Here is a 70,402-nt window from a genome sequence, read left to right on the forward strand (position 1 = left end):
CCTGATGGACCATTTCCTGGACAGGAATTGTGCCTCCCTCTTTCTCTGCAGCCCCACTCCAGCCAGGCTCTGTCGCCAGCTCTGCCCAACCCTGGGAGCCCAGCTCAGAACACTCAAGCCTAGAGAGTCTCACTAGTCCACCTTCATCAATTTTACAGGGAAGAAAACTGCCCCAGGGTCCATGGCAGGGAGTGGCAGAGCCAGGGCCCCTGACCCACACAGGAGGAAGTGGGAATGGGTGAGGAGACCTCATTGCCAGGTGCCGGTTTCAGGTTCTGCCTTGCGTCCAGGTTGTTGGCAGATTGCGTGTGATAACCAGGGCCCGGCCCACCCTGCACACGCTCCCACACTCTGCTTGCTATGTCGGCGGACACCGCTGATGCCCTTTGCTGTGGCTCTTTCCCCCTGGGCAAGTCGGGCAGCTCTGCCATGGGTCATGAGGGAGCCCCTGAACTGGGGGTGGCCACCCCCGGACTGCCTGGAGCAGAGGGGATGTAGGAAAAACCCCAGCCCAGGCCCTTAAGAGAACTGAGCACAAAACCTCCCAGCAGGTAAGCAAGGGGACGGAGACACCCATTTATTAATTCAACAGTTAGATTTCAAGCACCTATGGGGTGCCTGGCCCCCTCTGGATGCTTGGGGAGCAGCAGAACAAAGCAGTCTGAAGCCGTGGACTTCAAACCACACTCTGCGGACTCTCCCTGTCCCGCACCCCCACCCCTTTGATGCTGCTGCCGGGAGGGTGGGATGAGGGCCTCTGACCCCTACCTCCACCAAAGTAGCTTCCACTTCTGTCTGCTTTACTGATCAGACTTCAAGGACGAATTCCCTTGAAAGGTCCCCATATTATTTATTTTAAATTGAAAACTACAGCTTTCACAGGGAATAGGAGAAAAGGTCTTCCTCCCAAACAGAGGCCACTGATGAAAAAAAGAAAGCAGAGGGGGTCTGCCTCTAGCTCCAGAGCAATGGGCTTTTGTGTCGCAAATTGAGTTTAGACAGTAGGAAGGACTTGCAGTCGGAACTGGGTCAGCCCCCTGCCCCCGGCAGCCACCACCCCCATCGCCACCATCAGGCCTCCCACCCCCGTCAGGCCTGCCCACCCCTCGCTGACGCTGCATCAGTCGTAAGTGCAGGGTCTCCAAAGAGGGTCTGAGGGATCGCAGTAGCATCCTCCCACCTCCTGCTTCCAGGCTGGGGAACAATTTGACCCTTTGTCCAGCAGGAGGATGCCCAAAGAGTGAGGTCACCCCCAACATGACTCTCTTTGTCCCAGCGGCAGGGAGGTACTAAGGCCGAGTCCAGGCACCCTCCCTCTATGCCCTGTCCCCCAGCCCCTGGGCACCCTGCGCCCCTATGAAGGGCTTCCCCAGGGTCACAGGAGGGAACCTTGAATGGGAAGGACGTGGTGCGGCAGGCCTTGGTGGCAGGGAGGAAGTTTGATGGTGGGTTCAGAGGAGGCAGGGAAGAGGCCAAGAAAAAGGCCCCAGCTTAGTGGGTGGCCTTCCTAGTGGGGATTTCTGGGCACTCAGGTGGCTTGGCCTACAAAGATGGTTCCAAACCCCAAAGGAAAACTCAAGGGATCTGAGCCCCAATAGCTGGCCCCAACTTCAGCCCAAGAGGCCTTTGGGAGATGTGAAGGAACGGAAAGTTCCCACGGGTACAGTCGTAGGGAGGGCTGCCTCATCGACACCCTTCCCCAGGCGAAGGGCTGTCCCCTAGGGGAGAGTCCAGGGCCCAGGAGACCAAAGAGCTGGGGTGGAGAAAGCAGAGACAAAAGGCGTCTGCGGTCTGGAAGGGCAATGGAGCCAGGGTCTTAGCAGAGAGGAGGGGCGGAGGTGAGGGGACTGTCAGGAGGCTCTGTCCTCGGGATGGGGCTGAGGGTGGGCAAGAGGACCAGGCCAGAGGGAGGGATGGCCTCAGTGGAGTTGGGACATGCCGCCGTGGTGCTACGGAGCACCAGACTGGGCATTGGGGCACTGGGTCCTATTCCTCGGTCTGCCTCTAACTCACCAAGTAACCTGAGGCTTGTTCTCTCAGTGTGCCTCAGTTTCCCCCATCGTGCAATGAGGCCCTCCCTGAGCCAACATTCAAAGAGAAGACCTTCTAGGCCACAGGGTGCCTGTGAGGAGACTCTTGGAGTCACCTCGGCTTGACAGGACCCAGCTGGGCAGGGAGGGGCCATCCTGAGAGACACAACTCTTGGAGCAGCTGCCTGTGGGGAGGGAGGGGGCTTAGCCAACCGTGACTGGCTGCCCAGGGAAGGCGGTTGTGCGGTTGGTGGAGAGCGTAGCTGTCCAGAGGCCACTGATGTTGGGAGCATGGAGGGGTGAGTCTACCGAAGGGGCTGAACGGACAGCCAGAGAGGGCCAAGGGGGTGCTGGGAGCAAGGGCCAGCGACTGGACGTGGGGTGGTCGGACCAAGTCAGCCTCTAAACATGGATTCTCAGAACACACACACACACACACACACACACACACACACACACACACACACCCCTCCCCGCTTCCCCCTGCTGACATTCATTCTGGGCCCAGGCCCCACCCTGGCTTGGTGGAATGTTGTGAAAGCTGAGAATAGCCACTGCTGGGGTCAAGGAAGGGAGGGTCACCAGGGACTAATTGCCCTAAATAAATGAGCAATTAAGGCTGTTACAGGATGTATGCAGGCCCCCAGCTCCACCAGCCACCCTGAAAGATCACCACAGCAACCTTTGCCGGCTCCGCCCCAGGAAAGGCTGAGCCACTTGGTTGGCCCACCTGGCTGTCATTCAGGCAGTGGAGGGTAGGGAAGGAGTGGCTTCAGTCGAGGAAAATGAAAAGGGTAGAGGAAGAGACCGCGCTGACAGGGATACAGAGGGATGACGAGGATGACCTCTGGCTGAGGATTCTGGGTGATTCCTCCCAGCCAGACGGTAGAAAAGAGAGGGTGCCTGATATTCCTCAGCTGCCGCCTCGAATCCCTGCAGCCTGCAGGACAGCAGTCCCAGTGGTAGGGCCTGGGGAGGAAGTGCTGCCAGGAGAAGTAGATCTTGCCAGGGCCCCATCTCCTTTCGGCACCCCTCCCCCCACACTTCCTGTAATGGCGTCTCCAATGGGGAGGCCATTAGTCCCGCTCAGGGCAGCTCCTAAGTACTGTGGCTGATAAATATAACATGAGCCCATCGATTAGAATCCTCCTTGTCCTGCAGCAACTCAGCTCCCTAATGGCTCCCCTCCCCTCCGGCACACTGACTCTCCCTCCCCCCACCTCACCTCCACCCCCATCCAGGGCTGCTTTTCTTGCTTACTTGGTGCTGGATGGCAGACGCTGTTAGAGAGGCAAAAGGGAGGTGACGGAGGCAACACCCAGGGCTCAGCTGGAGGGGCTGCTACTGGAGATAGGTGGGCCAGGTCTGGGCAAGTCTGGGCCCTAGGGCGGCCTGGAAGTCCTGCCTAGTCAGGGAGGGCAGGGGCAGGAGCTGCCCATGCAGGGTCCTCTGCCCTCCATGCTCTCGAAGGCCCCCACTATGAGGCAGAAGACAGCTCCTGCCTTTGAGGAATCTGCTGACTCTCAAAAGAAGTCTGCAGTGAAACCAACTTCTCCCCTGGCATCCCCAGCCCTCCTGTGTCAGTTCCCTTCCCAACCAAGCATCCCCCTCCCTAGTGTCCCCCAACCCTGATGCTCCCTCTCTTCATTGCACCCATCTCTGGGGGTGTCCAGACTCCCTGGGGACCCTGAGTGCAGGGCTGTGTCTCTCCCATCAGCCTGGGCCCCCCTGAGGGTTAAGGACTGTCTTCCTCAGGGAGGGGGCCCTGGAAGTCATGAGGCTACCTTCCCCACACCCCCAAATCTGGACTGGGGACTCCATAGTGCAGGGTCTGCCCCCTTCATAAGGTAGTCAAACCATGGGCACTAGGAGCTGAGACAGCAGAGCTGAGACACCACTGCACACCTTCCCACCCCACCCCGAGACCCCTCAAGGCTCAGGCTGGCAGCTCGCCGACATCTGGAAGGGCCTTGGCAGCAGGCACAGGAACGGCTCCTGACTGGGTGCCAGCGGGGGCTTGGGTGGGTGGCTGGGGGCCCCGGCCTGCAAGGTGGGCTGTGGTTTTGCAGAGCCCTGTCTCTGGGCCGACGCTGCCCACAGAATCCTCTAACAGGAAGGCTGAGCCAGGCTGGCTGCAGCCAGGAAGTTAATCCTTAATGTGCTCATGGCCTCGCTGCTGTGCAAACTGACCGCTTAAACACTCAGCAGGCCGGGCAGGGACCAGCAGCGGTGCCCACACTCCTCGGGGTGGGATTGGGTGCCACTGCAGGCTGTGTGCTGGGGATCCTATGTGTCCATGTGGGATGCTGTGTGCTCCCTGCTGGGGTGGGGCTGGGGTTGTCTACCCAACTGGTTTTGCATGAGTGGAGTGGTGTGAAAGAGACCAGGGGCGGGTCTGGCCATTCTCTGCTGTGTCCCCTACCCTCTCCTCTCCCTGGCCTCTCTTAAGTCTCCGGTAGGCTCTCCAATAAAGGATTGTTTTTGTGGATTGGAGGTTTGGGCACCATTCTTCTTAGCTGTGTGTCTAATTGTCGCTGTAGAGGTGGTAGATAGGTTGCAAGAACTTCCTCGTGTGCTTTGAGGCATGCTTTAGTGAAGTGAAAGGCTCCCATTTGAAGAAGTTTCTGGAAAGTGAGAAATGGATGGGAGCACGGGAAGGGGATGGACAGGTTATGCTGCCAAAATGAAGAATATCTCTTCTTTTTTCCCACATTGCGCCCCCATTTTTGAAGGTGAGCTAGCTCAAATTTCCCCTTCCAGCTTGCCAAGAAAACTCTCTCCCACCCCTCCCTACCTCCTCGCAGGGCCTACACTGCCTTCCCCCATCCCTATGCCCTCCTTCCCCAACCTGCTCTTCTCCGGCTGCTCTTTGCCCTCTGAGGCTGGGGCAGGGGGAGCACGAGGTCTGATGCTCTCAATAGCCTGAATTCAGCCCCCAGCCCGGGCTATATTTAGCTGCTGGCCTCAAACACTGGACAAAGCCACTTCCAAGAGGCCGTGGGTAGCAGAGTTGAGAGGGGCTGCCCTTCCTGCCCCTTCCCCTTCCTGATCTGGATACCCCTCGGTTGCCCTCCTGGGGTAACCAGGAACATCGCTGTTCACGGCTGTGGGGTAGAGCATTCTATTGATAGATTATGCACTGGGAGGGGCGTACTGAACCCCCACCCCCACCCCATCCTCAACCCTGAATAGGCACATCCTGGTGCTGTTTTTCTTTTATATCCTCACTACGCCTCGGAGTCAATTGGGGAGCTTTTAAAACTATGGATGTGTAGGCCACTCCCAACCCCCTCCCCAAAAATAATCTTATTTAATTGGTCTGGGGCGAGGCCCTGGCATCCATTTTTGGTTTTTTTTTTTGCTTTTTAAAATCTCCCCAGTCGACTCTAGTCTCCCCAGGGAACTCTAATGTGCAGCCAGGAGATGAACCAGCCTTCTAGGGCTTAGCCACGCAAAGGGTGGCATCGCCTGGGCTTATTGGAAATTCACATTCTTAGGGGGACTCATCCCAGGCTAGTGATGCCCCAGGGCTCCCAATGCAGCCTAAAGTTTGAGAATCTCTTTTCTAGAGCCTTCCACTTTAGAGGGCCGCAATCCAGAGCTGTGCTCCTAAGGTGCTTAGGTAGGAAAGGGTTCCGGTCGAGCTGGAGAAGCCTAAGGTCCTGGTGCCCACCCTCCCTGCCTCTGCTTTATTTTTAGGGGAGGCTTCAGGTGTCTTGAGATTCATATCCTGTGACGGGATGACTGGGTCCACCTCTCCAAGGTCCAAACTGTGGGCTCAGAGTGGGATCTGGGTTCTCCCTGCACTCTCCCACGTGCACACACACATGCACACCCCAGATCTCAGGCAGGATTTCCAGTACCACTGCAGAGAGATGTCTGGGGGTGTGTTTTGAGTCTTATGACTAAACTCCCCACCTTTCAGGAGCAACTGCACATCTTCAGATCTCATTTCCATCAAAGAGGTCCTTCAACCTCAACAGAAGGTGCCCCTGTTTCCACTGTAAGATGCCCAGGGCTTCTCAGTCATCAGAAATTCTTTCTCAGTCCAACCTAAATTCTCAGGCTCCACTTCACTGAGTGTCTTATATGTCGCTCATGTCCCGCCTTTATCACTGGCTCCCCACTGTCTACAAGACAAGATACAATCTCCTTAGAGGAGATCAAGGCACTGCAAGATGTCCTGCCATGGACAGATCCTCAGCTCCTGCCGCTGTCCCCACACCACACTTCCTAGCTCTCTTGATGCTGCTTCTTTTGCACCTTGATGTTCTCTCAATTGGATGGCTTTTGTCGCTTCTCTCCCTGTCTGCCAGGCAAAGTCTCAGATAAGGTCACCTCCTCTAGGAAGCCCTCCTAACTTCTCCAGGCACAGTAAGTAAACCCATGGCTGCTTGTAGAGGCCCCTCTTGTGGCACCTATTACATAGGTATCTGTCTGTAACTGTCCATGTCTGTCCTTCCACCAGTCTCCCGAAGGGAAGAGGCAGTTGTGTTCATCTTTGTAACTCTAGCACCTTAGCCTGGCATTGGCAAAGGGCAGAAGCAATAATAATAGTTAACATTTGTTGGGCGTTCTCTCGGTGTTAGGCAGCACTGTACCAACTATTTCCCATGTATTGTGTCATGTATTAGTCACCAGAACCTTATGAGATAGGTGCTTTTACTATCCCCAGCTTATTGATGAGGAATCTGAGGTTCAGAGAGGTGAAGCAACTTGCCCAAGGTCATGGCAGAGTTGAGATTTGAACTCCATCTGTCCACCTCCAGAACTCGTGGTCTTTATCACTGCACTCTATAGCCATCCAGAAGGACTTGTGGGATGAACGATGGAATTAATAAATGAACACCTTAATGACTCCTGGGCAGGAATCTCCTAGAATCACCTCTTCATCAACACATTCCCCAGCTCATCTTCCTGTCCTCCTTATTACCTTCATCAGCAAGAATCCTTTGCAAGAGCCAAGCAAGTGATTGGTCCTGACTCAGTTGGGACAAGCTCCATTGAACCCTCTCCCCTGGGTAGCTGTCTGTCCAGACCTCCGCCCCACCCAGCAGCACTCTGGGTGCTGTATCAAAACCTGGGTGATGCCTCACCACCTCCTGGCCTCATGCCATCCTTCTTGGCCCTGGGACCCTGTTGGCACCAAGAGGACAGAGAGTGGGAAGAGGGGACCTTTGTCCAAGCCCCCGATGACAATTGCCTCCTCCCTCCATCCTTCCTTGCCCCATGAGGGATGTGTTGGCTCTGGTTCACAGAAGGGGCCGTGTCCTGCCACCCAGGTCCCTCTGAAGCCCCCACTGTCAGGAGGGGCTTGAGGACAGGCTGGGGGCATGTCTCAAAGGCCAACGGGTTTCCTGGAAGGACAAAGCCGTGGGACACCTGTCTCTCCTCCTCTCTGCCCTGAGCCCTGGCCAGAAAGGAGGGCTCCCAGGACATGGGACAGTTACAGGGGCATCCTCTGCATTTACCTGCCTTGGGCCAAGCTGCTCCCTACACCTGGCAGACAGGCTGGAGAAGATTGAAATGCAAAAGTCGAAAAACAAGCAGATGGTTAAAATAACACGACCCAACTTCTTAAAGTTCTTACTGAGAGCCAGGCATTGTGTTATGGATTTTACACATCTCATTCAATCATCATGGCCCACCTGAAGTAGATGTGATTGCTATCATCACCCAGAGATTGCAGTTAGGAAATGAGGCATGATGTTAGGTTAACCTGCCCAAGGTGACACAGGTAGTAAGTGGCAGAGGCAGTTGAACCCAGAGAGGTTAATGGCAGAGCCCATGTCTCCAACGATTATGCCAAACCAGGAAACTAAGAAGAATACTTGCAGGGAAGACTAAGGTAGGTGGCACCCATCTGTGCTCTTTAGCAGTCCCTGAGGCACCTCTAAGGAGCCCACAGCTGGTGAAACATCGTTCCAAATTCCCCCCCGGGATCCTGGCCTTGGTGGGGTCTCTAACCCATGGCTCTTTGATTGCTTTAATCTGGGGCCTACCTGGGGTGAAAGTGAGGGGTGCTCATGTGCCCTCCCCTCCCCCCTTACTGTAGCTCCACTGGCTTCTACCAAAGGCCCCTCGAAGCTGGGTGGAGAGTACTGGGGCAGGAGGCCAGCACTGCTGGAGGAAACGCCCAAGATGCCACCAAGACTCACTCATGGAATCGCATGTGGCCCTTTTCACCTTTTCAAAGCAATCCTCCTGGGACCTCCTCAACTTTTTAGGAAGCTCTTGCCCTGGGCCCACCTCAGAGCTGACGGCTTAGGCTTTGGGCTCTTGCAGACAAAAGTGAAGCTCCCTGCTATGAAGGGTGAATCAGAGTTTATGGGACGGCCATGAGCCACTGGAGCCCAGTGTGGTGACTAAGAGGGGTCTCCTCCATTCCAGGAGGCCATGGAGCAGGATTTACTCTGTGCATGGCTCCAGGCTGTGCTGGGAGTGGGGGAGGCCTAAGATGACCTCTGAATTCCCAAAGGGATTCAGGATACTCGTTGTTCAATGGGGGAGAAAAGACAATTCTCATAGCAGTGCCCCCTGCAGCGCAGGGGTTGCAAAATTCAGGAGGGCTTCCTGGAGGAGGTAGGCTTTGCCCTGGGCTTAAAAAGATGGGTAGGATTTGGACAGGTGAAGAAGAAGGGGACTCCAGGTAGAGGAGACAAGCTGGTTGGTATTGCTTTAATTAAAATAATAAATAAATAAAACGCACCCCCAGCCTAGCAGCAGTCTCATGAGAGAGTGGGAATCATGTTTGAAGCTCTGGCTGAGAAGTTAGCTGAGAAGTAGCCTCGGGCAAGGCTCCTGGCCTCCCTTTCCTCATCTGAAAGGTGAGGCTAATAATAGTGGCTTCCTCCTAGGGCTATTTGAGGATGAAACAAGATAAGTTCTGAGAAGCCAGGTGACTGGTGCCTCACCCACAGTAAGGACCCAGCCAGTGTCAGTTCTTGTGAAAATGGCATCATTTCCTTAAGAGGCTCCTAAAAGGGTCAGAAGGGTTAGTTCTCAAAAAAGGGGTCTCCAGACTGTCCTGAGCCAAAGGAAACATGTGCGGAAGGAGAAAGACTCTTTGTGGTTGGCCCATGCAAGCCTCTAGAATCCCAGCCTTGGCACGTGGTCTCCAGGGATGGCTCCTGCTTCTCGTTGCTCAACTATTCCCGGGGGTTCTTCTAAGACCATTTTCCCAGCTTTCCCTTCCTCTCTTCCTCCAGTGCCAAAGTAGCAGACCCCTAACTGTTCTCCCTGTCCCAGTCTCTCTCCTCACCAATTCTTACCCTCCGCACAGCCCCCAGAGGGACCACCCAGCAGATGAGATCGTGCCTCTCCCCAGCTCGAACACCCTCCTTGGCTTCCACTCCTTGGAGAGCGAAAACCAAGTCCTCAGCCCAGCCCCCAAAGCCGGTCAGTTCTCCACTCTGGCCCCTGCCTCCCTTTCCAGCCTCCTTTCTGACCACCCACTTGCCAGACCCTCCAGCCACACTCAGCCAACTGCCTCCCGTTCCCTGAACAGCCTTTGTACAGCCCTGCCTTGGAGCTTCTTTCACAAGCATCCCTGCCTGGAATGTCCTTTGTCCCTTCTCTGATGACTTAATCCCAGACATGCTTCAGGGTCCGCCTCAGACACCTTCTTCTCCCTGCAGCCCTCCCAGATTCGACTCCCCAGCAGGGACCATGGCACCCTCCTGGCTGCCCCTTTCTATAGCTGGGTGTGGAGTATGCATGGAAGCTGGGGCCGCAGCCTGTAACTGCCCAGAAGGACTGTCGGGGACCACCCTCAGGGCAGACATCGTGGCTGAGAGGGGCTGTATCCCCAGACCCCTGGAAGAGAACAGGGTGGAGCTACAGAGACCTCCACAGAGCCTGGCATGGATGCCAGCAGCCCGGATAGAGCCCAGGCAGCTATGTTGGCACCACTCCGCTGCCGGAGATGAGGGTGAGACAAACAGCAATTAGCCAAGCACAGTCTGGGCTCTGGAGGCTAATTACCAATTAGATGGGGCCAGGTGATCAGTGACATGAGAGAGACAGTCAGCAAATAGTCACTGGTGTGGCAGGGGCTGGGGGAAGGTCTCCGTGCTACTGCCTAAGGCCTGAACTCCTAGTGGTTAGTGCAGAGCTGGTCTAGGGGAGAGAGCTTCCGGCAGCGAGGGGGCTGGGAAGGAGCCTCAGCATCCTGGGGTTGGGGCACTTGGGCTGATTTTGTCTTCTTCTTTTCGATTCCCCAAGTAGGGCTCAGCAGCACCCCTTCTAGGTGGTGTTGGGGAGATGAGCAGTGAGTGCTCTGACACTCTTGGCTGGATGAACTCGGCAGGATCTCAGAGCAGTTCAGAGCCCCCCTGCCAGATACCCAGTGGGACGCATTTGTGTCTGGAGCTTTGCCTGGCCTGGCTAGGCTGCAGGGAGGGCTATGGGGGGAGCTGATAACTTCCTTCCTCCTATCTCTTGGCTCAGCACTTCTTCACTGTCTCCCTCTCCCTCCCTGCCCCCCTTCCTCACTTCCCTCTGCTCTCTCTTTTTCTTTCTCTCTCCCTCCCTCCCTGACCTCCGCATCCCACAGTGCCTGCTTTTACTTAGGGTGGGGCCTCCACCACTGCAGAAAGAACGGAGGTTGGGCAGATGCGATGACTTCCGGAGGTTGGGCAGATGCGATGACTTCCTGATGAACGGGGCAGAGCCACTGTGGGGTGAGATGTCCCTGGGGCGGGGAGGGTAGCAGTGGGGAATGCGCTGCCCTCGCTTTAGGAAGCTTGAGAGGGAAATGGTGATGTTGGGTGAATGCAGCAGCAAGGAGCCTAGATGGTGGGACCCCAAATCATACAGATTCAGGGCCCAAATCGACTTCAACTCTGGACTTTGTTTACCTCCTCCCCATTCACTTCTCTCCAATCCCTTGCGTGCTGGAAGCCTGCTGGGGGCCTCCCCTGCCCACCCCCCAGTGGGGAGCGCCTTCCCAGGCGGGGCCTGCGTGGTGGCAATGGGCGCACGGTGGGTGGGGTTGGGGAGCCGGTGCCCACAGACCAGGGCCACCTGTTCTCAGCCCCGTCTTCGGGGCCTGCTTGTAGGCCAGGCCTCTGGGGCCCACAGAAATTAGAAGGAAAGCACGCTGCTCTCCCAGAGAGGAGAAGGAAGGAGACTCCACAAGGGAAGGGTCTCAGTGAGGGTCCATGAGGGGAGAGGATTCCCCGAGGGAAGGGGCTCAGTAAGGGAGAGGGGGCCGCTGAGGGAGCAGCTTCCAAATGGTGAGGCCCTCAGAGAAGGGAGGAGCTCAGTGAGGGGAGGGGTCTGTTGAGGAGACGTGGGCTCAGATGTGGAAACAACCTTAGGAATGCAAAAGCCGGGGTCTCAGTTAATCTGGGCAGCTACCCTCCCCGCTCCAAGGGCCCCCCAGCACAGGAGCTCAAAGCTCTCTGGGCTTTCCTCCCAGGGGGAGTGGGGCGCTAGGGGTTGCCCCCGCCCCCAGGGACAGGTGCCACATCCCAGCTTCCCCGGGTGAGTTGCTATGTCCGGAGGGATCCCCCCCACCTCCCCTCCACCCCCATGGAGAAGGAAAGAACGGAGCGTCTGCCGGCGGGAATGCGGAAGGAGCACAGGAGAGGCTGACATCGGTTTGTCTGCAGGGCTGGGTTGGGGAGCCTTGGAAGTGTCTGCCTGGGCTTATGGCCCTTTGTGTGCAGTTGTGTGTGTGTGTGCGGTTGTGTGTGCGCGCCTCTCTTCCACACAAGTGCCCAGTGATTTTCTCTGACTCCGTCCCGCTGCTGTCAGGAAGCCGGTGACCAGCCCAGTGGTCGACATCTCTGGGCTCTGAACTCACCCCTCAGCTATGCCCCCAGGACAATGGAGCTCTTTCACAAGATGGGCACGGGGGACCCAGTCACGGACTTGTGACCTGAGGGACAGGGCTGCCTCAGGGCACATCCTAGCCCTGGCCACACTTGTGGACACTGGCTGGCCTTCAGCCAGGACGGACCAAAGAGAAAGAAGTTCTGTTTCCTGCCTGTCCCAGGAAGGCTCCCTGGAGGAGGCGGTCAGTGCACTTACCCTAAAGCTGCCACTTCCTAACTCACTAAAATAGCTATCCCTTACTAATTTGTGAAAACTTTCTCTTTCCTCTTTTAGGATTAACGTGAGACTTGCCTAACCCCAGGATAAATTCCTGTTTTCTTCATTCCCCCCAGAACTGGCTGAAACTAATGGAGTATACACGGAAAGTGGAGGCCTAAACTTAAAGAAAACCATGGGCTTAAAATTATCCTGGAACATAAAATACCCTGCAAGAGGAATCAAAGGGAGCAGGGACAACAGGAAAGAGGAATATCGGACCCAAAATTAAGCAAGAGGTCTGAACATTGCAAGTTCTGGCTACTGTCACAAGCCCACTCCTCAGAATAAGAAAACCAAACAGCTATAATAATCAAGTTGCAACCCCCAATTTAAGTGTAGACATAGCCAATGACAATAGCCAGATTGCAGTCCTTAATTTGAATGTTTACTAGCCAATCCCAATTTGCCAGTAGCCCTAATATCTTTATCCCAACCTCTCTTTGGTTAGTCTAATAAATATCCCTCATTTTTCCAGCTGGGGGAAGATAGATCTGAGGGAAAATAACTGTCCTCCTGTCTCTGCGAAGCAAGGCTACTCAAAATCCCAATGTCTACTGATTGACTGTGTGAGTTGGGTGAGGACTCACATTTGGTCCACAACATCCCCAAGCCCCCGACCCACTGACACCTGGGGCTCTGGACAGCATGATCGGTGTGGAGGGGGGGTGGGGGTGGGATCCCCCTCAGTGCAATCAGGAGCCTGAACAAAGGGCAAATTGACTGGTCTCCCCAAATGCTGTGGGTGAACACCAGGTAGAGGCTGGGAGATTCAGCCGGAGGAAGAAACAAATCCTGGTGTCAGGGGAGGGACACTGCCCTGCCCTGCCTTTGGGGAGCCTGTGTCTGGGGAAGGAGATATATCCCCCTCCTCTGATCTAGTGAGAGACGCAACCCCTGCTCCCTCCCTCACTAACGCCCACTCCTCACTGAAAGGAGGGTCAGTCTGATGGGGGAGTTTGTGCACACGCACACCCACTTGCACATGCAGATGCACAGGCACACACACGTACACAAATGCACACACATGCCAAGAGCAGAGATGGAGGCAACCCAGGGAGCTAAGTGTGTGTGAATAGGCTTTGAGGGCTGAAGGCCTGGAGGGGGCAGATCAGGGGAAATCCCTTCCAGTCCAGAGAAGACTGGGAGGGCTTCCTGGGGGTGGGGGACAAGCAGGGCTGGGAAGGGGGGAGGGTATAGGCTCAGGAATGTCTGGACCTGGGGAAATGCCTGGTAGGGACTCAGAGGAGGATGAGGGTGCAGGGAAGAGCTTCTGGAGTGAATCCCTTGCTGTTATTGGGAGCATCGCAAAGACTGGCACAGAGAAGCCAGTCTCAGCCCCAAGGTAGCACAGCACAGGGGGGGAGGGAAGGCACCGGATTTTAGTCCAGGTTTCTGACTCGTGCCCAAAGCCCTTTCACATCCTCTTTTCCCTACTCCTGCAGCCTACACCCTACACCCCCGGAGAGATCACTGGGGGCAGGAAGCTCAGTCCCAGCCGCTCTGTGCCCTCCGCCCGCCCGGACAGCTGTTCTACGCAGCTGCTGGGGGCTCTGGGGGCTGCGGCGGATTTGACTTGATTCAGGCCCCAAAATAGCAATCTTAGCAGGAAGCGGCCCTCTCCCCCAACCCCCCAGGACTCTCCATCCGGGGGTTGAGGTGACACCTTAGAGGTCCTGTCCCCTCCCCCGCACTCACCCTCCTGTCTCCTGAAACCCACTCCGTTCTTTTTTCTCCTCTTAGCCCTTTACACCCCTTCCCTCTGCAGCCATGCTCCTCTTGTCTCCCTCTGCCCTGCTCATCTGCTCACAGTTCCCCTCCTCCAGGAAGCCTGCCCTGCTCACCTCCACCCCAGCTGCCTGCACCAGCTCCTTGCCCACACACGATCCCTGGCCCTCCCCCACCCAGCTCTGCTCTTGGGGCCTGCTTGGGGGGAAGTCTAGGGCTGGGGCCTGTGGCCAGGCACGGGCGGTCTGCGGAGGGCACACAAAGACGCAGGCTGCCCGGGCCTTTGATGAGTAATCGCCGTTCCCTGGAGGCACGATTCCATTCGGCCGCCTCAGCCCCCTGCCCCCACCCCACTCCAGCTCCTCAAATAAGACTCGTTTTTGTTCTGAGGACACAATGCGAGAAAATGTCACTCAGGGGGCGTGCCCCCTGGCCCCAGCCCTGACAACTGGAGCTCTTAATCACCCAGCCGGCCTCCTTCCTCCCCAGCTGGCTGAGCTGAGGGAGGGGGCAGGGGGCAGGGGGCGAGTAATCACCCTCTGGGGCTGAGACTTCTTCCAGCTTGATGTCCAAGGTGTGCATTTTCCTCTCTGCCTTCACTTGGCGGCAGCCTCTGGGTGAAGCCCCTGCAACAGCCTCTCGCAAAGGCCAAGTTCTCGGTTCTTCTCTGTCCATCCAAGTCTCCAAGGTCCCCAAAGCAGGACAGATAAAGAAGTGCCTCGGAAGTACACCAAAAGCTCTAGAATGGGGCTATGCCAAGGAAATATTGAAACACTTGGATAAGTGCTGCAAAGAAAGTAAAAGAGAGTGGTAGAGAGTGATGGTGAGGGAGGAGTGAGGGGCAGATGCCATCTCCTAAAGTAGGATGTTAGAGGCCTTCCTGAGATGATATTTGAGCTGATACCAGGGGGAAGAGAGGAGCTGGTCCATTCGGATTTGAGGTGAGAGGCTTCCATGCAAAGGCCCTGTGGCCTAAGGTGGTGTTAAGTAGTTTGGAGGGGCAAGCCCACCTCCTCTATAATCTCCCTAAGCATCCCTCTTCACCTGCTGCAAAGAAATACACAGTCTAAGAACTATGTACAAACCGCATACAAACAGTATGCAAACACAGCTTCTAGACAATTCCCTGGTTCCTTTTCCAACCAGATGGCTGCCACTAAACTCCTTCTATATAGAAATTCTGGAACCTTCACTGCTGAGACCGCTTTCTCTCTCAGTCCCACATCTACATCAGCAAATCATCTGCTCTACCTTCAAAGCCTATGGTACTGACCCTTTCCTCAATCACCCCTGCAACTCCTCCAGCTAACACCATCTCTCCTTGTGCCACTACAGCAGCCTCTATCTGATCTCCCAGCTCCACTTTTGTCCCTACCAGGCACTCTCCACAGAGCAGACAGCAAAGCAATCTTTACAGAATAAAATCAGATCATGTCACTCCCTTGCTTAAAAGCCTCCAAAGACTTCTCATTGCATTGAGAATGAAACCCAAGTGCCTCTGTAAGTAAAAGTAGGGAGAGTGGAAGGAGTCACATGAGATAAATGCTCATGGGTTCTTGCTGTTCTCACTGTTTTGTTCCCCAAGGGAACAAAAAATTAAAGCCTTGCCTAGGCGGATGATAACGGTGATGATGAGGACGACAATGCCATGTCACTGTCTGAGGAGTATGAGCTAATCGATTAAATCTGTGTGTCTGAGGTCCAGTAAAGAAAAAAGAATCCACACCTCTTACTTTGGTCCACATGGCCGTACCTGGTCTGGCTCCACCCTCCTCCCCTACTTCATCCCCTACCATGCTCCCCTTTGCCTTGCTCACTGGGCCCCCATAGAGTAAAAGGGAAGATTCCAACCCAGCATGCCACTTCCCAGGCCATTCATGCTTTGCTTCATTCACTCATTGAATCTCTATCATACATCAAGCATTGGTTAGACTTGGAGATTCAGAGCTAGATAGAGGCTTACAATCTAGTAGGGGAGGGAGGCAGATAACTGAGAAATACACAAAGTGTGAGGAGAACCCTGCCCTGAGGCTCACAGAGAAGGTGATGTTTGAGCTCAGTCTTCAAGAATAAGTCCAAGTTCACTAAGCAAAAATCAGGGGTGGAATTCTTGGCTGAAGGGATGCCGTTTGCAAAGGCACAATTCCTGAAAGAACATGGGCTGATGGGAAAGAGAGGTTGGGGGAGTGGGGGAGTGGGGAAGTGTAATATGGATGGGTCAAGGACGTCTGGGAAGCAAGAGGCAGACCATGAATGGACTTGGAAGCCTCATTAGGAGTTGGGATTTATCTTTAGTCCACAAGGCTACAGCCAAGATTTTAAAGCAGAGACGTGCATAATCAGATTTGTGCTTTAGAAGGAGCTCGCTGGCAACAGCACAGATAGATGATAGATTGGAAGAGGACACACTGGAGTCAGACAGACCAACTGGTCCCAGAAATAAATGATGCAAGCTGGAACCAGAGCAGGGGTGGCCAGAAAGGTGAGAGGTGGGCATGTTTAAGGTAAGCCTGTCAAGACTTTTTGGCCATGTGAATATGGGAAGGAGAAGTGTGAGAAGAGAGGGGTTGGGGGTTAACAGCCAGACTTCTGGCTTGGGTGATGGAGAGGCAGTGGGGCCACCCCTGAATGGGCAGCCTAAGAGGAAAAGCAGTCTGGGGTGGGGATGGAGTTGAGCCTGGGGTGTGCTATGTTGGGGGTGTCTGAGGGACCTGCAGGTGGAGAGGTCTGGTTGAGAGTTGGAAATGAAGTCTGTGCTTGGGAATGAGACCTGGACTTGAGACAGAGGCCCAGGTGATGCCAAGAGGTTGCCCAGTCTCCCAGGGATTCTGCCTCCTATTGCCCCGGGAATGTCCCTGAACCAGGAGAGGACGTAGGGGCAGGAAGCTCGTAATGGGACTGATTGGTGTACACTTGTGAAATCAGTGAAGGCGAGGTTAGAGGGGAAAGGGCAGTGCTAAGGAACTGGTGGGCTTAGGGACCCCATAGTCAATGCTGTAGAATTATGGAATCTTTGCTTTAATTGTAACAGAGGAAACTTGGAAACCATCTGGCTAACCAAATTCTCACATTTTATAAATGAGGAAACTGAGGCCCAGATGGATAGAACGACCTGGCCAAAACTGCCCTCTTGAGATGCCCACACTCTGGGTTAAGGAGGTGAAGTGTAGCTTTGCTTTTGATTTATGCACAATCTGCCTATTTCTGTAGAACCTGGAACCCCACCACCGCCACTATGAATGTGGTGGAGGAGGAGATAGGCAGAGCCCAGGGTCAAAGGGAGGTATTTTTAGGGAGGCCTGAAGACTTCTGACCACTCTCCCTTCCCACCCAAGAAATGTTACCTATCCCTAGAGAGCACCACCCTGTAGTCCTCTTGGGGACACTGGCTCCGCCTAGTGGTCATATGGAGCATTGTTCTTGGCCCTGGTCAACTCGGAGCCCAGTCCCGGGAGCACAGGACCTCATCCCTCTGACCAACCTGTACAATGGCCCCAGGCCCAGTTATCAGGCCTCCTGCTCAGACAAACACTCTGCCTGCCCTTGTAGGAGACGTCCCCTCTAGTCAGGGGTGAGAACTGACCTAAGCAACATGCTCTCTTCCTCTAGGCAAGACTACTGGGCCATGACTGATGGGCTTCCATGGAAGAGGGCTGGAGGCTCAAGTCCATCCACATCCCAACATATTATATCCAAATGCTTTTTCCAAGACTGAGAGCTTCTCGAGGGCAAGATTTCCTTAGCGTCTGACAGTGCCTGGCATATTCTAGGTGCTCAATAAATGTCTGTTGGAACTAAAAGACCATCCCCATTGAGCCATGCTGGGCACTTAAAGATCCCCTCAGTCCATCCCCCACCACCCCAGTACCATACTCCACACCCCCTGATCCTTTAAGTTCCAGTTCACCATGAAGTTCTTCCTTTTAAACCCAGATCATTCTGCATGATTCTTGCAGGCATAAGCAGAGATGGAGAAGACCTTCCCAGAACTGCACCAAGCTTTGGTTAGGGTCTATACCCTGCGCCCCTCCCTCCTGACTCTAGCCTCCTCACCACCCCTTTCCTGGCCTCTTCCACCCCCACCCCTTGGAGGGCACAGGTGAGTCAGAGCCCTCCTTGGGGCTTCATCAGCACTTTCCAGAGCCCATTTGTTTCTTTTTCCTACATGGTCTTTTAGGAGCTAAAGATTTTGCTTATTCAGCCATCCTAGGGAAGGGGAAAGGATGCAATTTTCATGGCTTTGTCTCTCTTTTTCATGTAAAGAGTTAATTGTGTGGCATCCAATTAGGGTGTAATGTTTTCATCATCCCTGGCTGCATTTCTGAGGGAGCAAGAAGAAGGTCCTGTGCCAGTAGGGCTTTGGTTGGGGTCTATACCCAGTGCCCCTCCCTTCTGGCTCCAGGGTGGGGTGTGTGGTTGTAATTTTAATGGCAACTAACCTTTGCACAAGCCTGGGGGTGCTTTTGTGCACCACTCTTGAATGTGAGAGCTGTGTTCTATTCCCATTTTACAGAGGAGGAAACCGAGGCCAAATGTGTTGCTCAGGGTCACAGAGTGGACAAGGGTGGCAGAGCTGGGATCCAACCCAGGCTTCCTGACTCGCAAGTTCAGTGTCTTTTCCCCTACAACATAACTGCTCCCTTTACATGAGCTGTAACCTTTCAGAGACCTGTTTGGTTATGACCTCTGGCTTGGTGACCTAGAGAGAACGATTCACAGATAGGACTGACTCAGATTCAGACACAAGATCCTCCCTCCCTCCTTCCCTCCCTTGCTCCCTTCCTTTCTTCCAGCAACTTCTACACTCTGTGACAGACATTAGACTCCGGAAGCCAGGAGATCCTGGAATGCAAGAACCACACTGTTGTTACTTCTGTCTGAGCATTAGCAACCAGCAATATCCCGGGCACACGAGTGGCTGGTCTACCCAGGCTACTGCCGAAGAGGTCCCTGAGGACTTAGCCACAGGCTCAGGGCCCTGGGATGATCAGGACAGCGTCTCTCCGCTCCGTGTGTAGGGTGGTTGGTGGGTTGGGTGGAATAGATTTATCGTTGTTAGGGGCTCTCTGCGGCTGCGGTCATGCCACTGCCAGAAACACAGCCCAAAGCAAGGGGGGAGTAGTGAATAAATACTCCAATTTCTCTCCAGCCCCATCTCCTGCCGGCACCTCCCATTGGCCTTGTCCATCTGGAAGCAACTGGCAACTGAGCCGGGTCGATGCAGGACAAAGGGGCTGGCCTCCCTGGTCACATCAGGGCAGGACAAAGATCTGGGTTTGGGGTTAAATCAGGACAAACCAGCACACTCACGGGCAGTTAATATTCCCAGGGTCTAACCAAATGCCCCCCACACAGTAGGCACTCAAGAAATACTTGCTAAATGAATAAGTGGAATGGGGGTAATGGTACCTATCCCATGAGGTGTTAGGATTAAGATAATAACCCCAATATTTACTGAGTGCCAGTGAGTGCTCTGCTAGGCAAATTATGCACACGGTTTAAAATAACTGGGCTAACATAAACCTGGACACAGAAGACACTCATTAAGCATGTTTCCTCCCATTTTCCCCTCTAGAATTAATTCAGTTTAATCAACCACAGGTCCGGGGAGCACCTACCTTGTGCACAGCTTGGTGCCAGGCAGGGTGACTCAAAGAGAAATCAGTGCGGTCCAGGACAAACAAACTGAGACATAAGTGATGTGGGGCTAAGGCAGCCACCCCATCTGTGGGGAAGGCATGGCACCTTGGATTTTGCTGCAGTCACGAAGGCAGGTGAGAGGGAAGCAGTGGGCAGGAGACAGCCTGGCCCCTGTAAGCCAGGCCCCTGAGGGAAGAGTCCCAGGGCCACCCTCATTCCGAAGACCATCAGGCCCAGTCTCCTTCTGCCTCATTCCCCTCTTTATCTCCATCCCCACCAACCTCTGTGGTCACCAGTGTCACCCTGACTCTCATCCCTCAGTACTGCCCCTCTCCAATCCAGTCCCAGCTCCCAGCCCCCTAGGCTCCTCACCTTTCCACCAGGCCCTCTGGTGCTCCCTGTCCGTGACAGCAAACTCCCTTCTGTCTTGGCCTCTGCCCAGAACACTGCCCTCCACTGGCAGGGGCCTCTCCTGCAGCCTTGTTTTTCAATAGCATCCTGAAGGCCTTCGGGCTTGATGCTGGGGTGAGATTCCTCCTTGCTTCCCACTTCTTTTTCCTCCTTCTTCCTTTCTTTAAAAATCCCAGATCCTTTGCAGCTCCTGCCATCCACTTACCATCTTCTCTCCACCTTATTATCACCTGTTCCTTGACCCACCTCCCTGAAACTTCTCACCTCCGGAATCTATGCCACTTCTGAAATCTCTCATTTCAAACACCTACTTCCTCATCACCACCTCCTGTCCTTCCAGCCCACTTGCTCAGGTGCACTGGTGGTCACACTTCTTCAAGCTCATCAAGACCTCCTGGTCATGTACCACTTTCTCACCCATCAGCCCTTCTTGACTTCCCCCCTCTTGCCCAGCCTAGATTCCTAGGTCCATCCTTTGCTATCCCTCTACTCACCCTTCTTCCTCCCCTCTTTCTGTTGTCATAACCCACCTGGCAAAACCCCAACCCTGGATAAAGTCTACCATATGCATCTTCTGTGCTTGACCTGAGTACTGGCCATTGCTGGAGAGAACCACACAACTGACTGCTTTCACTTGTTATTTATGTTCACAGACCACAAACGGGCTCCACTCTGTCCACCAGTCATGCTGTTCTCTAGTAGTCTTGCTTCTACTCCATCAGACACCTGTCTCATGCCTTCTCTGTGTTCCTCACACCTCCCACCCTGCCCTGCTGCTGGCTTTATCATACTTAACAGAGAAACCATCTGACATGACTCTGCCATTTCCTACCCCAAAACTTTAAGCCCTCCTGCATTTGTGTCCATCTGTTAATCCTACCCTCTTCCTGCAGTGGCCAACGCCTACACTTGTGTTCTGAAGCCATACCCCTCACCTTCCCAAAGACTCTGCTCCTTCCACAAACCCTTCCTCTCTCCTGAATCTCATTCTCACTACCAGATAATTCCTTAGTCTACAAACAGGCCTTGGTATCTCCCATGGGTGGGTGGAGGGACCCCCTTTTCCCACATCCTCCTGCTCCTACCTCATTTCTCTTCTTGTTTTCCCCAAAGAATTGTTGGTGGCCTCAGTTTCCCCTTCCTCACTTCCTATTCTATTCCCCACCCCCCATACTTCAAAAGAATATTTAATGACAGGAAAATTCGCCTAATAGAATGTACAGGGGAAAAGGTAGAACTAAAAGCTCAGTTTATATCTGATCTCAATTATTTATATATTAAAAATGAAGGAAAGACACCAAAATTCTAACAGTGATTATTTCTGAACGTTGGAGTTACAGGTGATTCGTATTTGCTTCTGTATGCTTTTCTCTTTGCCTATTTTCTACAATGGACATTTTGTATTTTTTATAATTTGGAAAACCAAACATGGTACAAAAATAAAAAGAAACCTCCCTTTAGAAAAGTCTGTTGTGTTTCTGCACAAGAATATGTGTCTTCTTATACTGCCTGACTAGCCTCTGTAATTATTTTTAGCAACTCAGAGAGAGAACTTTTGTTGCATATTCTTGTGTATGCTTTCTCCTTTTACCATCTTTCTTTCCTCTTCTTTTAATTTTTATTTTTATCAAAGATATAGTTGTATGCAATTTAAAAACTAAAAGAGTCCCAGAAGTCTTATAAAGAAAAACAGAAGTCCCTTGCCCCTCCTCTCTTCATCCCAATTCTGGCTCCCTGAGGCAAACACTTTCAATTCTTTTCTCTATTTATTTTGGAATTTTCCTTCATGTTTTGAAACCACATGCTTTTTTTTTTAAATGCAATTTTATTGAGATATATTCACATACCATACACTCATTCCAAGTGTACAATCAGTTGTTCACAGTATCGTCATATAGTTGTACATTCATCACCACGATCTTTGAACATTTTCATTACCCAAAAAAATAAAATTAAAATTAAAATTAAAAGGAACACCCAAAACATCCCATTCCCCTCCTCCCCCCTATTGTTCATTTACTTTTTTAAAATACAGTTTTATTGAGATATATTCACACACCTTACAGTCATCCAGTCAGTGTTCAATCAATTATTCACAGCACCATCATACATTTGTATATTCATCACCAGAATCAATTTTTGAACTTTTTCCTTACTCCAAAATAAAAATAAAAGCAAAAAAGAACACCTAAATCTTTCCATCCCCTCCATCCCACCCTATTCTTCATCTAATTTTTGTCCCCATTTTCCCACTCATCTGTCCATACACTGGATGAAGGGAGTGTGAGCCACAGGGTTTTCACAATCACAGAGTCACACTGTGCAAGCTATATAGTCATACAATCATCTTCAAGAATCAAGGTCACTGGGTTGCAGTCAGAACCACATGCTTTTGCTACTAAGTACCGAATTTTCAGCTGTAGATATTACCTATTGTCTTCTTGTTACAGAAGGTGAGGATTTAGCTCTCATACTCATCCCCTGTACACATACACACCATCCTTCCCCTGGCTCACCCTCCCAATAGAGCTGTGAGCTCATATTTTATGAGATCATTAAAGTGCCTACATTATTATGACTATGAAAATATTATTCACAGCTGAGCCATGTAGTATACTATGATAATATTTCCTATCTTGAGTGAGTTCATTTCCCTGGAATTAAACTCTCTCTTCTAATTATTTGCTTAGTTTTCTATTACCTACTGTTAATTAATTCCCATACTCTCTGACAGACATTAAAATCTTCTCTCAGTATTTTCAAGCACATTCATTTTCTTTGCAACACCCTCCCTGCAGTCCTTTCTCCTGCTCCCTTCTGGCCCAGCTGCTTTCTTAGCTGCTGTACAGCTCCCTTCATCATCCTTGTAGAGAACCCTTTTGCTTCTCTTCTGGTTGGATCCCCTGTTTTCTGAATCTCTAGTCTTTTTTTTTCCCTCTCCATCTCTTCACTGCAGCTCATCCTCAATTAGCTTCCTGAGAAACGGTGCATGGCAGGCAAAATTTTTGAGACCCTGTATGTCTGAAAATGTCTTGATTCTACTGCCTCACGTGAACTATTGGCTGGGTATCGAATACTGGGTTGGAAAGCAGTTTCCCTTATAATTCGAAGGCATTGTTCCATTATATTCTAGGTGCCAGTGGAACTGTTGAGATTTCCAGTGCCATCCTAGTTATTTTCTCTCTGGGAGCATTTAGGATCTTTTTGACCTCATTCTGAAATGTCACAATAATGAGTCTTGGTCTGGGTCTTTTTCATTCATGATGCCCTACTTGGTGAGGCCTTTCAATCAGAAACTCATTCCTTGAATCCATTATATTATTTATTTAATCATATCCTCCTCTCCATTTTCCCTGTTCTTACTTTCTGCAACTCCTTTTAGTAGGGTATGAGACATCCTGAATTGATTCTCTAGTTTTCTTATCTTTTCTCTCCTATTATCCATTCCTTTATCTTTTTGTTCCATTTTTCGGGAGAAATTTTCATCTCTCAAATCCTGATTAAATTTTTATCTCAAATTTTAATCTTTAAGAGCTTTTTTTTTTCAATAATTCATTCAAAAAAAATTTATGGAGAACCTGCTCTTTGCCAGGAACTTTTCTAGATGATAGGGATATAGCAGTGAACAGAGACAAAAACCCCATGCTCTTAAGAGTTTATACTCTAGTTCTTTTTTTTTTTTAATAAACTTTATTAAGGTATAGTTTACATGCAATAAAATGTACCCATGTAAGTGTGTGTTTCAACAAATTTGATAAGGTCATACACCCATGTAACCACCACACTCAAGATACAGAATCTTTTCATTACCCCAAAAGTTCCATTTACAGTCAATCACCCCCCTACCTGGCCTCAGGCAACTACTAATCTGCTTTATGACACTATAGATTAGATGTTTCTTTTCTAGAGTTTCACATAAATGCAATTGCATAATTTGCACTCCCTTGTGTCTGACTTCTTTGACTCAGCATAATGGCTTTGAGATTCATATATGTTGCTCCTCATATCTGTATTTCCCTTTTATTGCTGAATAGTATTCCACTGTAGACCATGGGTTTTCATCTATTCACCTGTTGATAGACATTTGGGTTGTTTCCAGTTTGGGGCTATTATGAATAAAGACTTGATGTACAAGTCTTTGTATAGACATAGGTTTTCATTTCTCTTGGATAAACACCTAGGAATGAAATTGCTGACTCATATAGGAAATGTATGTTGAATTTTATTAGAAACTGTCTGACAGTTCTCCAAAATGGTTGTACCATTTTACATTTCAGAAAACAATGTTTCAGTTAATTCACATCTTCACCAACAGTTGCACTCTTTTATCGAGGGTTTTCAATTGTCAGGGTCAGTTTTTTCTCTTGAGCTGGTTGGTTTCCACACAGAGGAAAAATCAGGGACTTTGATTTATAATAAGACAAAACTCTTTGGCAAAGCCTAAAACATCTGGCACCTGCATATTTCACCACTGTAATCTTGTGTAACTCTTCCATCCACTTATTATGCTTCGGCCACATGCTTTGCTCACTTCCTTCAGTGGGCCAAGTTCCAACCTGTCCCAGGGTCTTTGTACAGCAGGGAAATGGCTCCACCTTGGTGCCCTGACAACCGTGCACATCTGCACACAGGCCACATCGGCAAGGTTTAAACCTCAGTTGAATCTTAAGTCTTGGGAGAACGCTTTGTGATCCTCCTGGAACACAAGGGAGGCTTGTGAGCTGTGAAACAAGGCCATTTTTCACTCGCTTCTCTATCTATCAGGAAAGCTGTCATGAGACAGCTTCACATCACTTCCTGCCTTCTGCTGAGGTTGGAGGCTTTCTGCTTCATTCCCCTAAGGATACAGCTGCAAGCTATAAAACTGTTTCACTACCCCATGGCACTGGATCCCCACAACGGGAATCCTATCATTGCGTTGCCGTAATCTGGCCCCTTTTGTTTCTGAATCCCCAGTACAAGGGCCACCAGAAGCTGACACTTTTGGCTACTCTTCCTTACATTTTCTACATAAGTAATTAACTGTCTGAATTTTTTAAAGCCTCATTGTTTCTTTACCAGCCAAATCTATCAGTCTTCCCTTGCCTTGTGCTTAACATGCACCTGCTATTTCCTCTATTTAATACCCGCCTTCCACCCTAAACTTTTCCATGGCTCACTTCTTTAGATCTTGCCTTAAACGTCATTTCTTCATAGAGGTCTCCTTGACAAGCATGTCCAAAATAGACCTTGTTTTAGTCTGAAAAGCTACTGAAATGCAATATACCAGAAATGGGCTGGCTGGTAACAATGGTGATTTATTAGTTTACAAGCTCAGCCAAACTAATGAAAATGTCCAAATCAAGGCATCATCAAGACGATGTTCTCTCCCCAAAGACTGGCTGCCAGTGATCCTGGATTCCTCTGTCACATGGCAAGGCACATGGAAGCCTCTTCTGGCCTTTCCCTTCTCTTCTGGTTTCACTTCAGCTTCTGGCTTCCATAGCTTTCTGCTTCTGTGGCTTTTCTCTCTATGCTTTTATGTCAAATCTGTTTTAGTTTGCTAAAGCTGCTGAAATGCAGATACCATAAAATAGGTTGGCTTTTACAATGGAGATTTATCAGCTTACAAGCTTACAGTTATAAGGCCATAAAAATGTTCAAATCCAGGCATTATCAAGACGTTGCTCCCTGAAGACTGGCTGCTGGCGATCCTGGATCCCTCTATCACCTGGCAAACACATAGTGGCATCTGCCAATCTCTCCCTTCCCTTCTGGGTTTCACTGCTTCAGTTTCTTGCTTCCATGGTTTTCTCTCTGTTTTTGTGGCTTTCCCTCTGCTTCTATGGCTTATTTTCTGTCTGAATTTCATTCTCTTATAAATGACTCCAGAAAGAGGATTAAGACCCACCCTGAATGAGGTGGACCACACCGTAAATTAAAATCCTACTCACCAAAAGACCCTACTTACAATGGGTCTACACACACAGGAATGGATTAACTTAAGAACATACTTTCTGGTGTCCACAAAGCCTCCAAACCATCACAGACTTCTGGTGGCAGACACTGTTGGTTGCAATTCTAGTATTCATTCCCCCTTCTTCCCATCCTTGTTCCCTGATAACAAGAACCCCAACTTTGATTTGTTAGATGTTGGGTGGTAATGAGATTTAGGAGAAGCCAGGCCCCTCCCTGGTTCCAGAGGTTGACTCTTTTTTAAAAAAATCAATTTTATTGAGATATTCAGTTACAATTATCCAAAGTGTACAATCAATTGTTCACAGTACCATCATATAGTTATGCATTAATCACCACAATTTTTGAACATTTTCATTACTCCAAATATAAACATAAGAATAAAAGTAAAAGTAAAAAAGAAAACCCAAAACATCCCATTCCCCCATTATTCATTTAATTTTTGTCCCTATTTTTCTACTCATTTGTCCATACACTGGATAAAGGGAGTGCGAGCCACAAGGTTTTCACAATGACAGAGCCACACCATGTAAGCTATATAGTTAACAGAGTCTTCTTCAAGAATCAAGGCTACTGGGTAGCAGTTCAACAGTTTCAGGTATTTCCTTCTAGCTATTCCAATATACTAATAACTAAAAAGGGATATCTGTACAATGCATAAGAATAACATCCAGAGCAATGTCTTAACTCCATTTGAAATCTCTCAACTGCTGAAACTTTTATTTTGTTTCATTTCTCTTTCACTTTACGGTCAAGAAAGCTTTCTCAAGCCCACAATGCTGGTCCAGGCTCATCCTCGGGAGTGATGTCCCATGTTGCCAGGGAGATTTACACCCCTGGAAGTCATGTCCCATGTAGGGGGGAGGGCAGTGAATTTACCTGCAGAGAGGAGAAAGGAGTCCTTACATTCAGAAGCAGGGGACACTCCAAGGAAGAAAGAGGAATTGGCTTTTAGCCACTCAGGAGAGTGGAGGACCCCCCTGTACCTAGAGAGTGGAACAGGACAGAGCCCCTCTGCTCAGATCTCCAGCAGCAAGGTTGACTTTTGATTCTTTGAGCCTAGATATGGCAACGCCATTCCTTTCCCAATGCCTGGTCCAGAAATGGACAGCTGATGCAGTTCTGTCCAATAACACGTCTGATGGGTCCTTCTGGGAAACTTTACTTCACTCTTTTAAAAGGGTCCTAAAAATGTGACATGCCCTTTTCCTGCCTTCTGACCTTTGGTTATTGCTGTGTGAGAATATTAAGTTTGGACTTTCTATAGCCATCTTCTAACCTTGAGAGTACAAACACAAGGACAAAATGCAACACCTGAAGAGGGAAGAGCCAAAAGATCGAAAGACCCTGTATCAATGATGACCTTGTTGGGCCCACTGAATTAACCAACCCAGAATTACCCTACCCTGGGACTTCTTGTTCTTGGCTTGCTTAAGCCAGTTGAGTCCAATTTTCTGTCATTTACAGTCAAAACCTTCCTCACTCATTCACAGATCCTTCTATTGTCTGCTTATATCCTTTATAACACTAGCCAAACTTTCATAAAATTTATTTCTTTACTTGTTTTTTGCTTGCACACCACCCTCCCCCAATCCAGAATGTAAAACCCATGAGGGCAGGAACTTTTCTGTCTTGCTCACCACTGTATCCCTAAGGTCTAGCATGATGTCTGGGACATGATAGGCCTCCAGAATATGTATGTGATATGAATGGATGCCAAGGTACGTTCTTCTATAACTGCTTTAACTACCACTCCTCATATGTTGGCATTGAATTAGGGAGGAGAACCAATCTTTGTATACTATTTACAGATCACCCCTTCCCACAGCTTGGAGTTATGGAAAAGCGCAGGCTATGGTATCAGATGTATCTGCCACTTAACAGCTGTATGACTGCAAGCAAGTCACTTGACTTCTCTGAATCTCCATTTCATTTCCAAAATGGAGATATGAACACAGGGTTAAAATAGATTGTGTTTATAATGCAACTGGCCCATAGTAGGCATTCAAGATATATTTGTTCTACCTCCAAGCCCACTGGGAAGAGGGACTGAAGGGGGATGAGCTCTATGTAGCAACAAATTGGACACACTCCTAAAGCTAATGTGCCAATCCAATCTTTGCCTTATCACAATTAAATGACTCTCAAATACCTTTCTCAGTATCCATACCGTCATCCTCCCCATCTCTCTGCCTACCACTAGCCCAGGTCCACATGTAGCCTTCAAAGCACCTGGGCTTTCTCCTTGCCTTTGCTTCTCAGGACAAAATGTGGGTGGTGGGGGTGAAACGAATACAGGGCTTAGACCTGGTCCAATCCAGCCTGGCTCTGACCAGGTGAGTGACCGTGAGCAAGTCATTTAACCACCGGACCTCAGTTTCCTTATTGCAAAATGGGGTTAATAGATGGTGATGATGCTTAAGTGGGATCCTTAGATTCACACACTTGAAAATTATAAAGCACCCTACAAAAATTGGTTACTTTTAATATTTTAAGCATTCCTGAGATTGACACTGGATTAGAAGAAAATGTTACCAAGAGTAATCTTGCATCCCCGCTTCTTTTCCTCACCACAGCCTGCCTAACCAGCCACTTTTCCTTTAATGCCCTTCATCATTCATTCAAAAAATACTTGTTGAGGGCATACTGTGTGCCAAGTACTGTTGTAGGTGCTGAGACTAGAAGAATGAAGACAGTAAATTAAATTTCCAGCTCTCATAGAACTTCCTTCCTCTCTAGAGGAAAAGTTTATGCTTTTGATGGCAAACACACATCATCCGAAGAGTGCCACTGTGGATATTTCTGTCATTTGATTGATTGCATTGAGTGGGGCAGGGAAGGGGGACAGAAAGGAGAGGAAAAAAATGTAGGAAAAAGAAGCTAAAAGACTCTAATTCTGTTAGAGACCAGAAATGAGCTTCAATCCATCCAAATTAAGTATCCATAACACCACTTATGTAGTATCCCAGCGAAGAATTCAAAACCTGAATCTAAACATGAGAAAACATCAGACAAACCCAAAATAAGAAGCATTCTATATTTTTAAAATATAATAAAATGTTATAGCAAAAGCATGAGCAACAAAAGAAAAAATAGATAAATGGGGCCTCATCAAAATAAAAAAAACTTTTGTGCATCAAAGGACTTTATCATGAAAGTAAAAAGACAACTTTCACAATGGGAGAAAATAGGAAATTACATATCTGGTAACGGTTTAATATCCAGATTATATAAAGAAATCCTATAACTGAACAACAAAAAGACAAACAACCCAATTAAAATGGGCAAAAGACTTGAATAGCCATTTCTCCACAGAAGATATACAAATGGCCAATAAGCACAAGAAAAGATGTTCAACATCATTAGCCATTAGAGAAATGCAAATCAAAACCACAAGGAGGTACTATTTCACAACCAATAGAGTGGACACTATTAAAAAACAAACAAACAGAAAATAACAAGTGTTGGAGAGGATGTGGAGAAATAGGAACATTTGTTCATTGTTGGTGGGAATGTAAACTGGTGCAGCCTCTGTGGAAAACAGTTTGGCAGTTCCTCAAAAAGTTACATATAAAATTACCACATGACCTGGCAATCCCACTTCTAGGTATATACCCAAAAGAATTGAAAGCAGTGTCAATAACAGGGAGCACCGTCTGTATGTGTTTGGGGGTGGGGTGGGGGGGCTTTATGCCCTGGACTCTAAACTGAGCCCCTTTGCCAACTGGGTCCATACCTTGAATGAATCCCTTCTCCATTCTGGGCCTTAGTTTTCTAGTCCATATGTTTTGTTGTTGTTGTTGTTTTAAGTTTTTGTTTTGGCTTTGAAGTTTTCTTTATATATTTGGAGTTAAATATTTTTACAGGCCCCAATAAGCCTATAGGCCCCAGATATGTGCCTAGAGAATAAACAGACCTGTACTTCTCCCCATTTTCCACACCACCTCAGTCAGCCTTAAATCCCCTTTCCGGTGGACCCCAAATAACTCCAGCTCTCACATCCTGATCATTAGGCAGGGATTGCTAGTGGGTTCATACTGCTGTTGTGCTAGACAGATGGTTTCTAGGACTCCCTCTGGCTCTGATGATCAATCTCCCACAACTCTGGGAACGTTTCCAGACTAGGCATGGGAAAGAACACGGTACCTCAGCTTCCCTCAATGTCTCCCAGCCACGAGTTATTTCGCCACAGCTTTCTTCATGGTGCCCAACCTTCTTCTTTCATTAGGCATAGATTCGCCCCTACCCTGCCCTGCCACCTGCCGCAGACGCAGCCACTCTTCCTTATCTATGGTCCCGGGGCTCGTCTCTCTTCCTCAATTTCCAGCAATGGTTCAGTGTAGGCACGCGCATTAGCCCTCCAGAAACTACAGACCCCAAAAGGCTTTGCGGCAACTTCCCCGCGGTTACCGCCAAAGAAAAAATGCTTTTTTGGGCGGGCCTGCTGTTGCATGACCTAAAGGGAATTTCAGTCCATCTCAGATGAGTAGCGGAAGCAGGGTGAGGCTGCAAACCACCCTTCCCAGAATTCAAAGCGCTCCTCCTCACCAATCGGGGACACAGATCTTAGAAGGGGGCGGAGCAGAGGTGGAGCTGCTGAGCACATGCGCAGTGTGTGGAGCTGGGGAATTCATGTGGAGGTCAGAGTGGAAGCAGGTGAGAACCGTGTGCTGTGTCTTAGGTCTGTGTCTCGGTGCCTCTGTTACTCCTTCGTCTTTTCATACGCAGTGGGCGAGCGGGGTGCGTGCGTGGGCCGGCCTTGTGGGAGAGGGGAAAGGAGGTGGGCCCAGCACAAGCCAGGGAGGTGTGTATGGGGGCAGGGTAAGGAATAATCCAGAAACTATTAGAAATGGAAAGACTGAGGGGTAAGGTGTCCTGCCCAGGGGAAGAAAGATTTCAGTGCTCGGGGAGACATCATGGTAGTCAAAGGGTCGAAGTTTGGGAGGGAGGGAGGATTTGAGACTGTGGTGAACGTCGACGTTGGGGCCAGGCAATAAAAGTTAAATGCTGGACTGGTTTCCAATTGGGTGAACTGTGCTCCCACCCACCCCGCCGCAGCCCCGCCCATCTCATCCAGCGCTTTCCTTGGTTGTGTGGTAATTTAGAGCCTTTATGCCCAAATTGTTTTTTTCCACTGTCTTGGTTCCAGAATGTCATCTATTTCCTACTTCGGTAATAAAAGGTCATTCTTAATATATGATGTTGGGAAGCAGTATGGTGAGGGCTTAAGCTGTGCCTTCTAAAGTTTGACTGCTTGGTTTGAATCCTGTTACACTACTTGCTAGCTGTATGAGCTTGGGCTCTTGTGACCTGTATACCTCAGCTTCCTCATCTATAATCATCTACATCTTTAAATTGTTGTGGGGATTAAATAACTTGCCCTCAGAACACTGATAGAAATATAATATAAATGTTAGTCATTACTGTGTTTTTTTTGTTGGGATCACCGTGTAGCATGTTCTTTGAGTTATTTTTCCAAACCAGAATTGCACAGAACCAAGTACATAGCCTTTCTCTCAGGGCTTACAGGTCTACGGAATGGGAGGATGTTTTTAGTGTGAAGCTAAAAGTTCTCTGTGGGTATCAAGCCCATGCCATGTCCTGATTAACTTCAGGTTCCCATCATTGAACCAAGTGCTCCAGAACCTTTTCCTTCCATGGCAGCAACTGAAAAAGAGAAAAGCAGAGGAATTGATGTGACACTTTCCCAAGCTGTGGAGTTAGCAGATGACTTTGAACTCTTAGGAGTGGGGAAATAAATAGCCAACTTGAGAAATGAATGTTGTGCCTCAGAGGGGACTGTCTGTGGATTTAGAGGTTAAGTTGTTTTGTTTTGTTTTTACCCCCTTAGGAGTGAGTGGGCTAAAAGACAAGGTCCAGCAGAAGGAGACATGGCTGCCAAAGTGTTTGAGTCCATCGGCAAGTTTGGCCTGGCGTTAGCTGTTGCGGGAGGCGTGGTGAACTCTGCCTTGTATAATGGTGAGACAGTGAGGGATGGGGGGGGTCACTGCCCTTGGCCAGAGAATTCCTGTTGGTCTCAATAGCCCTTGTGACATTCCTGATTGTAGCTGCTGTCTGTGAATGTTTGTGGCCAAGAGGGCTCACCTCCTGCTATCCCACACCGTGTGGTTGCCTTGTTACCAGAGTCTTGGGTTCTTTTGGCCATAGGTTCTTCTCAGAGCCTTAATTCAAAAGAGCCTCCCACCCCAGTTGCTGGTTAGATATCTCCAGCTGCTCTTGCTAACTTCAAGTGATGCTGCACTCCCCAGTATGCTTTAGCTGAATACCAGGATTTCATTGACTAGCTGGCACGGAGAGCTCGTTTGTTCTCTTCTCTTCTGCCTGCCTGTGGAATAACTTTACAAGTACTTCTGACCTGCTTGATGAGCTTGTCCTGAGCAGGAGCTTTCCCTCCTGCAGTTGGGTAGTTCCATGGAAAATACCTTTGAGATGTATTGCCCAGCTTTTTTTTTTTTCCTTTTTTTTTAAATTGTGAAATATAACATATATACAGAAAAGTGATAACTTTCAAAGTACAATTTAACAAGTAGTTGGAGAGCGAATTTCAAAGAATGTTATGGGTTACGGTTCCACAGTTTCAGTTATTTCCTTATTGTGAAATGTAACACGTATGCAGAGAGGTGATAACTTTCAAAGTATGATTTAACAAGTAGTTATATAGCAAATTTCAAAGAATGTTACAGATTACAGTTCCACTGTTTCAGTTATTTCCTTATTGTGAAATATATATACAGAAAGGTGATAACTTTCAAATTACAATTCAACAAGTGTCTACAGAGCAATTTTCAAAGAACGTTATAGGTTACAGTTCCACCATTTCAGTTATTTTCTTCTAGCTATTCTAATACCCTAGCATCTAAAAAAAAGATTATATAAGGATTCAGTATTTGTAATCCTTAGTTAAATCTTATCTTGTCTGTTGCTATCCCTTCCTCACATTTAATCCCTTTCCCTATCTTCAGGATGTCTAGGCAGTGACCTCCCTAATTTGTTCATGTTGAAAAGGGGTATCTACTTTATGGGAAAGGGGGCTGCATCTGGTTGATGTTCTTGAAGAGGCTATTGCCTCTGGGTTGGGGGGCTTATCTGCATTGCCCAGCTTTTAACAATAAGGCGGGGGTTTAAGCAGCTTTTCTTCTACTTTATTGTGTGGCCTTAAGCAAATCACTTTCCCCCTAGGCCTCGGCTTCCTCACTGATCAAGCAATGGGGATGAAATAGTTTATTTCAGAAGACCCCCTCCAACTTGGACATTCTGCTTAGATTGACCCACCTCGTGTATGGCTATGCCACGAGCAGGATTACTTTCAGAGTGGAGATATTTAGACCAACCACAATGTCCAAAGAGAGAGGCAGAAAGCATCTGATCATAAAGGCTTGCTTGCTTTATATGGTGTATCTTCATACCATGATCCTTTTGGCAACAACCTGTACAGCTAGGCAATTATCACCATCACTGAATTTATCTCTCAATCAACAAGACAGCTCTATAACCCCTTAGGGAAACTAAGGTATTGGGAAGAAAGAGTGGGGCCTTCTGAATTGAGTATTCCCATAGTGAGAGTGCTGCTTCTGGGATCACTGGGTTAAATTGGAGGCAGGGTAGAGCATGGTGACAGTGAAGGCCTTGGTGAGTTTTTCAAAGAAGTTTGGGAGGTGATTCCTGGAAATGTGTTGGTGGGGGGCTTGGGGAGGGGATGGTTAATCAGAAAATCAGCAGCAGTTCTTTCAAGGGGAAAGGACTGTGGGGAGCAGATCCTATTACCGAAGTCCTTGGGGAGATACATGGGACAGGAAGTGATTGCTTAGTGTTGTAGCTATTTAGAAGCCTTTAGAGACCAGAAGTGCAGGAAGACAGAGCAGGAGAGAGAACACTTAAATGATCAGAAAGCACCAGGGATGTTTCAAAGACATGCACCTCTTGGCTAAAGGGTTAGGGAGTGTTTCTGACCTGTCATCCTTCTTCCTTCCTAGTGGATGCTGGGCACAGAGCTGTCATCTTTGACCGGTTCCGTGGAGTCCAAGACATTGTAGTAGGGGAAGGGACCCACTTTCTCATCCCTTGGGTACAGAAACCAATTATCTTTGACTGCCGCTCTCGACCACGTAATGTGCCAGTCATCACTGGTAGCAAAGGTGAGTCTCACCTGCGGGACAGATGAAGTAGGGAGTTTGGAAGGGTGCTGTGCTCTTTCATCAGGTCCAGAATCATCTGTGAGACACTAGGATCCAGAAGATGGGGAAGTCACAGAATAATAATTCCTGGCATATTTGCCCTGGATAATTTTCTATGGATTCATAGGAGGAAATGACATTTATACTTAAAGGAATGCACACAAGCAGCCGTACAAATTTTTAAAGGAATTTAAATGTGTCTTTTGCCCCCTCAGTTGAACCTTCCCATCAGTTATTGTTCCCCAGAGTGACTGTATAAACCAATCTCTAGCTGTGCTTTGTGCCTTTATAGCTGACTTTACCCTTTGTTTTGCTTTCCAAGGCCACTGCTTCCAGCAGTGCTGACCTCATACTGTTATCTCACAAGCTGAGCCCCCATTCCCTGGGAGCAGTCTCCTGGTGATTGTACATGCCACTGGATTGCCAGTCTGATCCTAAAATGAATTGCTATCACTTTTCTCCCCTCACCTTCCACATAGAGTTGCATAGACAGTTAATAGAATAGCAGATGGCAGTGATTAATAAGCCATGTGGACATTGGCTTATTATTGTAATAATACTTGATGCTTTCGGTGCTGTTCCTCGACAGATGTTTGCTTACTGTGATGTGCCAGGATTTGTGCTGGGTTGGAGGATGGAGGTAGTTCAAAGGTGAATGAAACAGGGCCTTTAAGGATCTCAATATAGCCAGGGAGGTAGACATGTGAACAAGCAATTATAGTAGAGTGTGGTCAGTAATGGGGTCAAGGTCATTCAGAGTGAGGTGGGAGCATGGAAGAGAGAGCTGACTCCCTTGGGTGGCTGGGGAGGTCTCCTGGCAGGAACTGATATTGGAGCTGGGTCTTGAAGAGTGAGAAATTTGCCAGGCAAAGAAGAAGGGGAAGGGTAAATTGCTATTTCAGAGCCTGTTCTGTAGCTCCTGGGTAGGGGGTTTAAGAAGTAAACCTACTACAAAAGAGGAAATCAAAGATGGTGTTAATACAGAAACATAAAATCCGGAGTTAAAAACCTAATCCTAAACTTCCCACTTTTTTAAAATTTCTTTTTTCTGTTTTGTAATTACTCTAAGGGGTGTATTATATGCCTACTTCCAGAACTGTTGGGAAAATCCAGAGATCAGGGACTTACATGTGTTAATATGCTTTTCCCACCTGTCTTGGTGTCTGGTTCAGGACTGTCTCATGGGCACTTGGTACATATTGTTTATGACTCTAAGCAAGCTCTGACAATGGCTTAGTTCCAGGACGACTTGAATTTGTCAAGTGAAAGTATAATTCCTCTCCCTGGGTCCTTCACCTGGGCCAAGTAATGAGAAGCAGGCTGTAGATGAGTTTGACAAGCCCTTACAACTGTTCGGCAGTTGATAGACTGCCTTTATGTCTGTTCTTTCCTTCAGTTTCCCCCAACATTTCTGCAAGTCCTGGGAGGCAGTTGAAACCATCCCCATTCTTACAGACAAGGAAATAAGCTCCAACTGGCTCAGACTTACTGAGGCCACATGTTAGTGAACAGCGCGGTGGGACTAGAGTCCAGGTCTTTGGACTGGTGGTCCGTGCTATTTCCACTGGTCTCACACTGACCTCTCTAAAGGTGCTCCTGACCCAGACCACATTCACCAGGCCCTAGAAAGGCTTCATCCTAGCCTTTGTCTTGGTCTGTCAGTTTTCCTAAAAAGTTCATTGTACCAAACAATCCATGGCACCTATTAGAAATGCATTCTTTTTTTTTTTAATGCACTTTTTTTTTTTTTAATTCAGTTTTATTGAAATATATTCACAAACCATACAGTCATCCATGGTATACAATCAACTGTTCACAGTATGATCATATAGTTACGCGTTCATCACCACAATCTATTTCTGAACATTTTCCTTAGATCAGAAAGAATCAGAATAAGAATAAAAAATAAAAGTGAAAAGAGAATACCCAAACCATCCCCCCATCCCACCCTATTTGTCATTTAGTTTTTACTCCCATTTTTCTACTGATTTTTTTCAATTTTTTAACTTTGTTTATCAAAAAATTAAAAACAAACAGGCAAACAACAACCAAAAAAACCCCACAACATTTCAAACAAAGCAATGGTTAATGCACTTTTAAATTGTGAACTTTAACATATACACATAACAGTGATAACTTTCAAAGTATGATTTAACAAGTAGTTAGCAAATTTCAAAGAATTTCAGTTATTTCCATTATTGTAAAATATAACATTTATATAGAAAGGTGTTAACTTTCAATGTACAGCTCAACAAGCAGTTTTATAGGTAATTTCAAAAATTGTTATGGTTTTTACAGTTCTACAGTTTCATTTCTTTCCTTATCGTGAAATATAGGGTGTACACAGAAAGGTGAAAACTTTCAAAGTACAATTCAACGAATAGCTATAGAGCAAATTTTAAAGAATGTTATAGGTTACCGTTCCACCATTTCAGTTATTTCCTTCTAGCTATTCTAATATCCTAGCATCTAAAAATATATATGTATATTTATATAAAGTTTCAGTATTCATAATCCTTTGTTAAATCCTGTCTTCTCTGTTGGTACCCCTTCCTCATTTAATCTCTTTCTCCATCTTTAGGGGTTAGACATGTACTCTTAATTGTGTAAGAGGGAATTCAGGACAAAATGAAAAGCCGTCATCAACAAAAGCTTGGAGAAATTTCTAACTCTGATACCATGCATACCTGGTCTTTACCCTGCAGGTCAAATAATCAGCAGATCTGCTTGTAAATTGTGACAAATTGGGGGTAGAAGAGCTCATATAAAAGTCCACTTGTCTTCCCACTCTGGTTTATTTTTAACTCCAGTGCATGTCCCCTAATTTAAGATTTACAGAATGTCAACATCACACTACGCATCCTTTTCCGGCCAGTTGCTAGCCAGCTTCCTCGCATCTACACCAGCATCGGAGAGGACTACGATGAGCGTGTGTTGCCGTCCATCACTACAGAGATCCTCAAATCAGTGGTGGTGAGTGAACAGGGACCCCTCGGCCTCAAGCCTGGTAGCAGGAAAAGCTTGGCAGTGGGTTGATGGGGGTATGACCATGTAGTTTGCTGGTTCCCTTTTTGCTTCCTCACTGTGACCTGCTCCTCTGCCCCTCCCTTTGATCCCAGGCTCGATTTGATGCTGGAGAACTAATCACCCAGAGAGAGCTGGTCTCCAGACAGGTGAGCGATGACCTCACAGAGAGAGCTGCGACCTTTGGGCTCATCCTGGATGACGTGTCCTTGGTAAGATCTTTAGGGACCTACGGCTGTGGGGCTGCAGTTCTTGGTTAGATGCCTGGCTCCAGTTCTGGGTAGACGCTGTTAGGTCCTGCTTCCCACCTTCCTAGATAACTTGAAAACATGGCAACTTCTTAATAATGTGAAGTGATTTCCTTGGGTTTGTTTTCTGTTTGAGGTTCTGTTACCTCCCCTCTGCCACACACATTTTTCTTATGAACTCTGGCCTTGTCCAGATGGTCCCTAACTACTAGATTTGTCACCTTCTCCAAAATATGAGTGTTCCCCAAAGCTCCCCAGGGAGTGGTGCATTGTTAACCCTGTTGGAAACAGGAAGAAACTGCCTGATAGAGCCTAGAGAGCAGCTTGCGTGATCTTTTTCCCTAGCACAGACCTCCCTGCCTGACCCCTGGGAATTCTAACAGTTCTGGTCTGAAGCTCAGTGAATTGAGTTCTGGGGACCCCCAGAGAAAGGTGATAGAGTGTAAACTAATGGTCTGTTCCCCAAAGCCTGATAAAGGGGCCAAGGGACATCTCTGAGGCGTAGTTTAGCCTCTTGAGACATTATAGTCTGTGTGTTTATGTGATATTGAATGCCATAACTCAGACCAAAAGCAGTACAGACAGGATAGCATTTCAAATCAAGGAGGGTGAGGGAAAAGGGTCGTGTTTCTAGAGTCTCTGGGAAAAATCATTCAGAGTGATTTGTACGGGTAGGGAGGTAGAGTGTTTCCTGTTCAGTTCTCCTGTGCATCACTAGGGAAAGGCACCATTTCCCCCTCAGCATCTGTGCAGCTGTTTAAACAGTCGCACTCAGCGACACCCAGCCCTAACCCGCGGGCACTGCTCCACTCGCTTCAGTTGCTGGAAGTGGAAGGACTTGTGGGCTCCCTCGGCTGGCACCATGCCAGACTGCAGCCCCCTGACCCCACAAGAGCATTTCCTCAGGCGCTCCCTGGCTGCTGTTAACCTGAACACCTTGGCTGAGAGAAAATGCGAAGTAAAAACCTAACAAGATGCCTGGCGTTTTGCTAGATTTCAACCACATACTCTATTCTGGGAAAATGTGGGCTGACCACAAGAAACCCTCTCAAAGAGATGTGAGAAGAAAATTAGATTTCATGGGGAATTTGCTGCCCTCGGCTGGCCTTTTTGGAGTGAAATTTTATTCTTTAATTGCATATTTCATTTTTTCATTTCTCAGGGCTGCATTTTCTTCCCCAAACCTTGAATGAGAGTCCAGAAATGGAATAGGTAAAATAGAACAGCTGCAGTTTAAGAATTAGAGGTGTTAAAAATTCTGGAAGAAAGTGGGACCACAATTTATTCTTCAGGAGACATTTTGGGCTGCTTATATTTTAAAACGCAGAGGTTGGGAAGGTGGAGGAGGAAATGAAACGATTAGAATTTGATAGAAAAACCAATGCTTTTCTTCCCTTTATTTTTTCCTTTTTAAGAAAAAGTTGGATGAGTAAGTAAATCACTCTAACTCTAGACTAGGCATTAAGAGTTTTGAGATCTGTTCTCATTGTTTGTGCCATCATCAGGGACAGTGATTTCAGCAGTCTCAGTTATTTAAGTTATCAGGGACGGTCTGTGGGTAGTTGGAATTTTAAATCCTCCCCCTGACCAATGGCTTTACCTGCCTCCTCTTTTAAACCTTCTACCAGAACCACTCACGCATAGAGAACACCAAGATTTGCATTCCGTCATGCCTTCCTTTTCCTGTTTTGTGGTGGAGGTGCAGTGAGAAAGAAGTGGACTGGTTAATCCATAAGCAGAGTGCATCAGAATCCTGAAGCCCTGAGAAACAGCTGCGTCCCCCACTCTCAGGGGCTCGGGTTTTCTATCTGGCCTCTGGGGCTTTGAGCGGGGAATCAGTGGGCCTTGAAGAGTACCAGTCAGTGGTGGGGATCCTAGGGCCCTCCAAGTCTCCTCCTAGGGGGGTGGTCTAGTGAGTAGATACCCCCATGGTGCCTGGGGGCCTGAGCGAAAGCCTGGGTGCTACTTTCTGCATGAGCTCACTGCACTGAGGGTGACAGAATGCTGTATGGGAGCAGTTTGGGCAGCCAGTGATTCTGTGTGTAAACTCAGTTTGGGCAAGGATGTGGAGGTGGAAGGGGGTTCTGGCCTCACGGATGCCTCCAGCTGCTAGAGCCATTCCTGGCCTTTTCCTTCCGACAGTCACGGGGGCCTCCCAGCAATGCTGCCTAAGCAATTACACTGCCTCATCTTGGTCTCACTCTCTTCCCTTAGACACATCTGACCTTTGGGAAGGAGTTCACAGAAGCAGTGGAAGCCAAACAGGTGGCTCAGCAGGAAGCAGAGAGGGCCAGATTTGTGGTGGAAAAGGTGAGTGTTCAACCAGATGGCAGGGGTCTCTTTCCTCCTCTCCCATGTTCAGCTTCCCTGTTTGCTGGGTGGCCTGGAAATTCATCATCTGTCATCTCTTCTTCCGAGATAATCGGAAGGGGATTGAAGGGAGTGTACTCCTGCAATTGGTTCCAGAGTCTTTGGGGGCTAGTCAAGGATATGTGAAGTTACATTCTTAAATCACTGAAGGGTAATTTTTTTCCAGCTTCCCTAAGATCAAAAACACTCTCCTACAAATAAAAATGTTTCTCCTGGAATATTTTTGGCCTCGCTGGGAAGTCATTTTTAACCTTGGCTACATGTAAAAGCTGACAGCAAAAAGGATCAAACGTTGCTCCAGATGTAGTATCATCAGTAGATTTCTTTTTTTTCAAGTGTTAAATCCATCCAGATGTGTCAAACGGTGTGATGGAGCATGATATACTTGCAGAGCAGCCTGGTCTCCTGATCCTTGCAAAGATGTATTAATTTCTTGCTGCCCCCCTCTCCCCACCACCATTTTTCCTCTTCCAAGACCCTTCAGTCTTTAGAATTGGGAATGAGAGGGCCGTATGTGTGGCTGGCATTTAATTTTGGCGAATGGAAACCCAATGTGGACAGGGTTGTGCTTTTTATCATAACTCGAGAGTATAGAACAAGTCTAGAACTGTGTCTGGTGATACTAGGTGCTCAGTAAATACTTGTTGAAGGAACAGACAGAGCCTAGCTGCTTCAAAATCATGTGTTAATTTCAGAAAGGCTTGATACTGTACTTTCCTCCCACACTTGTGAAGGTCACATATTGCAGATAGGTGTCATCCTGTTGATATCGGTAGGGAAAACCTAGGATATCTCATGCTGGGTGGCTAGGTTGCAGGTCAGGAACTGCTCAGAGGAAACACTAGTTTAGTTGATAGACAATGCATAGGACGTTTGCATGGGCAAACTGCTCTTCCTTAGCTATACTAGTTTTGGCTTTGGGTCCTGCCGCAGAGTGGGGTGGCTAACCTGCTTTGCTATTAATATTAATGAAGACTTTGAAATGAGACCACTATTTATGGAGCTAACAGAAATGCATCCCTACAATTATCACAAGTGGGCATTAATGGAAAAAGGAGGCCTGGGTGGAAAATGTGCTTGTTGACTCCATCATGAGGAGGAAGGAAACAGGTAAATCCCCAGAGTTCCTTCTGGAAGTGGTAAAGGTACCTACCCAGGTCCTTTCTGGGCTGGAGCTACCATGCAGTGCCCTGAGGTTTGATCTTGGTCTGTTCTCCATCTCCACTCTCTTAGGCTGAACAGCAGAAGAAGGCAGCCATCATCTCTGCCGAGGGCGATTCCAAGGCAGCTGAACTGATCGCCAACTCACTTGCCACTGCGGGTGACGGCCTGATTGAGCTGCGCAAGCTGGAAGCTGCAGAGGACATTGCGTACCAGCTCTCCCGCTCTCGAAACATCACCTACCTACCGTCTGGGCAGTCGGTGCTCCTCCAGCTGCCCCAGTGAGGCCCACTCTGCCTGCACCGCCTTGGGCCAACTGGGCCACAGCCCATTGATTCTAACACAGCCTTCCTTCTGTCCCCACCCCAGAAATCACTGTGAAATTTCATGATTGGCTTAAAGTGAAGGAAATAAAATTGAAATCACTTCAGATCTCCAATTACTCTATCAGATGAAGCTCTTTGATTTTTCCCATATCCATTCACCTTTTTATCCATTCCCCTATCAAAAATTGCCAAGTGCCTATGCAGACTGGCTTGGAGTCCCCTGTTTAGGGCAGGCTGGAGCTCTCGCCTAGGCACTGGTGATTGGCAGAAGAAAGGCAGGGCAGTGTATGTGATTGACTGAGGAGTACAGTGTCAGCTTGAGTAAACTTGTAGCCTCAAACCTATCATTTAGAGAAGATGTGAGGAAGACGGCACACGCAGCTGAACCAAGAAGGCAGGCCTCAGTTGTTCCAGCAGTTCCTGCAAACCCAGCTGACAGAGGTGCTGGGAAAGGTCAGAGAGGAAGTGGCCTGTCTCTTACCATGAGGCTGCTTCTCTCTGTCTGTGGGGCCAGTAAAAGCAGGTGTGTGCAAATTGGGCGAGGAGTGAAGGCTCTGCCCCTGTTGAGGTGGGTGGGCCTGATTTTGCTGCCCCCCAGGGTGCTAAAACTGGGATGGACTTGGATAGTGAGCAAGGAGGCCTGGACTGCGACGTGAGCCCTGTTGAAGACTTCCTCTCTACCCCCACCTTGGTTCCTCTCAAATACTCAACGGAATTCCAGCTTGAAGGATTGCATCCTGCCGTAGCTGAACATGCCTGCCAAAGACGTGTGCATCCTGAGTTCCCAGCTCCCTCATTCAGAGACTGCCCTTCTAGAGGGCTGTGTGCCTGTGCTTTGAAGGAGACAACCATGGGAAGAAAACAAATGTGTGTAAACTGCTGTCAATAAATGGCACCCAGACCTTCCAGCTCAGTCTTCTGGGTTTGTTTGTGGGAGCCGTGGGATCAGAACAGAGCGTTCTAGCAGTTTTTGTACGCACGTTTGCATCGCCAGCTGGTCCAGAGTCTCCAGCAAGGCGGAAGATGCTTTGGTTTCAGAAAATGCTTTGTGTTGCGTTCCAGATCTGTCTCGAGCCTGAAATGAACCTCTGTGGTATCAGGTGAGGTTTGTCGTGAATTGGATTCTTAGACCAGAGGTGAGAGTGGATGGCGATTCGTTCGCTTTCCTCTGTGGCTTTTGGAACCACTACTACTAACTGGATAATTGTGGACCTTCCACCGTCGGCAGCACTTTGGCGGGATGGGAAGAACACAATTGATACTAAGGTACACGTGGCGTGTCAAATAGCCCCCAGCACACTCTGGTTTGATTTTGAGGTGTTAGATGGCTTGGGGCCCTCTGCAGTGGGTTTACGTTGCCTATTTTGTGTGTGTGTATGCATACGTGCTAACAAAATACAACATAACATTTCCCATTTATATTGCCTATCTGCTTTGCTTTAACTGATGTGGCAGTGACTTGGCATTTGCGGGGAGGGGGAGGGAAAGCAGACTGAGTTTTGAGAAATGAACCATACCAGCCACCCACCTCAAATCCATTCAGGAACAAAGCGGAAACAACAAGCAGTGAGCACACTGAGCGTTGACTGTGCTTTAACCTCTGCTCTCAATTTAATCCCTGAACTAACTCAGCACCTGGATGCAGAGCGAGGTCTTCAAGAGGACTCTGCATTTCCTCTCCCAGAATGCTAGGGCCAGCTGTCAGCTGGGAAAGGGGGACCCCATGCACAAATTACTGTTGGAATCTGGGCTTGAGTTATCCCAATTCCAACACCCTGTACCCCTTCCAGGGCCTCCCAGCAGGGCTGCAGTCCTTTCCCATCCAGCCTCCTCCCCATGAGCACACAAAGAGTGTGTGACCGGCTCCTGACCGTCAGCTGAACCCCAAGCCCCCAGCAAAACCCCCGATCTCTGACACGCCCTGGAAACTCCCATCTAGTCCATCTCCCTGCTGCCTCCCCCAGAATCGTATATCTCAAGATATCTCTTCCCACTTTTATTTTTTTGCTGTAAGAATAGCAAGAACTGTAAATGATGAGGTGCCTGGGCTCACAAAGCGCTTTGAAGGCTGGAAAAGAAAGAGCATAATTCCTAAATAAGTTCCAGACCGGCTTCCACTCCGCGGCCCTCCTCCTCCTTTCCTGCGGTTTATTGCCTTGGACACCCTCCGGCGGGGCGGGGGCAGGAGGCTCCTCTCTCTTCCCCAGGCCGTTTTCAAAAGAGCAGTTGCGTTTCCTGCGTTTGGCTGGCGATTGGGTTTCAGGCTCCAGGTGTCGAGGGGAGCCCTGGGCTGAAGCGCTGCCCTCCGCAGCTCGGGGTTCCCCTCCTTCAGGTCTGTCCTCTCAGCACCGCCCCAGGCTGCCCGCTGGTTCCGCCGTCAGCCCCGCGCCACTGACGGCAGAGGCACATCCCAGCCCGAGGGGCCTCGTGCTGCCTTGACTTCCGCCAAGTAATTCTTTTCACAAATGTTCAAGGGCTGTTCGACTGCTTAGCCCCAGTTCCCTCATGGCCCCAGGGTTCCTGCAGAAGCCGCCACAATGGTCCTTTATCAGCTCGGGATTCCAAAAACCTTGTCCTGTCCTTATCAGGAAAGGGGAGCGCAGGAAGTCTTTTCCTCTCTCTCTCCTTTGGTCGGCCTAAATAGTCCCCTTGTTCAAGCTCTGACGGGTCGCTAATTATTAAGGACGTCGTGGACCCTGGACAGGGAGATGAGAGAAAAACCCTCAAAGGTTGTCATTCTCCTTACTTTTACCAGTTTTATGCAAATTCTGCCAGGGCAGACTGATGGGGATGAGTCCCTTTGTTATCATCACTAGGTGGGTTTATTCAACAGATAGGGAAAGCCAACGGAAGATTCCTCAAATCCTGATTTAGCAAATGCTCTTCTGAGGGGACAGTCCAGCAAGCAGCAGGAGGGTGTGCAGTTAGGCCTGCCTCTTGACCTTTGCCCTGTGCCTATAATTGTGGGTAAAGCCACCCATCGGATTGAAAACAACGTGAGTGAGAAGAGCCTAGGAGGCTGAGGCCGATTTCCTTGCCTTTCCTGGGCCTTCCATTCAACCTATAAACTTCGGATCTCATCCCCTCCCTGCAGAAAAGCAGCAGCCCCTCATTGCTTGCTTAATAAAGTACAAATGTCCTGCCCTGGCACTCGAGGCCTTCCGTGGGGATCTCTCGCTCACTACCTTTCTAGCCTGACATACTCCTGCGTGCCTTCACAAACCCACCCTGTGGTCCTCACAGGGCAGAGAGTGTTGTTTGAAAATGCAAGTGGAAAGGGACAGTGCTAGTGGCATTAGTTGCAGGAGAATCCCAGGACCTGCGACGCTCGGACAGACTCACACGGGGAAGACATGACTCGGAGGTAAGGCCAATAACACCTCCGATGGGAACACGGGCCCACGTGGCCTCTGCTCACGGTGTCACTTCACCCTGGCACCCCCCTCCCCCACCAACCCAAGGGTCCAGATGCCCTCAATCCTTCGAGTTCTCACTCAAATCCTTTCTCCTCCACAAAGCTTCTGCCTCTGCTCCGTGCTTGCTGCTTCCCTGGCCTGAACTCCTTATTCACATTCCCATGAGGCAGTTGCTTGAGTGTGTGTGCCTTTGTGTGTGTGCATATCTTTGTATGTGTTTGTGCGTCTCCCTGTGTGTATGTATTCTATCTTCTCTAAACTGATGAAGGGCAGGGTCTTTGTATGGTTCATCTTTCCTGCTTCTTCTTCTTTCCCCCAACCACCCCCTGATCTTTTTCCCAAGCCACACATGCCTGGCTCTGTGTGTGAATTGCCAAATATTTGTGGACTGATAGAGATGGAGAGTATGCACTGACGTTAGGCAGGAAGGCTGGAAAGTGAGGCTCATGCCTGTACATTCAGATACCTCCAGCTACTCTGCATCAGGTTCTCTGGGCCCAGGCAGGCCAAGCCCTCCTCATGTCCGACCCCTGACCATGCCCCAGACTCAGTCCACTCTTGCTTCATCCACGTGCAGGCTCCGCCCTTGGTGACACCTGTCCGCAGCTCACTCTCCCCTGCTTCTGTCTAGAAGACCACTCTTCTCTCTCCTCCCTCCTTCAGTACCCCCTCTCTCTTCCTCTCTCAAGCCCAGCCAAAAATCTCCTTTCTCTAAGAATTCACCTCTGGCTGATCTCTTCCAAACCTTCCTTTGCACATAAAAGGGACCTTGGCTCTGGAACTCCAGTAATACCAGAATTGAGATTTGAAGAAAAAAGGAGTGACGCGGCCTGCCTGGGCAAGGTCCAGATGCGCAGAGCTGGAGGAGAGAATGAATGCACATGCACTGGACCTGGAGAAACCAGTTTATGGTTGGATCGGACTGAATGCTCTTGCATATGATGCTGGGGGCGTAGTGGGGAGGGGTATCTCTCCAGCACCCTACAGCGAAGCTACTTTGGCAGAGTAGATCAGAAAAGACAAGACTACTTTGGGGGAGCATCAAGCTGTTATCATCCCCTGGAGGACAGGAAAGACTATCTGGATTAGTCAGAAAAAAAATATGACGAAGGAATGGCTTGGACCAGCTAAGCCTGGTTGAAAGACACTTAGGTCTGAGGCTTGCAAACTCTGGCCCGTGGGCCCAGGTCAGCCCACCCCGTTTTAGCATGTGAGCTAAAAATGGTTTTTACATTTGCAAATGGTTGGGGAAAAAAATCAAAAGAATAATATTTCACAACACATAAAATTATATGAAATTCAAATTTCAGTGTCTATAAGTAACATTTTATTGGAGTCTAGCCACACCCATTCATGCTGCAACAGCAGAGGAGAGTGGTTATAAGAGGCCATATGGTCCCCAAAGCCTAAAATAGGGACTATCTGTCCTTTGCAGAAACAATTTGTTGACCCCTGACTTAGGGGATTAGATGGCCTTGGAGAAGAGTGGGGTTACTGGTGAAAAGGGAAGAACCCTGGAATTTGGAAGTCCTGAGCACCAAGAGGGGCTGAGGGCTTTAAGTCAGATACCCATGTAATTGTCAACAGAGTCCTGGATCGTGTTCAAGGCTCTGGTGATCCAGGAAGCAAAGGGAAGTTGGACCATGTGCCCCAGCACACAGACCTGAAGCCCCTGCTGCCTGTGGCTGGCACAGGTCTCTGAAGTAGGCAAAAGGTGGGGATGGGGGTGGCCAACAGGTGGGAAAGGAAGGAAGGCGATCCCCATGGTCCTCTAGAGGTCTGAGGATATCCAAGTCACTTCCGTTCTGCTCCTCTACCCTCAGGGAAGGGTTTGCTCCTGGACTGTCCTTCCAAAGCAATGAGAGGCCACAGCCAAGGAAGGGAGCCCAGTGCAGTGATGAATCCCCAAAATTGGGGACTCTGGGAGTGTTTGCCTCTAGGCAGAGAAGTCTCTTGGTTAAGACCATGTTTACCCGGAATAGCCAGGCTCCAGACTCCCAGAGAACCTACCAGTGTTCCTTATTGTGGACTGTGCCAAACTTAACCTTCACTGGGCATTCAAGGACAGATGAGCCTGCTGTCTCTGGCTAACAATCAGGTCTTTTCCTTTGTTGTCTTTCCCAAACTCTCAGTGTGAAATTCTGTTTCCCTCTTCTGTAGCAATGATCCTCCCCTCCTCACAATCCTATTCAACACTTACTTCCTGTCTAATTCCACTCCCACTGAAATCACAGCAGCACAGAGTTGAAAAGGAGCATTTTGGGTCTTCGGGAGCAACCCCTCCATTCCCCAGGCAGGAAACTCAGAGAGGTGAGGAGACTTGCCCAGCGTCCCACAGTGTGCGGGTGGCAGAGGCAGGAGTGGAATCCAGGGCCCCAGGCTCTCAGCCTAGTGTCATTCCCATCACATCTCTCAGCTTCCAAATGTTTCTATATTTGAGGCATCTTGTCGTGTAAATCCTTCATTTGCTCTCACAGAGGCGAAGGTGCATGTTGTTCTTCATTCCTTTCATGAATACACTTTTGTCCCCAGCTAGACTATACTAAATGGGAGGCAGGGACAATGTCTTCATGCCCCTTCATGCCAGTGAGATGTGGTGATGCTTGCTGACGCTAGGAAACTCTGAGCTGGGCTTCTCCAGAAGGCAACTTGTTAAGTGGAAAGGGCATGTATGGGCTTCGGAATCAGAAAGACTTGGGTCTACATTCTGGCTTTGCCACTTACTAGCTTGGGAGACTTGGGAAAAAATTACTTAAAAACTTCATGCATCCATTTTTCCTTCTCAAAAAACTAGGGATATGGATATCCTCTTTGCAGTGTTGTTGAGGAATAGATGAGATGATAGGTGTGAACATGCTTAGCAGGGGGCCTAGTGCACAGTGATGCTCAAAATATTCTAGTTCCCTTCTCTATTTGTATCTAGGAAGCTGCCTGCCTTTCCCCAGTATCAGAGACCAGGAAAGTTCTTTGGAATCCTGAGACAGCAATGGGTACCTCCTGTGCCTCTTGTACCATGCCAGCCACTGGGAAGGGGGATAAGACCATCGTGGATCCAAACCTGGTTTGTGATTTGAACAAGCAGAAGCAGGAGGGGTTGAGTTCTCGGCTTCCCCTCCCCAGGAGACCAGAGGTCTTGGGATCTGTCGCTTGGCTAAGCACTCAGAGAGCTGTGTCCAGTTCTTATCTGAGGGTGCAGGTTGGCTGAGCTTGTGTTGTGCACAAAGGATTTGTGCTTTAGTTTTTGTTATGTCACTGTTGTTGTGAGTCCTTTTATATCTCTAGGTCTCCGTTCACAATAATGGGGTTAGTCTACCAATAGTTTTCCAACTGCCTAGAGGAGTGTCAGAGGGTCCAGTGGGGCTCTGAGCCCCTCCTTCCCCTGCTACATCTAGAGAGTGGTGAGTTTATCAGTATTACACAAGAGCCATTGTCACTGTTATTGTTTGAAGGGAAGCTTCCATGGCTGCAAAAGTTTGAAATCTCCCGTCCTAGAAGCTGTTCTCAAAGGTTCCCTGTATCTCTCAAGCCGGTTTCAGACCATGAACTGGGCAAGGCTGTGATGCCTCCTCTCCACTAGGTGGCAGTGGCCTGTCTCCTGCTGCAGGCATCAGCTGTGTCTACAAGTACAAGACGTTCAGAAAAATATCCCGGGGACGAGATCAGGAGGATGTTTGCGCCAACACTGGAGATAGGTAAATAGGTTGAGGTGACCCTCTGCAGACAACTTCCTGATATTGAACCTCCTGGGCATCTGTGGCTGTAAATATACCAACTGTCCTGCTCCAACCACCAGCCAAACTGGTGTTACCCTTCTCTTTGCCAGGTGGGAGACTGCCATCCAGTTCTGCTTTAACTCTTTCTCAAACCAGTGAGACTTCAAGGGTGCTGGACCCTCAGGCTTTAGCGACCTGAGGTCAGTGTTGTGAGATTGCCAGTTAGTTGTCAATGAATTAATAGCACACAAAGGGGACATCAGATTCTCTTTCTGAGGCCCCAGAAGTCACCCTTCTAATTTCCCGAAACACTCATGAAAAGGCATGAAGTTAAATCTGATAGACTGATAAGTGCTGGGGGAGGCTTGACCTTCCATCGGGTGCTTGCTCTTACAAGTGAGTAGACCTTGGAAGGATGAGTGCTGGGTATGTAAGTTGGTCCATTCATTCATCCAGCAAGTATTGCTGAGTACCTACTGTGTGTTGTCCTAGGCTAGCTGCTTCAGGGGATTAAAAGATGAGTCAGATGCAGGTCCTTTATAAAGGGGCTAATGCAACTTAGTCCAAATGATAGGTGGTCACGTCATGTGTACTGAAGCTTCATATTGCTCCTTCTTCTTCCTTCTGAATTCTGGTCCTTATTGTTTGGCTCAGGTTAAAATTTAAATGATGAAGGCATGAAATGGGGAAGGAACATGGAAAGGAAGTGGTGGGGAGGAAGCCGTAGAAGTTCGAAAACATTTGCCATAAGGAATCCATATAATGAACTTTAGAATAGGCTATACTACCTGTTACTGAAGTGCATTCACATTAAACCAAAGCATTTCTCCCGTATCCTCCCACCAATTTTCCTGGAGAAATGTGATCCTTTAATTTTAAATGATCCACAGAGTGTAAAAATAAAACAGAATGGATCATACGTCCCTAACCCACAGGTAATATTTTTAAGAATACATACACATCACTAACAAGTGCAAATAGTACGGAAAGACAAATAATGAAAAGTAAAAGCCTTCCCACAACTTTCCTCCCAAAGTCCCTCTTCTCCAAATAACCAGTGTTAAGTAGCTTAAATTTCTTTCCAGAAAAAAACAAAAAAAAAAAATCCTGCATTCAGCAGCACGTCTCTTTCAGCCTCTATGCCCTCAGATATTCTGATTATTTATGCAAAAGAGATCACACTGTACCCATGGCTCTGTACCTTGCTGTGTTCATTTATTGAAATATGGCAGATGTCCCTCTACAGTAGCACATACCAATCCACCTCATTCTCTTTATAAACAGCTAAATCATTTTCCATCATATAGATCTATGTTTTATTATCACCAGTCTGCTTTTGTGAGGCTCGTTGGTGATTTTCAGCTATTTTGCTGAAAAAAAAAAAAGAACCAAAAATCTGCAATATATGCTGCCTGATTCTAAAAGGGCTGGTGATCTCTGCTCACGTTTCCCCACAGGACGACAGGGTTGTACCCACGATCCTGAGACATAACCTTCGGGTAGGGAGATGGCAGTGCTTGAGCCCCTGGTGCTGCCCAGTGGCTTCGTATTAGGAATACGTGACTTGGACGCCCTTGGGGAAGTCGTTACTCCTCCAGTTCCTGACAAGCTGGCTTGGCTGCCACCAGGCTAGCCACCCAGAGCATGGACTGCCCAGGGGTGGGGTCCCCGCCTCTCCCAGGTGGTCGAGCACTTGCTGGGTCAGTGGACCAGCTCCCAGGGGCTCTTGGCCCTGGATTTGAATGGGTGGCCAGAGAGCCTCACCCAAGGCCAGGTTGTTCCGCTTGGTTGGTGTTCAGAGCTGCACAAGGCTGCTCTGAGATTCACAAACAAACAGGAAGCCAGTCCACTTCCTCCTTGCTGTGGCTGGTCCCCCCTCCTTATCACCCAGTTAGCCCAGAGGGGAAGGGGCAGCCCAGGATTCAGAAGGCAGCTTCCTGGCAGAGGTGATGGAGTATTTCTGGGTCCCACCGTGAGGATGGGCTCCCCATTTCTGGGCATCTATTTGCCCAGCTGGGACAGCCTTATTGATGATCAAAGTTAGGCTCAAAACTCATTCCCACCCAGGAAGTGTTTTCTGATAACCCCCACCCTGATTTGATTCCCCTTGACGGCTTTGGTGCTGAAGTCCACTTCATTTGAACTTACAGCAAGCTGCTCTCTAGGTGTCTGTGCTATGAGAGCGTTTTCTCCCTGTAGGCAGGGCAGCCATGTTTTCCTTCTGCCTCTTCCCATGACCCACCGGGCCCAGCTCTGTTCTCTCTACTTATGGAGGGTGATCAATAGGTGTTTGTGGACTGAATGACTGACCAACTCCAAAAGAGGGGCCAGGGGACAAAGGAGAGGAACAGGGTTATGCCCGCCGCTCCACTGGGGCCAGAGGCTTTGCTGCGTGGGACCGGGAGGCAGCTGAGCCTGAGGGAGTGGCAGGGACAGCTAGGAAAGTGCAAAGCAGTGGGATGTGGCTGGGTGGAGGCTAGAGATGAAAGCTGCAGGTATTCTGTCCACTCAACAAGTCCTGGGTGCCCACCAGACTCCTTGGAAAAAATGGTTCCCCAACTGCAGAGTTACCATATACTTTTTACAGAGGTTGCCCATTTTAAAGGAATTAGAATTTTAAAAATAGAGTCAACATGAAAACACTGCTGAACATATTTAATTCTTGGCAGTGACCCTGAGCTTACATCACTTTAGAAAACATTAGACGTGGGCCAGCAGCCTGCACAGAATAGTGATTGCTTTAAAAAAACAAACAAAAAGAACACCTCTCATACCAACCTGTTTAGTTGCCACTCTGCTCTTAAGAAAGCTGGGTGCAGAAGCCAGACTGAAAAGCAAACAAGAGTAACTACAAAGCCCTAAAAGCCTAGTTAGTCACCCTTGCAGTTGTTTGGTCTTCAAATGAAAGTTACTCTATTACACACCTAGGGTGCAGAAAAGAGTCAGACCCGTGGGGACTGGAGACTCGCAGGTGAGGATGGAGTGGAGAATGGCATGGGAAAAGACGACCAGGCTGGGTGCTGAGGCAGGAAAAAGTTGAAGCCAAAAGGGCTGCTTGGTAGCAGAGACCTTCAGGGACTGGTTAGAGAAGGGCAGGGCCTCCCAAAGGCTGAGGAGACATGCAGAAGCTGAAACGGCAGCTCTGCAAGTCCCTTCGAGGGACATCAAAGCTCATGACGCAGACCATGCAGGCGGACCGCGGATGGCCCCGGTGGCTGTTCCGGGAATGTGAAGGTCCAGGTGCTCCTTGTTTGTCTCTGAGCTCCAGTCACAGCCTTCACGGCATCACCCAGGAGTTCAGCTCCAAAGGGGAGTGTAACAGAGACAGAAAGGGGGTGGGGGTGGGGGATAAAGGCAGGGCCTAGCAGTGTGGCAAAACACCCCTAGCCCTCCCAGCCCACCTGCACCCCCATCCAGTCTCAATTGGACAATGAGAAGTGAGTAACAACCTCAGGTTAAAAATATCCAGCCTTGTTGTCAAGAGAAATAAGAACAGGAAGGAAGTGTGGGGAGGCAAGGCCAAATAGTCAAAAAGCCCCAGAGTAAGGGATGAGATGTTATTAATTGGCGGAAGCTGATCAGGTGGAGCAGGTGGTGGGCACCCTCCGAATGTCTGAGGAGATGGCAGGCAGGGGACGGGGTCATGAAGGGCTTCTCCTTCTTGGGACTGGTCCAGGCAGCTCTTCCCAGGGAAATTAATTTGACCCACTAAGACCAGGACTGAGATCCCCTCGAAGGGCCTTGGCCCTGGATTTGAATGGGAGGCCAGAGGGCCTCATCCAAGGCCAGGGGGCACAGGTCCAGGATGACCAAGGGGAGCCTGTCATGCCTGTCATGCTCTCTGGGAGCAGAAAGCCACCTGAGCCACCAGACGCTTAGCCCTGAGCAGGGTGGAAGGGTATTCAGCGGACCTGGGGGCCAGTGAGGAGGCCGAGTGAGGTGGTGCAGTGCAGAGCTGACAGTGTCAAGATCAAGATCGGAGCTGTGGATCCAGCGTGCCTGAGATTGACTCCTGACTCAGCCATTTACAAGCTGTCTGATCTTGGATTGTCATGCACCTTCTCTGGGCTTCTGTTTCCTCTTCTGTGAAATGGGACAGTTCCCACCTCATAGTATCATGGGGAGGATTGAGTGAGTTCACATACATGGCTGCTGGTATCTAGTAATTGCTTTTAAGTGTTAGCTTTTGGGAGTTGGGGTTGGGGGCAGAGCAGGTGACAGGTACACCTTATGTCGATGGAACAGCCCTTCACAGAGCTCCTGCCACCACACCTGGCAGGAGGGGGTGGGGGAAAGGAGGGTTTAGCGATACATGAGGTATGGGCCCATGTGGTCAGGAACCAACATCTTATAAAAGATACAACTAAACAATCTAAACCTTTCAGCATAATACAAGAGAGTTTCATATCAAGTGCAAGGGTGCAGAGAGCAGGAATACCTTTCTCTGCCTGCAGGGCTCAGAAGGCACCAAGAAAGCTGGTCTTGGAGGCTAAGTAATAGAATTCACCAAGAAGAAAAGAGGGAACAGGAAAAGATATTCCAAGTTACAGGGAATATGGAATCCAAAGTGGGCAGGTGGCTCCTGGTGGGTTGGGTAGGAGTCAGGAGCAGGGAGAGCAGCTAGGGTGACTAGTTTGGAAAAGTCAACAGGGAATGGCCTTGTAATGCTCTGCCACGAGTTTGTACCTTATCCCATAGGCAAGAGGAAAATGGAGAGACTAGGGAGGGGAGAGAGACCCAAATCAGAGTGTATTTGACAGATATCTCTGCAGAAATGTGGAGGTTAAGTGAGAGGGGAAGAGAATAGGGGCAGGAAGTTCAACCAGTTAAGTGGCCCCAGCAGTGGTCAGAGCAAGAGGACCCACTACGGCGGCGGTGGTGAGAATGGAGGGGAGGGCTCTTAGAAAGTGGACCAACTTGGAGAGATGACAAGGAGGAAGGCATGGAGACCAATTCTGGTTTCTAGTCCAGGCAACTGGGCATTTAGTCGTGTCTTTAATGGAGATAGGGAATAAAGGGAGAGAAGTGAGATTTACAAAGGGTTTTAGAGCTTGAGGTGGCTGAGATAGGCAGAATGGCACTGAAGAAAACAGAAATGGTAGGTGCAGTGATGGGAACGAGGTTTGCAGGGGGTGGCGGGTGGGGGTGGAGTCGGTATCCCTTCAGACTGAGTCAAGAAAGCTTGACTATTATTTTAATATATGAGTTGGGCATGTACGACATGTGAGTTCTGCTGGGGGAAATATGGCCATTGTAGCAGAGGGGTTGACAGGGCTCCCTCACTCATTAGTTCACGGCCAGAATACTGCAAAATATCCCAATTTACATTGCCTGGTTAAGAGAAATAATGGTTATTATAATATCTAACTTGAACTAAGTTAACCTTTAAAAAATAAACAAAGGGCTTAAAAAGAGTCATGCAAAAATCCCTGCAGATTAAAGATCATCCTAATTCAGCAAACTCTAGCAAATAAGAAAATGGCAAAGCCAACTTCTCCCCATGTGAGCTCTTCATGCCAGCCCCATTATGAGGTTAAAACAGAACAATCAAATCAGACCTAACATGAAGATGGCTAAAAAAAAAAAATTGTAATTATCAAGGTGTCTATTTGAGATGTGAACTTATACTTCTATGACTGTTATAAATGAACCTCACCCCAAGAATATATTCTGACTTGAGATACTGGCTAATAATCATAGGTTACGTATAATATTTATAAATAATTAAATTAAATATACATTAAGGGAGCATACTCAAATTTTACTAGTGATGGGATATGGAGATTTTCTCAGGATTTTTAAGTCATAGGTTTTAGGTCCCAGGGAATAAACTGGTTTCCTACTGTATCAGGTCAACACATCTGAAATACTATGTATTGCATTTACCTCTTAGAACAAAGGATACTTGTATTCTAGAGCATAACCACAATGGCTCACTTCTCTTTCATCGCCTTAGTCCTTCTCTTCCTTCTGGAGATGAGGAAAAGATTAATCGCGCTCCCTGGAGAAAAACATTTAGTAAATACAAGGCGTTGCCGAAGTTATTGTTACTATTAACAATGTCAGTGGGAAGCAGTGATGTACACGGCTTCAAGGGCTTCTAATAAGGATCCAGGCTTCTAAACATTTCCAACCATTCATCTCTCAACACCACGTGAATCCACAGATCCTTCTGGCACATGAGTCCTGTGGGGCATGGAAGCTGCTGCTGAGAACAACTGAAAACCCCAAACACTGGGATTAATGGCTACATTATTATCAGAAAAATAGATTTTAAGTAGAAAAAGGCTACAAGAAAATGTCCATCAGCAGGGAAATGGATAAACAAATTGTGGTATGATGGAAATACAATAAAAAGGAATATGTACAACAACATGGGTGAACCTCAAAATAATCATGCTGAGTGAAGGAAACCAGACAAAAAGAGCACATACTGCATGATTCCACTTACGTAAAATTCTAGAAAATGCAAACTAAACTATAGTGACAAAAAGTAGACCACTGTTTGCCTGGGATAGCAGGGACACCACAGAAAGATGGAGAGTGGGATTACAAAAAGGCATAAGAAAATATTTGTTGGTAATGGATAGGCTCATTATCTTGACTATAGTAATAGTTTCATGAATTGCACAGATATCAAAATGTACCAAACTGTACATTTAAATATAGGCAATTTATCGTACAGCAATCATTTCTCAATAAAGCTATTTTTTAAAAAATTAAAAGACTGCAAGAGACAAGGGAGGAAATTACATATTGATAAAAGGTTCAACCCATCAAGAAGATATAACAATTGTAAACATAAATGAACTTAACAAAGAAAGGACAGGATTGTCATTCTCTGAGGAGGGAACCTCCTACTCAGGGGAATCCAATGACAATGACTGGACTGGATCAGCGACTGGCTGAGGGAGGTATTCCCATGGTGTCAGCCCATGAACCAAAGCCAGGGAACTAACTCCTTCCCTGGAAACTCAGGTGCCTGCATCCTACCTACAGAGGAAACTAGAGAGGGGCGGGGGAACTTGCTGGCCTGTGCACTCTCCTTCAAGGCAAGGAACACACCCATAAAATTTTGTCTTAAAATAATTATCTTTACTTTTTCAAAGTAAAAGTAGATTATTATTCGCCACAATTTATTTCCAACATTTATTTATGGAGCACAGGTCCTGTGTGCAAGGATGTGTGCCAAGTACCATGGAGATGCAAATGACGAATGAGACCGTAAGACACAGATGATCTAGTGAGCAACTTAGGAAATGTCCATCCCCAAAGCCCAGGTGTGCACTTCCAAGGAGACTGAGAGGTCCAGACAAAGAACAACACTGAGGTTCCGAGGAAGGTGAGATGATTTCTAACTGGGATGAAGGTCAGGCATAGTTGTGGCCTTGAAGGCTAGAAGGTCTGGCCATGTAGAGATGGAGGCAGTGGCATTCCAGAAGGGACAAAACCCACAAGCCTGATGCCAGGTGCTGCAGGCATCACGAGGTCGGGCACCTGGTTGCATGTCTCTTTGGAAGGTCCTGCCATATGGGTGGCTCTTCCCCAAGTCCCTGAGGGAGGGCAAAGCAGCAGACGTGGGGTATATATGACCAACAGTGAATAGTTATTCCCGGCTGGCAAAGAAGAGGGTGGTTGGAAAGGTGTATTAGAACCAGATTTTTAACAGCATGTGGACTAAGAGATCCGGAGTTTATCTTCAGTGAGCAATGAGGAGCCCTTGAAAGTTTCTGAGCAGGTGAGGCAGCTGAGCCCAAAGAAGTTAAGATTTTTTTTTGCCCAGGGTTCCATAATGACTTAGTTTGTGGCCCAGACATGACATGTATTCAGGTTTGGATTGTTACAGGCAAAGTGCTGGCCCTTGCACCAACAGATGTAGATGAATCTGTGGGAAAGGGCACCAGGCCAGACAGACAGACTGCTTTTCTGGGAAACCTGGAGCCTGAGTTTCCAAGTAGCTGGGCGTCCACCTGGGGGTAGAGAAGCTGGTGGCTGGACGGCAGTTCTTGGGAACCCAAGAGGGTAGGGCTGGGAATGGCAGAGTGTTGGGATCACTGCAATAAAATGAAGGGAGAGGAGCCCTTGGATTGTCCTGGGGTGTGAGGCACACAGGGCGTGGGGCCTTGCATTCCAGGACGGTTAAGATGCAGCAGCTGATGATTATCATTATTATTCTGGCTCTGGCTTCTCCGACTTTTCATCCTGCAAGACCCTGTCTTGCTGGGCTGGCATCACCATCTAGCAAGGCCGCCTGGGGTGGGGTAGGGCGGGTGGCTCTTGGCTGCAAGGAAACACAATGTGACTGGGTTTCTTCTCCAGTGAGCTCAGAGAACTTTCCAGGGCTGAGCTCCTTCCTGACCCTGGGAACATGGGCAGAATTTCTTCATGGGGGAAACTGAGGCACATAGCCAGGGAATGACTTGGCTGTCGTCCCGAGGCAGAGACCCCTTCCCCTTATCCCTTACTCACTAGGCCATCTTATCCCCACCCAGTTGGGGCAGATTTTGTCAGCCTGGAGGGGAGCCAGAGGAGGTGTGGATTCTAGAAGAAAGAACTGGGCTGGGGCCAGGACAGCAGAGCTGGTACCCTCCTTGCCAGGTGCTGCGGGCATCATGAGGTCAGGCGCCTGGCTGCGCGTCTCTTTGGAAGGTCCTGCCATATGGGTGGATCTTCACTGAGTCCCTGAGGGAGGGCAAAGCAGCAGACGTGCAAAGTGCCCAGCTCTCTCGCCTCAGAGGCCAGACAGGAAGAACCCATCGAGTAAAGATGGGCCAGGGGGCCAGATGTTGGCTCAGAGACCGAGAAAAGTGCGAGTGTTGAGTGTGTGTGTGTGTTGTGTGCATGGTATTGTATACCATTACACAAGGCTTCCAACAGTGACAGGTTGTGACCTGCTGAGATGAAAGCAAAGGGAGAGAGACTAGAAGGGAAGGTAAACACAATCTACAATCAGATGACTGGGTGGGGGGCTGAGTGAAATCCTGTGAAAAGCATGGATCCTGTCAGACAGTGGGAGCCCAAAAAGGGGAGGGAGAAGCCCGAGAGGCGCTGCTAGAGTCCCCGTTCCCACTATGTGCTGTCCACCGGGAGAGTAACGATGTTCGATGTTCGGGAGCATCTTCTGGTTTAAAGGAGATACGGGCTGAGGAGACTGGAGAAGAGAAGACAGTGAGCACGGCTTCGGTGGCCTCCAGGAGCTTTCAATTCCTCATGCCTCCTGGAGCTGCTAAGCAGCCAGGCGTTCATTTATCAACTATTTAGAAAGCAGCTAGATCCGTGGGTGGTGTGGGTACACGAGACGTGGCCTCTACCCTCAGGAGGCTGTCTTCAGGAGAAAGACAATTCTTCCTCCACATATTTGGACACTGGCATTCTGGGCTGAGCTCCAAGGCGTCTTCTTCCTTCCTGGCCATTTTGGGCTCCTGCCACACAGGAGCAACGCTCACTAGCATCCTTGCTGGTTTCTCGATACCCACGCAGACGAAACATCCAGCCCTCAGCCATCACAGTTGTCTCTGGAGCTTGCTGCTGTGCTTAGGTCACTCCCTGTCACACTGTTCTTCTGTGACCCTACCATCTTCCAGAGGAAATACACCCTTCTGCCTATAAAGACTCCCTCGGCTTGCCTTCTCCTATTGGCTACCTGAAGAAGTAGTTGTGGGTTGTTGATCAGATACAAGTTAAACATTTTAGCCTATTTCCCAGGGCCCTCCCATACTTGTCTAGCTCTTATTATTACTTATTATCCCCAGCATATGAGAGTTTGTAATAGGCTCTTTACATCTGAACAACAGTGAAGACCTCTTTAAGGAAACCACTTCCAAGTTTATAGCTGATTTATTCCACAAACATTTCTGAGCAGCTGCTGTGTACCCGGCACTGGGATGAGATAGTTCTGATGGAGACTAGGCCTGACATGCCCCTGCCCTGGGGGAGCCCATGATCTAGCAGCGAGGACAGACACGAATGACAAAAATAGAATGTGGTGAGCGGTCAGACCAGGGGCGACAGTCACGGGGTCCCCGAAGAGTCCACTGAGCTGCATTTCTCCTGCGGCCTCACAGATCTCACCTCCTGCCTGGGTGTCTCACAGAGCAGGGTGGGCCTTGCTGGTGAGAAAGCAGAATGTTCCAACTGGATGTCCACATGGTAAGACCAAGGAGTCACCCACTCCCTACCTATTCTCCCCCGTGGCTGAGGTCTCTCCCTTCCCGAGTTCAGTCTCCTCTCTGGAAGTGTGGCACAGGAAGCAGGGAAAGAATTGAGAACCTAAGAATTCCATGTAAAAACAAACCTTCTGGGCTGCAAAGAGCACTTCATAATTTCACTGTTTTAGGAAACAGCAGATCCCACAGCTTCCCAGAAAGCAGCCACCTTGTTGGGTATGAAATCCATTCTCCTCTGTTCTCTAAGTTGCCCATGGCAGGTGGTACACCAGTGTTTTATTGTTTGTTTTCTGTTTTGTGTGTGTGTGTATCGTGTGTGTTTAGCTGTTTATATTGTTTAATCTAAGTCAAATGTAGTTTACAAAGGGAAACGACAAGTGCCTTTGTATACAATATACAGACGCAGCATCTCACCATGGGGCCCATGATCAGGCGGATGGGGGGAGACCACACTTTTCCCTGGTAGCAGCAGCTCCAATCCCAGGAATGGTTCTCAGTAGAAGGCTGGGTAACTAGGAGCACCCTCACCCAGTCCCAATCTCAGCCCCTGTTTCTGCTCAGTTCCCATTTCCTTGACACCCCCCCCCCCCACCAATCCCTTATAAAGAGACCCATGAGCTAAGACAGGAGGATCATGTCCCTTAAGGCATGTGCCCCATGTCTGGGAAAAAAAATATACACCCTGAACACCAAGTACATGGGAGAGGTACAGGACACAGGGTGAGGGAGAGGCAGGCACCAGGGGGTGGATGGGCTGAGCCTCCAGCCAGCCCTGAAGGAGGCACTGCAGCCAGGTGCTCTTAGAAAAAGAAGGAAATCATACAACCGAAGGGGGAGGGGAGGGGATGGAGGGCCAGGAGTTGTCCCATTTATACACAACATTGTAAACATACACAGTCTGTATTACACGTGCTTCAGTCTGGTGTTTGCTTGTCTGTCTGTCTGTCACTCTGGAGGCTGAATCTCAGGACCCTTGTCTTCCTGCTTCCCACACCCCTGTCTCCCCACTCTGGAGCCTGCAACAGGTATGGTCCCCAAACTTGGTGAGAGCCAGCAGCTTGGGCCCCAGCCTCCACTCTGGCTCCAGAGTCCTGTGCGTCATGTTTGTGTATGTGTGAGAATGTGCATGTATGTACATGGGGAACCTATGTGCAAGTATGTACAGAGAGGCTGGGGGCGGGTGGGGCTGCCAAGGCAAGGCCTGTCTGGAGCCCTTAGCTCACAAGCAGCTCCTCTGCAGGTTTTGGGTGCTGTGATTGTGTTGCACTGAGGGCTGAGCTTCTTTGCACCCAGAGTCTGCAGCCAGCACTACTTGCAGAATGCATGCCAGTGCTAGACGGATATCAGGGAGGGGCATCGAGTTTAAGTCCATGCAGATGAGACATTTGTACCAGTCCCCATGAGATAGCTGCTGTTCAAGTTTCCTGACTTGAGCCTTCAGGGCCCCCAAGGTGGTCACAGCTGAATCTTTGGCGATTTTCTTGATGTCACTATTCTTACAGGTCTTCTGCACTGCCTCCTGCTCGCTGCTGTCCCCGTTGCTGGTGGATGGCATCTCACCACTAGCCCATTTAGAGAACTCAGGCCTGATGCTCCTCACCTGTGCAGGGGATGATGTCCGCCTCCCATACCCACAGTGCCATCCCCATCCACATCCAAGCCGGCATCACTGTCTGGGTTCTCTTTGCCACTGCACACGACGAAGCCAGAGCTCTGAAGCCACTTTCCAGGAGAGAAGCGGCCTGTGTCCACTTCTGCCAGTACCACTCCTATTCCTCAAGGCAGGTGCTGTTCTCATGCTCGATGTCCACAGCATCTTCCTCAGCCATGCAGAAGCCTTCCCTCTGCCCTTCATCCTGCTTCCTCCTTTTCATTTTCCCAGCGCAAGCGTCCAGTCAGGCGGCCGGTTGGCTCACACTCTCAGGGAGGTTTTCTCCCTCCTGCCGGCCCACCTGCTCTGCCGGCTGCTCCTCATCCTGGACCTAGCCGCAGGGGGTTGCTCTAACAGGACCCCGTGGCTCCCAAAAGTTGCCCAGGCCCAGGTGAGGGCGGCGATGCAGGCGGACTCCCCGCGTCTGCCCGGCGGCGGCGGCCATGTTGGCCCTGATTATGGCACCCCGGGTGATTTTAAACCCATCCACGAATGAAGGCTCTCATCCCTCATGCATTTGTTGAATGTTGAGTCAGTGTTTAATCACTATAACTGGTAGACGAGTCTCCCATCTGGCTAACCTAGATGAGAGGCTGCCAATTCCATCCTCTTGCTTATCTCCCCACCCTCTGCAGAATGGAGAAAATAAGGAAAGTTATAAAGAGTTCTCTACTTTGAATACTTCCTGAAAAGGCCTATAAAACTGATATAAACAAAAGGCATTTAGCTCTGATGATCCTCACCCTTTCTAAGTGTCAACATATCATATGGAAACTTTTTAGAGGATGTGACGTGGGCCGAGGGTGAGGGTGGGGTGGGGGTGGGGGTGGGATGGTGGGTGTTGGTATAAGAGAGCCCAAGAGAGCCCAATACAGGCCTCCTGGGTCCTCTCCTGGGACCCTCTCGTGAGTCGGGTTCTCTCCCCACTTGGTGCCTCTGTCACCTTGGGGGCACCATTCCTGGTGGTTGGACTGGGATGGGCCCCAACAACGTTAATGGGGGCTGGCTGTGCATTTGAAGTGCAATGGTGACCTATTCCTTTTTAGGTATTCCAGATAAAAGTGAAAGAGGCTTGAGTTCTAAAAAGAGTAAGGCATTAGAGAAATACAATTTTCAAAGGCTTCTGCCCTGGGTTTTTGGGAGTTTCCTAAATCACGGGGCAAATCACTACATTGGAAAGACTTGGCTTTTATCTTTCTTTCCTTCCTTCCTTCCTTTTCTTTTTTAAACCTTCAGAATCCTAAAACATTGAGTCCCTACAGAAGGATGCCTTTGTCATTGCTGTACAGCCACAGCTGGAACACCCTTTTCCCCCTTCCAGCCTCAATCCTGCCATCCTTTCAGGCCAGGCTAATGCTTTGTGACAACTTCCTCACCTAGTTAAGCCCTGGTTGAACTCTCCTTTCTCGAATTCCCATTTAATTCCACTAAACTACGCAGCTTGATATGATTACATAATGTCTCATATTCTCCAGCTGTTTTATGTGCATGAATCTTGTCTCCCCAACAAGGTTGTAAACTTGCAGAGGGCAGAGAGCATTCCTTCCATTTTGGAGTCCCTCAGAACACTAAGCACAGGGTTGGGTGCCTAACAGGTCTTTACTGAGACCTTCATTTACCTTTTACTTCTCATTAAACATCAGAGAATTCATACTGGAGAAAAACATTCGTAAGTTTAATACATGTGAATTAGCCTTAATTTGGGTGGAGTAGCCTTCTTATACAACATCAGAGAATTCCTACTGGAAAGAAACACTGAATCTGGATGTGTCCATGGGAGAGCCTGCAGGGTGAGTCTGGAGGCTTGGAAAGCACACCTTACTCAATACCATGGAACTCAATTATGTGAAGGCAGTGACTGTGGGGAAATCTTTACTCAAGATGACATCCAGCATCAGTGTTCACATTAGGCAGAAACTCTATGAATGCAAAGAATGTGGGAAATCTTCCTCGACGATCTTCACTACCAACACCAGAGAATTTACCTGAGAGAAAACCAATTTACCTGAGAGAAAGAACCGTGGGGTAGACGCTAGAGATACAACATGGTGAGACTTAGACACGATTCCTGGCTTCGTGGCCCCCTTAGTCTAGACCCATTTCCCAGTTGAAGAAATTGAGTCTAGGAGAAGAAGCAGTACAACTGGAATATTACAAAATTTGAGTAGCACCTTTAACTTTTCATACTCAAAACACTCCCATGTCTGATTTCCTCATCTCTCACAAGGGAAGGGAAGGGGAGGGGAGGGGATGGGAGGGGGAGGGGGAGGGAAGGGGTGAAACCCTCAGGGCATATTATCAATGGAGCCATGAGGCTGGAGGGGCTGCATCACTGGCTTCACTAGGAGTGCTGGAGATGGTGCTAGGTGCTAAGGGAGTCCACAGGTGAAATAGGAGGTCCCACCCCTCAAGTAGCTTAGAGTCCAGAAAGGGAACAGACGCGTCCTTAAAATAAGGTAACTGCTTTAATGGGAGTGCATACAAAATGCAGCAGAAGCCCAGAAATAAGAGTCTCTTTGGAGGAAGCAGGAAAGGCTTCCCAGAGGAGGTATTGTCTGAGCTGAGATGTAAAGCATGAATTTGCCAGACAAACAGATGAGGAGAGGGTGTTTGAGGCAGAAGAAATAACACATGCAAAGGCACTGGAATAAAACTGAGCATGATGGCCTGATTAGGACCCTCAAGAAGTTCAGTACAGAAAGCTCAGTGGAGGGCCCAGGGAGGAAGAGATGAGGCCAGCTAGGCAGTTAGGCAGGGGCCAGATAACATAAGGCCTTCAAGGCTTTGGAAAGCAGTTTGGATTCTCCTCTAAGCAATGAGGAGCTGTATTAGTTTCCTATTGCTGCTATAACAAATTACCACAAACAAATTTTATCTTACATTTCTGAAGGTCAAAAGTTTCACTGGGCTAAAATAAAGGTGTTGGCAGGGCTGGGTTCCTTCTGGAGGCTCTAGGGGAAAACCAATTCTCTGCCTATTTCAGCTTCTGGAGGTTGCCTGAATTCCCTGGCTTGTGACCTTTTCCAATCTCAAAGCCAACAACTGTATCCCTCCAATCTCAGCCTCCTTCGTCACACCTCCTTCTCTGACTCTGACCCTCCCACTGGGTCCACCAGAATAATCCCGGATAATCTTCCTTTCTCAAGATCCTTAAATGAATTACATCTGCAAAGTCCCTTTGGTCATGTAAGGTAACATTTCACAGGTTCTGGGGATTAGAAGATGGACAGTTTTTGGAGGAGGGGGGCCTTATTTTGCTTACCACAGGAGCCACTGAAGAATTCTGAGCAGGAGAAGGGCATGATAGCATTGGGGTGTTAGGGGACTGACAACCTGGGCTCAATCCTGACTCTGCCACTTCAAAGCTATGTGACTTTGTACCATTTTTTGCCTAATTTCTCTGGTTTTCTCATCTATAAAATGGTAGTTGGAAAGACTATATGGGTTCATGGAGATGAAACTCTGAGGACAGTGCTTGGCACATCAAAAGCACTCAATATACTGGGAACATATTGGTGCCCAGTAAGTGCTAAGAACAGTGACCTGGTCAGGAAAAAAACTGTCACAGTTACTGCTCTGCAGAGCAGAGCCCAGGTCCCTATGGCACCCCTTTCCATAGGACCATCAGCACGATGTGGAAGGAGGTACCAAGCATCAGGGGATTCCCTGGCACAGGGGAAACATGCAGCCCCTCTGAATGGTACCACATTGTTCAGTGCACCCCTTGCCTGCTTCCCTTCTGTTGGTGTAAAGAAATGAGGAGTGGAAGCTGACCCCATCTGTTTCCATTTTATTGTGGGATTCTTTCTGGTGTTGGACAGATAATATTAAAGACCAGATGATATTTTGTCTTAGATGTTCTTCTCTGAGGTCACTGAAAGCAAAATTGTTTAATTTGACATGGAGTCAGTTAATAACTTTGTAATCTTACCCATGCATCCAGTGTGACAACAATTGTGCTTGTCAGAGCTAGCAGGGGTCCCTTGCTTTCCTAGTATACCTTCAGTCACCTTCTCTGTCTCCATTTGCTAGTACTGTACTAAAAGAAATCAGGCAATAGGCAAAGAAAATCAGGCTGTGAACCCGCAGCTATCAAAGTATCTCTCTTTTCCCTGTTGCTTTTTCCTCTAGGGAACTCCAAAGGGGTGGATATGGATCTCCTAGCAAGTCACCTGAGGAAGGCTGCCAGATAAGGTACAGGACACCCAATTAAATTTAAATTTCAGGTAAACAATGAATAATTTTTACGTAAGTTTGTCCCAAATATTATTATGTTTAATACTGTGTTGTTAACCAGAATATTTGATTAATCAGAACACTCTGTCCCTCAGCCTCACCATGTAACATTTCACTGTATGTTCTTTGATGCAATCTACAAGGTAGATTGGTATAAACGCTCCAGTACTTTCTAACAGGTGATATTCTTTGTAGTAACTCAGGGAAGGGATGGAAGGACTGGTTCTAGAGGGATGGCAAGGAACTTAGGTTCAGAATAGTGGGGACAGGTCCCTCTTATTTCTCTGTCATGAATGGCGATGGCCCTTCAATAGTGATGCAGATTGTTCTGCTGCCGAAATCTGAGATTCCCATAAGCGCAGCGCTTGCTCTGGATCCACCTGCCCCTGTCATTAATGGGGAGCATCATCCCTGCTCCCCCACGATCTGAGGACCACTGGAATACCCATTCTACTTAATCAAGTACATTGAGTTTTTTTTTTAATTCTATATACTACATGCTTTATATTGCAGTCTTTGATATTTGACTAAGATAATGATGATTCACACCACTGTACAGGATGCGATTGCAACTCTAGCTTTTGATTGGGTCCACATAATTTGTAGTCATCATTGTTATGTGAAGAACAAGAAAGAAAAAGCAATTGGAATTTGCAAGGCTAGTCTCTATTGGCACTCAGCTTTGCTCAAGGCTTCTGCTCCCAGGCTCTGTCCTAGGTGGCTCCCCAGTCTAGAACAACTCTCTTCTTTTTTACTTCCCTCAAGTCCTGACTCTATATTCCCCTCCCTGGTCTGTGAGGGTAGATGCCCTAAGCCCTTCAACTTACCCTGTTTGGCGGTGAGGCTTGGGTCTGTTCCACCACAGCAGACGGCCAGGGGTTTTCCAGGTCACTTTTCACTGCATCATAGTGTTCAGTCTCGTGCCCTTGGCTTGAGACTCGAGTTCTCACATCAAAGCTGTTCGGGCACCTTGTGGTGGCTGATTTCCTACTTTCTGTAGTCCTTATCCCATTTAAACATCCTTTCAGAGACATTCAACCAACGCAAAAGATTATACCAGTTTACGAAGCCCCACAAGAACCTTGGATTTAATCCCTCTGTAAATGAAGTTACCTGCCCAGCCAACGGCATCAGGCCTGGGACAGGTAATGGGATGTCAGGCTGGTCCTCAGATGCACAAATACCGTCTGTGCCCTCCCTCACCGTTTAGAAAAACGCGGCCCTGAGGGGCCAGGGGAATTAATGACTTAATGCCTACAAAGCTCTAGGAACAACTTGCTCCAGATAAGGTCTCATTACTGTTAATTGTTATTATTATTATTGTTATTATTGTGATTAACCCAACTCTTCTGAAGAGCTGCCACAGCTTTGTTAATGACCTCAGGTCAGGGGTTTAATTAATACCTCCTCTGAACGCCAGGGCCTGGGGCGCCATGTAACCGCCTCCACATCCGGGTTCCACCTCCGCTGAGCTCCGCCCACAGGGTCTCCCCCCGCCCCCCTCCTCCCAGGCCTTACCTGAGCAGCTGCCTCATTCTTCACTTTTGCCGCCAACTCTCCCTGCTATTTCAGCCCCTACTCCAGAGACGTCCGTTCTCCTCTTTGCTCCTCCTTCCCGTAATCCACATACCTCCTTTTGACCTTTTTCCGCAGTTTCCTAGTTCCCCGAATATATTTCTTTTAGCGACCAACCGGTTCTCAAGCGCAAAGCCTTTTGGGGATCATAAAAGCTAAAAGATGTTCCCCTGCGCCCACCTTCCCCCCCCACTGCAGCCCCCACTCCCTGCACTGCCTCCCAGGTCTCCCGTCCCACCTCGGTGAGAACCGCGGGGATTGTTCTTCAGGTGGTGTGGCAGGTTGGGTGGGTTGGCTGGTTTAGGCTTACGGAGTTTGGCACTAACGCACAGCCCCGTGCAACTGCCTTCTTTAATTAATTAATTTCAATTTTTTACAAAACATCCCTTGAATTGGACCTCAGTGCATGCCTCTGGGGCATATGTCACATCAATTACAGACAACAATTAAGCGTGCTGTCTAAAAGATTCTGTGAGCCTCTTTAAAGACTCCTAACTGCCTTAGATCGCTCTGCTGTAGATAGATTCTTAGGCAGGACCCCCAGGGGAAGAATTGGGCTGCAACAGTCCACTTAAAGCTAGGAAGACGGTTTCCGGCTGCGGGTCCCTGCACAGACTTGGCTGCCCACGCTCCTAACTCCAGGCTTCCGCTCTGCCTTTCCTTAGAGATCCAGCAGTTTCCACCTTGAAGCTAAACCGTTGCAGGTGGGGTGGTGGTCTTGTTTCACTGGGATAGAACCAATTTCCCTCAAATCCAAAACTCTACCTTTCCATTTTCCTAACTGGCTATCTTGTATGGATAAAGATGAATCTCATACTCTCTCCCAATGGGATGGGTATCAAGTTGATTTATCCTTTTTCTATCAGTAGAGATAGTATATGCGGGGTTAATTGGTGCTTTTCCAATGGTTTGAATTCGGAAAATGGTTGAAGCTATTCTGTGAGGGCAGAGGAGATTTCTTTCTTTCTTTCTTTCTTTTAATTAGAACAAATTTTTATTGTGGTAGCACATATACAACATAACATTTCCCATTTTTATCACCTTCAAAGTATACAATTCAGTGGCATTCATTACATTCACAAAGTTGTGCTACCTTCACCAGCATCCATTACCATCACCACTATCCAAAACTTTTCCATCACCCCAAACAAGCAGCAAGCATTAAGCATTAACTCTCCATTCCCCCACCCCACCCCTCATAAATTCTAATCTTCTTTCTCTCCATGGATTTGCGTATTCTAGTTTTTTTCATATAAGTGACATTGTACAATATTTGTTCTTTTGGGTCTGGCTTATTTCACTCAATATGATGTCTTCAAGATTCATCCATGTTGTTGCATGTGCCAAAACTTTATTCTTTTTTACAACCCAATAATGTTCCATTGTATGTGTATACCACATTTTATGAGAGATGATTTCCTAATGGTCCTCAATTTCCACCTTGTATCACGCTTGGTAGAAGCTCAAGGAAGGTTTATAGAGTGTTGAAGGCAAGGAGGGAAAGAGGCTGCAGAGCAGTTACAAATATTTTTCCATCCTCAAAGCAAACAGGCAGAGAGGAGACTGGCCCAAAACCTTAGCCTTATTAAAATAACATTGTGCTTTATATCCAACTGGAATAAATAAAAAGAAAAAAAAAAAAAAACATTAGAAGACCAAGTAAACATGCCTTTCCTTATCTATTTAACACATTTATTTAGTGGCTCTTTTGTGAGTTGACCATGAATCACACTGTTCTTTTATGTTTGCCCGAATCATGGCTGCCCATTTGCGTCCAAACTTCCAGAGGGCAGAGACCACATGTAATCAATTTGCTTTGTATAGTATCCAGCAAAGGGTTGCAGCACGGGGACATAGAGAGTCCTGGACTTGGACCCTGGTTTTAGTTTGACTCTGAGACCCTTGGTCTCCTTTTTTTTTTTCTGTTAAATTTTTTTTTGTGGGGAACATGTTCTGCCCTTCCTACCACCCAGGGTTGAGGGAAGGATTAAACGAAATAATGCAGAAGAGAGATTTGTAGAAATTGTGACATAAGTGTTTTTTTTAAATCATAAAATGCTTGATTTTGATGATAAGGACACCAGAATAATCAAAATCCAAACTCTGAGATGTTCCAGATTGAAGGGCTGATATATAGAGACCACAGCTGCAGGGTTCTATGAACCATATGTGGCCCCAGGCCAGGCCGAAATGGGTAGCTGTCAGGAAAGGGGGGCAGCGTTAGGGTAGAAGTTGCTGTGGCAAAAACCAAGCTTTAGAGCATAGAGACATTGGCCAATCCAAGGCAAACAGCTGCACTCACACAAATGGCCTTTTAGAGCAACCACTTTTTTTTTTTCTTCTAGGGTATCTTGGCACTTATTTTTAATTTCACTAGAATTCAAGTGGGGACGGTGGGATATGGGGAGGCCCAGAGCGAAGATGGCTATGGCACCCAAGTCCCTTTACAAACGACTTTGACCCTTCATACTGTATACAACATGCAAAGCCCTTTGATAGAAAACCAAAAGTCCAGGTTTCTGAGCTGTCTCTGAACATTGTCACTTAGAGATATGAGACAAAGCTAATAAAAAGGGGAAATCTAGGACAACTTTATTCAGTTTCCCATAGACAGGGCTTAGAGATGAGAATTGGATGGTAATTCTTAGGAAAGGAGTGGATTTGCAATATATTAATGCACACAGTCAAATTTCTAGAGTAGAATATTAAGTATCAGATCTGGAAGACCCTAAAAGCCATACAATCCTCTTTTTACAAAGCCTAAAAGGTGAAGTGATTGAGCAAAGTATGAGAACCCAGGAGGCCATGACTCAGGCACTGTTTCCTAGTCTGGTGCTATAGGACAAGGTAATATTAGTTAATGGGCGAGCAGGGAGCCATGGCCACTGTCCCTATGTAAATACAGGTGGCAAGAACTACAACTAACTTAGGGTACCTGCCTGGAAACTTGATGAGGAAATGCAGTGAGCTGGGAGCTTGCTTCAGGCCATCCAATTCAGCTTATAGGAACCAGATATCTCCACTGCTGTTTAAATGAAATGTATGAAGATTTTAAGAACTATCAAAGTGTATAGAATTTTTAATAAAATATCTGAATTAAAAAAAAACTGGGCTCTGCCAGATTCTTAATAAAGAAAATAATGATGAATTATCAAAAGCCAGGAAACCAGGATGACAGAATTCTGATCCTCTGACAATCAGACACCAGTAAGGCCAAATGTGGGTGCTAAATGTTGCTTGCTATGACTCCGCCAAGCTGCAGGGCCAGCAGCTGAACTTCAAGGGAGGTACTGGAGCTAGCAGTCTGTCAAAGAGTAAATGCCGTCTTCTTGCAATCTGATGAGTGACCACATTGGTTGGCAGTCCCACCCCCAACCCCTTTGGCAGATATATGAAGGGAAGGAGTTAAAGGAGAGCAGAGGAGCTGGGATCCCCAGGGAGCGACCTTGCCAGACCTGAGACCCATGGCCTTCCAAGGCATTAGTCACTGAGGCTCCAAATACATGGGCAAGTCTTACATTGAATCTAAGGTCCTGGAGAATGAAAGGAGGAGAAAAACAACTAAATAGAGGAGATGCAGAAGTGGAATTGAATATTAGAATTATTCTCCATCACATGCCAAGGGCACTTGCTTTTATCCCCACAGGAATCTGTAGCAGTTTTTCAGAAAGAACAGTACACTGGAGTCAGGAATCCTGGGTCCCGTCCTGGCTCTATTGTTTACTCAGCTGGGTGACTTTGGCAGAGCCATTAAATCTTTCTTGGCCTGAATTTCCTCCACTGGGAATAATATCTGTCCTCTCTGCCTTACAAGATTGTTGGAAGAGCTGATGAAACAATGGACATACCCACCCTGAAAAAACCATAAAGCACTCTTCAAATGCAAGGTAGTATTATCACTATTCTAATTATTAGGAACCTTGTGGATGGAGAGTCACAGATACTTGGAAGGGCACCTCATTATTTAGCCACCAAGTCACACATCCCTCTTCCCCAAGCAGGATAGCCCTGATGGGCACAGTGTGTGAAATGGATCAAGTGTCCAAGAGGGCAAAGCTGGACATCTCGGTGAAGATACCCCAGGCTCACCAGGACCCATGATGCCACCTTCTTTTTACACTAAATCTAAGTCTTTCTTTTTACTATTTATACTGCCTCCTGTTTTGCTTGAAAATTTTCTCTCTACCTGTTGAAATAGGGTACTATTTTTAGTGTTTAACTACTGAAGAGACTCACTCTTGACCCAAAGTTGCCAAAACTGTGATCCCTGGGGAGTGGAAAACCAAGCATCTGTTTTTGGAAGGGGCCAAGGACAGAGCCAGCTTTTGGACCCCTTTATTTATAAAGTTTCAGTCTCTGCCCTAAACTTGTCCCACACTCAGGTCATTTTATTCTCTATAGGATTTATTTTGGGGGGAGTGCTATTTTGGGGAGAAGTAGCTACATCTGTATTGAAAATGTC

At 48.3% G+C, this 70,402-nt stretch overlaps 1 protein-coding gene and 1 pseudogene across 1 annotated transcript; one reads left to right on the forward strand and one right to left on the reverse strand.

The window, feature by feature from the left end:
- The first annotated feature begins 30,449 nt into the window (after positions 1 to 30,449).
- On the forward strand, positions 30,450 to 42,093 carry PHB (prohibitin). Its single transcript, XM_037810174.1, has 7 exons — positions 30,450 to 30,515; positions 31,711 to 31,838; positions 33,854 to 34,015; positions 36,885 to 37,027; positions 37,174 to 37,290; positions 39,541 to 39,636; positions 40,930 to 42,093. Exons 2-7 carry the CDS (start codon positions 31,751 to 31,753, stop codon positions 41,140 to 41,142), a joined length of 819 nt encoding a protein of 272 aa, XP_037666102.1. The 5' UTR covers positions 30,450 to 30,515; positions 31,711 to 31,750; the 3' UTR covers positions 41,143 to 42,093.
- Positions 42,094 to 52,561: 10,468 nt separating this feature from the next.
- Positions 52,562 to 60,444, reverse strand: LOC119514740 (annotated as a pseudogene).
- Positions 60,445 to 70,402: the final 9,958 nt, after the last annotated feature.

This window comes from Choloepus didactylus, chromosome 18 (assembly GCF_015220235.1).
Source record: "Choloepus didactylus isolate mChoDid1 chromosome 18, mChoDid1.pri, whole genome shotgun sequence".
NCBI classification, from domain to species: domain Eukaryota; kingdom Metazoa; phylum Chordata; class Mammalia; order Pilosa; family Megalonychidae; genus Choloepus; species Choloepus didactylus.

What these genes read in the sequence shown, in the direction of transcription:
- PHB (XM_037810174.1), top strand. Translation starts at nt 31,751, where the DNA reads ATGGCTGCCAAAGTGTTTGAGTCCATCGGCAAGTTTGGCCTGGCGTTA. An exon ending in AGTCATCACTGGTAGCAAAG is followed by an intron (nt 34,016 to 36,884) that starts GTGAGTCTCACC and finishes CCCTAATTTAAG; the next exon opens with ATTTACAGAATGTCAACATC. An exon ending in AGATCCTCAAATCAGTGGTG is followed by an intron (nt 37,028 to 37,173) that starts GTGAGTGAACAG and finishes CTTTGATCCCAG; the next exon opens with GCTCGATTTGATGCTGGAGA.